Source organism: Pseudoliparis swirei, chromosome 19, assembly GCF_029220125.1.
Source record: "Pseudoliparis swirei isolate HS2019 ecotype Mariana Trench chromosome 19, NWPU_hadal_v1, whole genome shotgun sequence".
In the NCBI taxonomy this organism is placed as follows: domain Eukaryota; kingdom Metazoa; phylum Chordata; class Actinopteri; order Perciformes; family Liparidae; genus Pseudoliparis; species Pseudoliparis swirei.
The window spans coordinates 10,537,426-10,609,514 of record NC_079406.1 but is presented as its reverse complement, the minus strand read 5'-3'; the positions used below and the strand labels follow the sequence as shown (position 1 = coordinate 10,609,514).

The 72,089-nt window shown below is 44.1% G+C and overlaps 1 protein-coding gene and 1 pseudogene across 1 annotated transcript; both read left to right on the top strand.

Moving 5' to 3' along the window:
• Positions 1-26,503: 26,503 nt before the first annotated feature.
• LOC130210138 (uncharacterized) lies at positions 26,504-29,337 on the top strand (annotated as a pseudogene).
• Positions 29,338-32,103: 2,766 nt separating this feature from the next.
• Positions 32,104-34,147, top strand: LOC130209448 (uncharacterized). Its single transcript, XM_056439102.1, has 4 exons — positions 32,104-32,147; positions 32,996-33,143; positions 33,335-33,539; positions 33,702-34,147. The coding sequence occupies exons 1-4, from the start codon at positions 32,104-32,106 to the stop codon at positions 34,007-34,009; spliced, it is 705 nt and encodes a 234-aa protein (XP_056295077.1). The 3' UTR covers positions 34,010-34,147.
• The last annotated feature ends 37,942 nt before the right edge of the window (positions 34,148-72,089 follow it).

Below are 72,089 nucleotides of genomic sequence, written 5' to 3'. Positions count from 1 at the left end.
GATGGCGAGTTTGACCGAGTTTGATCAGTAAATGCTTCGAGAGGTTGGTCAAGGACTTCATTTGTTCCATGTTGCCTGCCACGCTGGACCCATGGCAATTTGCATATCGTCAAAACAGATCCACCGACGACGCAATTGCCATGGCACTTCACACCGCCCTTTCCCACCTGGAGGGGAGGAACTGTTGTGTGCGAATGCTGGTTGTGGACTACAGCTCAGCGTTCAACACTATTGTTCCCGCCAAGCTCGACACCAAGCTCAGAGGTCTAGGCCTGCACTCTACCATGTGCAGCTGGATACTGGACTTCCTGTCGGGCCGCCGCCAGGTGGTGAGGATGGGCAGTACCACCTCAGAGCCGCTGACCCTCAACACGGGAGCCCCTCAGGGATGCGTGTTGAGCCTCTCCTCTACTCCCTGTACACCCACGACTGCACGGCCATGCACAGCTCCAACGTCATCATCAAGTTTGCTGACGACACAACAGTGTTGGGGCTGATCACCGACGACGACGAGACAGCCTACAGGGAGGAGGTTGGATCACTGGTACAGTGGTGCCAGGAGAACAGCCTCGTCCTCAACGCCAAGAAGACCAAGGAGCTGATCGTGGACTACAGGAAGCGGAGAGGAGAGCACACCCCCATCTCCATAGACGGAGTTGCAGTAGAGAGGTCAGCAGCTTCAAGTTCCTCGGCGTGCACATCTCCGAGGACCTCACATGGACCACGCACACCACTCACGTGGTGAAAAGGGCCCAACAACGCCTGTATTTCCTTAGGCGACTGAGGAAATTCAACATGGCCCCCCGCATGCTCAGAACATTCTACACCAGTACCATCGAGAGTGTTCTGACAGGTTGCACCACCGGCTGGTACGGGAACTGCACCGCCCTGGAGCGTAGGGCACTACAGAGGGTGGTGCGGTCGGCACAGTACATCGTTGGAGGTGAGCTTACCTCCATCCTGGACATATACACTAAGCGGTGCGTGGCCAGGGCCAAACGGATGATGAAAGACAATAACCACCCCGCCACAAGCTGTTCACCCTTCTACTGTCAGGCAGGCGATACCGCAGTATCAAGTGCCGACAAACAGACTGAGGGACAGCTTCTTCAGTCAGGCCATCAGGCTGCTGAACAAGGACTGAGACCCTCATTAACACTACACACCAGAACATATTCTGTGAATATCTATGGCCATGGTGTATATTTTATTACATTGTTTATATATATATATTGTATATATATATTGTATGTATATACATATATATATATATAGTCTCAAAAAGTGTATATTTTATTACATTGTTTTATATATATATATTGCCATGATGTATATTCTATTACATTGTTTTATATATATATTGTTAATACTTTCTTCTTTTTTGTGTGTGGATATTGTATAGTTTATTCTCATTCTTATTCTTTTTTTAGTCTGCTACTGCTGTCGGGTGTTTTGCACATAAGAATTTCACGAACCGATTATACTTGTATAAAAGGGGATGTGACAATAAAAACTTGAAACTTGAAACTTGACCTCTTCCTTACTTGGGGGGGCTGGTATTGATGTCAAAGACAGTTTCTGCTGGTGGAGGGTTGGCAGGGTTGTCTGGCTCTGGGCAGTTGAGTACCTCACGGAAATGCTCAACCCATCTCACGATCTGGTCACTCTCAGTGGTGAGGATGTTGCCTTGCTTGTCTTTGACAGGGGCCGGCTGGCTGGTGTACTTGCCTGTGAATTGCTTTGTGATCTTATAAATTGTACTCAACTCGCCCCGCGCAGCTGCACGTTCTGCTTTCTCTGCCAAATCCTCAACAAAGGCCCTTTTGTCACTCCTCACACTCTCCTTTACCTCTCTATCCTTTTCCTTGTAGGCTTTCTGGACCTGCTCATGGAGCCTGGGCGATTTAGTGCCAAGCATCTTGGCTTTCAGCTTTTTCCTTTCTTCTAAAAGGTACCTTCACACCAAAATCAAAGTGATTTTTTCGGATGACCGAATCACATGAAAAGTCAATGTACAGACGCATGTGGCTGCGATAGAGGCAACATTTTTCGGGCGGCATGTTTGGGGCATTTTGTGGATGCAACGCTTTTGGTGTCAACACGGCAAATGGTCGGGCGAGTAAACTCACGCGTTTTGGTGTGTACATACCATTACAAGGCTGAGGCCGGCTGAAACCCAGGAAATCTCTTTGTACTGGCTGCCAGGCAGGTTCTATGCCGGTCTGCACGGGGGCGGGCACTGGATCTCCGTTCCATGAGATATACTGTATTTGTTGTAGTCCATAACGTAATTCAATTTGTAATTGTGTTTGCTATACTTTTTGTATGCAATATTTGTATTTTGTATAATATTCTAACTGAATCCATCGATTCGGCTTAATTTTGTTGACTGATCTCCTAGCCATACTATTAGTATGAATAATTTCTGTGGTATGCATTGAATGTGTTGTAACTCTGTTATGGTGTTCGTTTTGTACATGGGACATGTATTGCACTTCTGTCCATCTTGAAAGAGGGATCCTCCTATGTTGCTCTCCTGAAGTTTTCTCTTTTTTCTTCCCGTTAAAGCTTTCTTTGGAAGGTGGGGGTTATTTCCTGAACTCACGTGAGGTTCCGAGACAGAATGTTGTATGTGTACGGATTGTGAAGTCCTCTGAGAATAATATGTAATTTTGGGCTGTACAAAATAAATCGAATTGAAGTTAGTTTTTGCACTGGCAATGAACGTTGGCAGATATAATTGTGAGCAAGAATCGGTAATTGAACAGTAACAAGGGACTTGTTTCCTCTGCATAAACAGACAGAAAGAGAAGTGAATTGTATCCGCTTCTTCTTTCTAACATGCAGTCTTCCCCTCATTTCCCAGACTGGTCCTCTATCTTAACCCTTTCCACTTGATTCCTTCTTCCTTGCCTTTCTTCTATCTTAGTTATTCATTCCACATGTCTTTAGAGAGTGGAATGAAGAGGCCATATATATTAGTGGATGAAGTCTAGGGATTTGTTTGCCTGCAAGTAATGTCATCTGTACAGGACTAGGCAAAAAGATCTCCATGAAACATTCATTTAACGTAGAACTTTAATTAGGAGGAAGGGTTAGTGAGATGTGGCCAGTGTTCACACTGGGACTGTGAGTGTGTGAGAGAAAAGTGAGTCTTCTAGCTGCATAGATGAACAATTATGCAAAATTCATGTCCAGGGGAAAATTTGACACTGCCGTCAAGGGATAGGAGGTGAAGAAGGATGAGAGAGACATGAAGTGAGAGGGAGGGAGAGAAAGTGGAAAAAGTGAAAAAATCCGAAGGGGAGAAGGAGTGGGTGGAGGAAGAGCAGGAGGAGGGTTGGAATAGATACATTATCTTAAGTTCATGTTTTAAATTGGTGTTCTTGCTGTAAAATATTCTTGTACTTCGGTCTGTTTATCGAACATCGCTAGTTTCACTGTTTAGCTATCACTCACCTGCCCACTCTGCTGTGTTTACCTAATCGGCTCACTTAGTGCACCTGGTAGTTACAGTCACCCCATCAGCTTATTTGGTTAACACCCAACTCCTCAGCTCTGTCACGTTCACCTGTCCACTCTGCTACACCTACTCCCTCTGGTATATAAGCCTCATACTGCCAGATTGTTCTCCGTATTAATGTCAGACCCTCTAGCAACCAACTGCCCTCCCATTGCCGACCCTGCCCGTTTAGACTTCACTGCCTTGTATCTGTCCTGGAACACCACCATAGTCTTCTGTCCCCAACCACAGGAGCTTGTCTCAGCTTCCTCCAGTTCCTGTCGGAAGCAGATCCTGTTTGACTGGAGGTCCAAAACTGTTTGTATTTAGTTGATTCTAACTGGAATACGGTCATGTCAAATGACTTAATGGCAGTGACGGCTGGTGGAGTGTGTGTGTGTGTGTGTGATATTTCTTATGGTAGTTTAGTTTAATACATTATAATTGTTGTTTGAATATATTTAGATTAGGTTCACTGATTGGGTAACACTGGGCACCTGTGGTTATATGTAGAGGTGGGTAGGCACAGGACCAGCATGCACCAGGGTGGCCTATGGGTTTTTACCAGCACAGAGGAAGTGTCAGCGTTCTTTTTGGTTTTTTTAGGAAATAAATTATCAGAATCATAACATAGCGAAATGGAGATTACTTTCTTTTTGCCTGCGTCAACTCCGAAACCCATGGTGCGTCGGTGGCAATTTGATTTATAGTTTTATTTGATTTCTAAAGGACAAATGGCCACTACAAATATAATATAACATTTTTATAGATGCCCTATGAATCTTGTTAGGGTTAAAGTGTGCCTGTTTTCATCCACGCCCTCATTGTGTTTCTTTACCGCAATTCTGTGTCCATCGTCCAGCTGGTAGCGATATTCACTTTGCTCAATACTGCTTGACGGAGTTATCTATGCGTGTCATGGTGTTCTCATGTTCTCTTGAATTTCAGCGAGCTGGTTGGTCGTCTGACTTAATCAGTAGATCTAATTGATTATCAGCTGCATAACATTGAATGTGTTACCTGATAATATTGTCCAAAGGAGGCATATATAAGGTAAATAAAATCTTTCCAAGCACATAATCTTATAGAACTCTGATTTACGTTGGTGGTCATCAATTCTTCATTGTTTACAAATACTTGTCGCCCCCCCTTCCTAGTCGCTGTTCTAGTCAGGGACCTCATACCCAACCCGTTGCATGTGAGATGCATTGAAAAGGGTTGACTCAAAATATCTCAAAACTCTTGGTGGGGTCTCAAAACTCACATGTATTTATATAAATATATATCCCTGGTTAAATCCCTTGTTTTTTAGGTGAATGCTAACACAGGAATTTCACCCAGACACAAGCGGTACAACACATCAAAATGTATTCAAACACAAGACAATAACTCAGAGGTTAACAAGAAACCCACATTAAAATCCTAAAATAGTCCGTGCTAGGGTACCCTATGCTGACGCGCTTGTTGGAGCTCATGTAAATCCTCCTCCGGGTTTAGTATTCATGGTCACCAGAGAAGGGGATTGATAGTCCCAAAAGAAGCCTTGTGTCCACCCGGAAGTGCGATGCAAACAGGATACTCCGTCCTGCCTCCCTGTGTCTCGACGGCTGCGTCGTCCGCAGCGAACCCCTCGCGGGTTAGCTGCTAGCTGGTCCGCCCCACTCTGAACGTGCTTTCAACATGGTTCAATTCAGTTAATTTTGTATTGCCCAATATCACAAATTATACATTTACCTCAGAGGGCTTTACAATCTGTACACATACAACATCCCTGTCCCAGGACCTCACATCGGATCAGGAAAAACTACCAAGAAATAGAGAAAAATCCTTTCACGGAGGAAAAAAAGGGAAGAAACCTTCAGGTGAGCAACAGAGGAGGATCCCCCTCCCCGGATGGATCGAAGCAATACACATCATGTGTACAGAAGGAAGCATTACAGAGTTACAACACAATCAATGAGTATGACACAGTGTCTGAATAGTTCATAGTCGGTGTAACAGATGTGAAAAGGGCATGGAAGAAGTAGACTCAGATGATGGTTTTTCCGGCATTTATTTATTCCTGCAGAAGACAATAAAACACACACATTGCCTTCTGATCCGTCTCTCTCTGCACTTCCACTTCCCTCAGCAATATAGAATCATTGTGAGGGAAAACAGGACTACGTTAAATCTAAATGATAACAATTCTCATCAAAACCATGAATTGTAACATACAAGGGGAAAACAGTGACCCCTAATAGACAAAATAAATAACTGCATGAGCTAGAGTAACTCAGCAGAAACAGCGAACATTCTAATGTTAAACAAACACATAAACACATACCTGCAGAAGACAATAAAATACACACATTGCCTTCTGATCCGTCTCTCTCTGCACTTCCACTTCCTAAACACGCAAAACAACACAATTTATACAAGGACAATATACGTCAGGGCGACCGGATGTAGCTAAAGAAGCGGCGCCAAAGTGGCTCAATGAAACCGCCACAAAACGTATACTTTGACCATCTAAATGACACACAACAGCTGTACACCGTGATCATATTAGCAACCATTACCGTGTGTAACATAAACAGTTACATTTTTAAAGAATACGACCAAAATAATGCGACATCATTTTCCACTCAACTCACCCTCAGCAATATAGAATCATTGTGAGGGAAAGACGGGACTAAGGAGCAGGAAGTGCAAAAGAGATGAACCGCAATTTCCGCAGGGAACTGATTTTTAGAAATAACGCAAAATAAAAATAACCCATTAAAATAATATTCACAAACCCTCAACACTATCGTTGAATAATAAACAAAAATAAAATATAATACATTGAAAATAAGAAATGATAAGGTGTATTTCTAACTCCGTTACATAGGCATGGATCACGATCCAGAACTCCACAATCCATCAGGCAGATGGAGGTAGAGGAGTGGACAGAGCACATTTGCAGGGCCATGGCATCAGAACCAGACTTTATGTCTCATAGGGTCCAATGGACCCTATGAGACATAAAGTCACAAAGACTCAGAGGAGGAAGCATAGGTAATAATGTGCGATTGAGAGATGCAATTTCATCCATAAGGAGAGAGAGAAGAGGAGATAGGTGCTCAGTGTACCCTAAAATGTCCCCCAGCAGCCTATGGGTGAAAACCAACGTTAGTCACGGAGTTCCACAAGGTTCTGTGCTTGGACTAATTTTATTTACCTTATACAGGCTCCCTTTGGGCAATATTATCAGGAAACACTCCATAAACTTTTATTGTTATGCAGATGATACTCAATTATATCGATCGATAAAACCAGAGGAGACCAACCAGCTCACTAAAATTCAAGCATGTCTTAAAGACACAAAAACATGGATGACCTGCAACTTCCTGATGTTAAACTCTGACAAAACTGAAGTAATTTTACTCGGCCCTGAACACCTCAGGGATCAATTATCTGGTGATGTGGTTTCTCTAGATGGCATTGGCCTGGCATCCAACACCTCTGCCTACTACGAAGTATTTATACACTGTGTCATATTCATTGATTGTGTTGTAACTCTGTGATGCTTCCTTCTTTACACATGACATATATTGCTTCTGTCTATCCAGGGAGAGGGATCCTCCTCTTTTGCTCTCTTGAAGGTTCCTTCCCTTTTCCCTTCGTTAAAGGTTTTTTTCTATTTCTTGGGAGTTTTTCTTGATCTGATGTGAAGGAATGTTGTACAGATTGTAAAGCCCTTTGAAACAAATGTGTAATTTGTGATGCTGGGTTGTATAAAATGAACTGATTTGAAATGAATTAACAATGATATAAATACAGCTAAAACAATCATTATCAACATCCACATAAATATTAAAATATCCTACAATAATAACAGCAGTTTTTAAGGACTATATAAATTAAGGTCCAGACACATCCCTCCATCAAAGATACAGCTGGCCAACCTTATACTCATGCATACTCAGTAAATGGCCTAAAGCGCATCTATGAAATCTTTTTGGCTCTTATATTTTTTACATTATCTAAAACTTTCCTTTTATTACCATTACATATGCATAATATGCTAGTTGTTTAAAAAACTGATTCAAAAAATGATGCAATTCACATTTACAACAAGTTTATTTGGGCTTCTTGGTTGACTGGAAACCTGAGTACTATTTCTATTATTTTGGAAATGTTTTATTTTTCACAGTTTGTACCTCATCTAGGAAGAGGACAGACAACAGAGTATATTTGACTTAAATTATAGATGAATTCGAAATCCTCAAAAAAGGATTGTTCCAAGTATATCATAGATTTGGAATGATTGAGAAAATGAGGCTAATATATTTTCTATATAAAATGTCAGTGACTGTGGGTCAGTGGTAGAGCAGGGTTGTCCTTCAATCATTTCAATTCAGTTTATTTTGTACAGCCCAATATCACAAATGTGCCTCAGAGGATTTAAAAATCTGTAGACATACGTCATCCTCTGACCTAGAATTGGATCAGGAAAACTCCCCCCAAACAAAGAGAACTGGGAGAAAGAGAAGAAACCTTCGAGGGGACCTACAGAGGAGGATCCCTCTATCAGGATAGACGGAAATCAAATAAATGTCATGTGTACAGAACACCTAGTTCTTTCTATTTTTTGGGAGTTTTTTCTGATCCGAAGTGAGGTCCTGGGACAGGGGTCGTATGTGTACAGATTGTAAAGCCCTCTGAGGAAAATTTGTGATATTGGGCGACATAAAATAAACTGAATTAAATTAATAATTAGCATGGAAGATATTTGTAAAATAGTCAGTGTTAGTGACGTAGAACACATTGATTAATTTCTTTCAGACCTGAGCACACGTTCTGTGAATGCAACTTTTTTCTGCCAACTCAAATGTCAAGTATGTCACAGTTTTTCCTCTGATCCTTCAACGTGAGATGATAACAACCTCGGCTGCACTCTGGAGTCCTTGTGACCCAGTTCAGATCAGCGGATGTAAAGATTGCAAAGATGGCAGTGATGATACACCCTCACACTTGAGCAGCTGGTACATATTGACCAATAAAAAGGCCAGCAGGCTTGTCCTTGGATCAAGGCACTAGTCCATACTATTTAATTACACGTATACTTTCCTGGGTTTACAGTGTGTTTGTCAGTGAGTGAGAGACTGTGTGCATTGTAATGGTACATATGATTTGTGGGAAAAGGAGTAAAGCAGAGGTGAGTGGTGGAGGTATAAAATGCTGTTAATGCCATAATTTCAATGCAGTAACTCTCAGCAGCGGACACAAGGTTTGGTATTCTAACAGCGATTCACACTAAATGTTTCTATTGAAGATAAGACACAAGGGTAATAAGCTCTGACACTCAAGTTAGCTCAAAAAGGTTGTCAGGGTGCAAAGTTAAAGCTATCCCATCACATTTTTCTTTTAGGAGTGTACAGAACATATTGAGACAGAAGCTGTTTGTCAAAGACGAAAAGGATTAAAGGTTTTAAACACCTACACATCATTAAATCTCCCCCACTTAATGAATACATTAAAGTTTGAAATCCATTTGAAAGTATCTTCCAAGAAACAGTGGCCGTTTTTCCCATTTCCGAGTGCAATCAACATCAGTGTTCACTATCTTTAGCTTGAGTAGATTACTGCAATTCCTTATTATCAGGCTGCTGTATAAATCGCTTTAGTCTCTTCACTTGATCCCGAATGCTGCAGCTTGTGTTTCAACAAAAACTAAGAAAAGAGATCACATTACTCCTGGATTAGCTGCTCTGCACTGGCTCCTTTTAAAATCAATTCTTCTCCTCACCCACAAAGCCTTCATTTGTGATGTACCATCATATCTTAAGGAGCTTATAGTACCATATTACCCCACAAGAGAGCTACTTGTGGTTCCTAGATCATTAAAAAGTAGGATGGAAGCAAGAGCCTTCAGTTATCAAGCTCCTCTTCTATGGAACCAGCTTCCACTTCCAGTCAGGGGGCAGACACAGTCACTAAACTAAAGAGTAGACTTAAGTCTTTCAGCTTTAACAGCCCTTATAGTTAGGGTTGGCTCCCGTTTGCCTTGGTCCATCCCCTAGATATGCTCCTATATGCCTAAGCTGCTGGGGGACATTTTAGGATACACTGAGCTCCTTTCTCCTCTTCTCTCTCATCTGGACAAATTCATGTCTCTTCAATGCACATTACTAATTCTATTTCTTCTCCGGATTCTTTGTGCTTTCTCGCCTCTCAGGTTTCCATTGATGGTGGCTGTGTATAGAACCAGTCCTCCCTCTTGGACCCTGCCCTGGGCTCGGCCTCCTGCCTCCTTCTGTTTATCTGGATCGTGGTCCATGCATACGACTCATTATAAATAATTTCTGTCATATTCATTGAATGTGTTGTAACTCTATAACACTGTAACTGTAACACTGTTCACTGATACTGATGGCGCCGCGGACGGCCGCCTCGGTGCGTTGGTGCGCGATGTTTTTTGTTGTTTTCGTCTTAAATACTGTTTTCTGCTGTGATTCCCGGAGCTCTTTCACCAGAGAAGAGCTCATGAACATCAGGGGAACAACTCCAGCGGATTTATTTCCAACGTTTTTAACTTCTGTGGAGTTACTGGACATTTTTGTAAAAGGTGTGCTCACCTTCGCCCACGCGGTGAGACGCCGCCGGAGAGGGAAACGCTCAGGGGCGCTTGTACGGCTACGGAAACGGGGATCTCGTACAGCGCTGCCGGGCATATTTCTCTCCAACGTCCGCTCACTGTGCAACAAACTGGACGAACTCCAGCTGCTGGTGGGGAGAGACAGAGACTTCTCCTCATCCTCCGTCCTGTGCTTTACGGAATCATGGCTAAGTGGATCGATACCAGATTCTGCGCTCCAGCTCGCTGGCTTCCAGCTGTTCCGAGCGGACCGGGTCACGGAGCTCTCCGGAAAAACAAAGGGTGGAGGAATCTGCTTTTACCTCAACAACGGCTGGTGCAACGACGTAACGGTGATTCTACAGCACTGTTCGCCGGACCTGGAATCTTTTATCATTCACTGCAAACCCTTCTACTCCCCACGTGAGTTCGCTTCATTCATCCTGGCCGGAGTTTACATGCCGCCGCAGGGAAACGTGCACGAGGCACAGCGGACCCTCGCTGAACAGATACGGTGTGTGGAGCGGACCTTCCCGGACTCTTTAGTTATTGTACTCGGGGATTTTAACAAAGGAAACCTCAGCCACGAACTCCCTAAATATAGACAGTTAATTAAATGCCCTACTAGAGAGAAGAGCATTCTGGACCACTGCTACACAATCTGCAATCACAATCAGCAGGGCCTATCACGCCGTCCCTCGAGCTGCACTGGGAAACTCTGACCACGTCATGGTTCATCTGATTCCCTCATACAGGCAGAGACTAAAGCTCTGCAAACCTGTGGTGAGGAAGTTCAAGAAGTGGACCAGTGAGGCTCTGGAGGATCTACGGGCGTGCTTGGACTGTACTGACTGGGATGTCTTCAGGACTGCTACCAACAGCCTGGATGAGTACACAGAGGCTGTAACTTCCTACATCAGCTTCTGTGAGGACAGCTGTATTCCATCCAGCTCCAGGGTGAGTTATAACAACGACAAACCCTGGTTCACAGCGGAGCTCAGGAAGCTAAGACTGCAGAAGGACCAGGCATTCAGGAGTGGGGACAAGGACCTGTACACAGAGTCCAAATACAGGTTTAGCAAGGCGGTGAGAGATGCTAAACGACTGTACTCTGAGAAACTGCAACAGCAGCTCTCAGCAAACGACTCTGCTTCTGTCTGGAGAGGGCTCAGGCAGATCACCAACTACAAGCCCAAATCACCCCACTCCATGAACAATGTGCTTCTGGCAGACGAGCTCAATGAGTTCTACTGCCGCTTTGAAAGACAATGGAGCAGTCCTGAGACAATCCCCACAGCCCCATCAACAAGCCACAGACCATCAGCCCACCCTCCCCAGCCCATCAGGGGCTCACACCTCTGGAGCACCTCCATCAACTCAGCGACGACCCTCGTCATCCTGGAGAGAGCTGTCAACAGGCTGTTCAAAAGCAGAACCCCGCAGCAGCGGGCCCGGACTCCGTCTCCCCTCCACCCTGAAGCACTGTGCTGACCAGCTGTCTCCGGTGTTCACCGACATCTTCAACACCTCCCTGGAGACATGCCACGTTCCAGCCTGCTTCAAGGCCTCCACCATCATCCCGTCCCCAAAACCCAAGATCACAGGACTCAATGACTACAGGCCCGTCGCCCTGACCTCTGTGGTCATGAAGTCCTTGAACGCTTGGTCCTGTCACACCTCAAGACCATCACCGACCCACTCCTGGACCCCTGCAGTTCGCCTACAGAGCCAACAGGTCTGTAGACGATGCAGTCAACATGGCCCTTCACTACATCCTCCAGCATCTGGACTCCCCAGGAACCTACGCCAGGATCCTGTTTGTGGACTTCAGCTCTGCTTTCAATACAATCATCCCGTCCCTGCTGCAGGACAAGCTCTCCCAGCTGCACGTGCCCGACTCCACCTGCAGGTGGATCACAGACTTCCTGACCGACAGGAAGCAGCACGTGAGGCTGGGGAAACACGTCTCAGGCTCCCGGACCACCAGCACAGGTTCCCTCCAAGGCTGTGTTCTTTCCTCTTTGCTGTTCTCCCTGTACACCAACAGCTGCACCTCCAGTCACCAGTCCGTCAAGCTCCTAAAGTTCAGGGATGACACCACCCTCATTGGGCTCATCTCTGGTGGGGACGAGACCGCCTACAGGTGGGAGACTGACCACCTGGTGACCTGGTGCAGCCAGAACAACCTGGAGCTCAACGCTCTAAAGACAGTGGAGATGGTTGTGGATTTCAGGAGGAATGCAGCCCCACCCGCCCCTCTCATCCTGTGTGACTCCCCGACGCGGTGGAGTCCTTCCGCTTCCTGGGCTCCATCATCACCCAGGACCTCAAGTGGGAGCTGAACATCGGCTCCATCACCAAGAAGGCCCAGCAGAGGATGTTCTTCCTGAGGCAGCTGAGGAAATTCAACCTGCCAGGGAGAATGATGGTACAATTCTACACGGCCATCGTTGAGTCCATCATCTGCTCCTCCATCACCGTCTGGCACCCTGCAGCCACAGCCAAAGACAAGTGCAGGCTGCAGAGCATCATCCGCTCGGCCGAGAGGGTTATCGGCTGCAATCTGCCTTCCCTCCAGGTCCTGTTCACTTCCAGGTCACTGAAGCGGGCCAGAAAGATTGTCGCTGACCCCTCCCACCCTGGACACTCCCTGTTCGAGTACCTCCCCTCGGGGAGGAGGCTGCGGTCCATCATGACAAAGACCACCCGCCACACCAAAAGTTATTTCCCGTCGGCACCCCCAGGACTACCACCTCTTCTTCCACCTTCCTCTCTCCTCCTTCTTCCTGCTCCTTCCTCTTCCTCCCTCCTTCTTCTTCCCTCCTCCACACACGTCACTTTAACATGCACTTTAACTTGAGGCCTCCTCCACACACATGCCACTTTATTTGCATGCACTTTAACTTAAACACACGCCACGCGTAACACACACTTTTAACTAAAACACACCACTTGAAGCACACACCCAAACACTTTCACATTATTTGTTGTCTTTCTGTCGTGTTGATTGTTGTTTGTTTGTCATGTCCAAATGTTGCACCTTCCACCAAAAAAAATTCCTCGTTTGTGTAAACATTCCTGGCAATAAAACTGTTTCTGATTCTGATTCTGTATACATGACATCTATTGCTTCTCTCCATCCGAGGAGAGGGATCCTTCTCTTTTGCTCTTCTGTGTTATTCATTTTTTTCCCTGTGAAAGGTTTTATTTTAGAGAGTTTTTCCACATCCGATATGAGGTCCTGGGACAGGAATGTCGTATGTGTACAGATTGTAAATCAAATTAGTAATTTGTGATTCTGGGCTATACAGATAACCTGTTTATAGACGTTTGTCAGACTGGACAGTGTTTTGTCTGAAATGGTGGTTGGTGCACTAGGTGCAGGCGAATGAGCTGTGTACCTTCCATTTCAGCTCGTACACCACCAACTTTTAGTACAACTCATGCCACAAGCAGAGGTTTTGGGTGAATAAGTGAAGAGTTTTTTTGAGTGGGCTGGAAGAAACCATCTCCTGAATGTGGCCAAGACCAGGGAGATGGTGATCAACTTTGGAAGATGAGGGATTCACAATCCTTGTGCATTCTTGGAGAGGATGTTGACGTCAACAACTAAATGAATTGCAAGACCAACTACATAAGAAAAAGGTGTGCTTACTCTTTTCCATGGAAGCTGAAATCCTTCAATGTGTGCAGCAAGATGTTGCAAATCTTCTATCAATCTGTCAGTGTGTCTGCTTGGGGAGCAGCATTGGTGTCAGTGACAACAACAGACTAAAACCACCCCTCCGCATCTGGGTAAAGCGTACATGTACAGACGGCGATGTACAGTTTTGTAAATTTTATTGCACTAATATATAATGATGTCATATCAGACAGCAGAGCCTGGGTTACAATACCAAGTGATCCATTTTAAAACACAACTCAACAACCAAAGCCAGACTAAACCAAATATGAAGATGAAACTTGCATGTTGTTTGTTTATACATGCTACAAACAAACGAGGAAGGGCACAGTAACGATGACAACCTACGAATTCAGACGCAACCATCCAATCTCTTCTCAGACAGAGCATCAGCCAAATATAAACCAGACCCAAACAAATTCCCAGCAATTGTAGGGAATAAATTGCTTACTTTATGTATTCAATTCAATTCGGTTTATTTGTATAGCCCATTTTCACAAATTACAAATTTGTCTCAGAGTGCTTTACAATCTGTACACATAGACATCCCTGTCCCCAAACCTCACATCAGATCAGGAAAAACTCCCAAACAACCCTTCAAGGGGAACAAAAGGGAAGAAACCTTCAGGAAAGCAAACCTTGAAAAGGTGCAATAGATGTAATGTGTACAGAAGGACAGATTTAGAGTTAACACACGTTCAATGAATATGACAGTGTATGAATAGTTCGTAGTAGGCATATTCCACGAGGGAGACCTCCAAGATCCATCAGGCAGATGGAGGTAGAGAGGAGGAGTGGCGGTGTCTCAGCAGGGCCATGGCATAGTTGGTAGTAGGCATATTCCACGATCCAGACCTCGATGATCCATCAGCAGATAGGATCTATGTCGTCTCATAGGGTCCGATGACCCCATGAGACGTGAAGTCAAAAGGACTCCGGGGAGAAAGCAGAGTTAGTAATGTGCAATAGAGAGATACAAATTCATCCATAAGGAGAGAGAAAAGAGGAGATAGGTGCTCAGTGTATCCTAAAACGTCCCCCAGCAGCCGATAAGTCTATAGCAGCATATCAAGGGGCTGGATCAGGGCAAATCTGAGTCAGCCCTCACTATAAGCTCTGTCAAAGAGGAAAGTCTTAAGTCTACTCTTAAATGAGGTGACTGTGTCCGCCTCCCGGACTGAAGGTGGAAGCTGGTTCCATAAAAGAGGAGCTTGATAACTGAAGGCTCTGGCTCCCATCCTACTTTTTAAGACTCTAGGAACTACAAGTAGCCCCGCATTTAGTGAGCGCAGCGCTCTAGTGGGGCAATATGGTACTACAAGCTCCTTAAGATATGATGGTGCATCACCAATCAAGGCTTTGTAGGTTAAGAGAATAAGTTTAAAAGTGATTCTTGATTTTACAGGGAGTGATGTGATCTCTTTTCTTGGTTTTAGTGAGTACACAAGCTGCAGCATTCTGGATCAACTGGAGGGACCTAAGAGACTTATTAGAGCAGCCTGATAATAAGGAGTTGCAGTAATCCAGTCTAGAAGTAACGAACGCATGAACCAATTTTTCTGCATCTTTTTGAGACAAGATGTGCCTGATTTTTGAAATATTACGTAGATGAAAGAATGCAGTCCTTGAGATTTGGTTTATGTGGGAGTTAAAGGACAAGTCCCGATCAAAGATAACACCGAGATTCTTTACAGTGGTGTTGGATGCTAGTCTACAGAAACCACATCACCAGATAATTGATCTCTGAGGTGCTCAGGGCTGAGTAAAATTACTTCGGTTTTGTCTGAGTTTTACATCAAGAAGTTGCAGGTCATCCATGTTTTTATGTCTTTAAGACATGCTTGAATTTTACTGAGCTGGTTGGACTCCTCTGGTTTGATCGATAGATATAATTGAGTATTATCTGCATAACAATGAAAGTTTATGGAGTGTTTCCTGATAATATTGCGCAAAGGAAGCATATATAAGGTAAATATAATTGGTCCAAGCACAGAACCTTGTGGAACTCCGTGACTAACGTTGGTGGTTATCGAGGTTTCATCGTTTACAAATACAAACTGAGATCGATCTGATGAATATGATTTAAACCAACTTAGTGCGGTGCCTGAAATGCCAATCGATTGATCCAGTTTCTGTAATAGGATGTCATGGTCAATAGTGTCGAACGCAGCATTAAGGTCTAACAAGACCAGTACAGAGATGAGTCCTTTATCTGATGCCATTAGGAGGTCATTTGTAATGTTCACCAGTGCTGTCTCTGTGCTGTGGTGTTTTCTAAATCCTGACTGAAACTCCTCAAATAAACTATTCTGATGTAGATAGTCACATAACTTATTTGCGACCACATTCTCATGGCTCTTGGAGAGGAAGGGGAGGTTAGAGATCGGTCTGTAGCTAGCCAACACCTCTGGATCTAGAGTGGGCTTCTTCAGGAGAGGTTTAATTACATCTACTTTAAAGGAATGTGGCACATAGCCTGTTAGCAAAGACACATTGATAATATCTAATAGAGAGCTGCCAATTAAAGGCAAAACGTCTTTAAGCAGCTTAGTCGAGATGGAGTCCAGGAGACAGGTAGTTTAGAAGTAGAAACCGTTGAAGACAGTTGGTCTAGGTTGATGGGAGAAAAGCCAGGGCATACAGCGATTTCCAAGGCCACTCCACTTGAGGACAGATTGGCACTGGTTAAGGGCAAGAGATTATTAATCTTGCCTCTAATAGTTAAAATCTTTTCATTAAAGAAGTTCACAGTCATTACCACTGAGGTCTCTAGGAATACTCGGCTCCATAGAGCTGTGACTCTGTCAGCCTGGCTACAGTGCTAAAGAGAAACCTGGGGTTGTTCTTATTTTTCTCTATAACTGATGAGTAATAGGCTGCTCTGGCATTAAGGAGGGCCTTCTTATATGTTTTAAGGTTATCTCGCCAAACTAAGCGGGATTCTCCCAGATTAGTTGAACGCCATATGCTTTCAAGCTTTCGTGATGTTTGCTTTAGTTTGCGGGTCTGGGCGTTATACCAGGGAGCAAACCTCCTCTGCCTCACTCTCTTCTTCTTCAGAGGGGCTATCGAGTCCAGTGTCATTCTCAGTGAGCCTGTGGCACTATCAACAAGATGATCAATCTGGGACGGACTAAAGTTAGACCTGGAGTCCTCTGTTATATTAAGACTGGGTATTGAATTAAAGGCAGAAGGAATCACTTCTTTAAATTTAGCTACAGCACTGTCAGTTAGACATCTGGTGTAGAAACTTTTAGTATAAAACTCAAAAGTTATGAGGTAATGGTCTGACAGAAGAGGGTTCGGTCAGAAGACCTTCAAATGCTCAATGTCAATGCCAGATGTAAGAACAAGTTTGAGGGTGTGGCCAAAGCTGTGAGTGGGTTTCTGCAGTCTCTGACAGAAGCCAATCGAGTCCAACTGTCATGTCTCGTCGGTTATGTTAAGTTTTAGGTTTTAGTCCTGTTTTCCATGTCCGCTTTTATTTTGTAGTAACTGTCCTCTCTCATTTCAGAAACTTTATTTCCTGCCCCGGTGTTTCCTCGTTAGTGTGATTGTCTGCTCCACCCTTGATTGTGTCCACCTGTTCCCCATTTCCTCATGTATTTTAAGCCTGTGTCTACCTGTGTCTTGTGTCAGATCATCTTGTCTCGAGTCTCGTCCTGATCCTTCTATTCTAAGTAAATGTTGTTCATGATAGTGTAGTTTTTTGTCCTGGTTTGCTTTTCCAGCATAGTTGTGATTTTGTTTTGTACTTTGATCAAGTCTTTTTCCAGCATAGCTGTGATTTTCTTATCTTAGTTTCCTGCTCAGCATCAACTTTAAGTTGTACTTTGTTTCTTTGGAATTTTTGGGGACTTCCTATGTTTAAATAAACCCTTTTGATTGCCCTGAATTTTTGAGTCGTGCTCTTGGGTACTGTTTTTGATTCGTGACACCAACAATGAGATAAATGCCGCACTAAGGCAATCATTATCAACATCCACATGAATATTAAAATCTCCTACAATAAAAACTTTTTCAGTTTTAAGGACAACACTTGATAGAAACTGAATATGGACCTTGTGGCCGGCATAGTATCACAAATAAAATCGTCTGTAATGTTTTCCAGGTCGGATGTGAAAGACTAAGAACAAGGCTTTTGAGCTTTTGAATTGTAGTTTAATTTGGGTTTCGGATTTATTAATAGGCTCGAGTCAAAGATGGGTGCTACTCCACCTCCTCGGCCGGTGCCTCGAGGAATGTGAGTATTAATATGACTTGGAGATGATTCATTTAGGCTGACATATTCTTCATGACTCAGCCAGGTTTCAGTCAGACAACATAAATCAATGTGATTATCTGATATTAAATAATTTACTAAAACAGCTTTAGATGACAGATTTAATATTTAGGAGTCCACATTTAATTATCCTGTTGTGTTGTACTGCTGAAATAGTTAACTGTTATGAGGTTATTTTGGATGACTCGTCTTCTGGTTATTTTAGATTTCATTTATATAAGTTTAAGTGGCCATGGGACAGATACATTCTCTATGGAGCTATGGGGGGGGACTACTTTGTTTCTAAAACGAGACTCGCTCCAACCAAAGTGGGATGAATGCCGTCTCTTCATCAGATGAGGTTCCCCCAGAAAGTCTTACAGTTATCTACGTAGCCCACATCGTTTGCTGGGCACCACCTCGACAGCCAGTGGTTGAATGACAATATGCTGCTATACATGTCATCGTTGATCACATTGGGGAGAGGGTCAGAGAAAACTACGATGTCCGACATTGTCTTAGCATAAGCACACACCGTTTCCACATTCATTTTAGTGACTCCGACGGCGTAGTTGGGAGTCATTGCCACCGACGTGTATTACAATCTTACTGTATTTACGCTTATCCTTAGCCAGCAGTTTTAAACTAGATTCAATGTTGCCCGCTTTGGCCCCCGGGATGCACTTAACTATGGTCGGTGGCTTCGCTAACTTGTAGAACCTGACTATGGAGCTCCCGATATCCATAGTGTGTTTCTCAGCGGGTGTGTCGCTGAGTGGGGAGAACCGATCAGAAACGTAAAGTGGCCCAGGCTGGTGCACAGCGGGATTCTGTCTAATCTTGCGAATAGTTATCCAGCGATACGGCTGCTGGGGAACAGCTAGCAGAAACTACATCTATTAGCTCCACACCGGTGACGGGAGGGGGCAGGCTAACTAACGTAGCTAACGTCTGAGCTTCGATGGTGCGGAGCCATGCATTTAACCCGATTAGACCTGCCTCCAACCTAGCAAATAAACTACACTTGTTGCATGTATAGTTATCATTAAAGGAGACAGATGAATAACTATACATGTGACACACTGAGCAAGAGGGAGGGGGAGAGGAAGAGAAGGAAGCCATCGCTAGCTGCTAAGCTGGCAACCGGAAGTGATGCAATACGCTTAGAGAAAGATGATGCGTTCAGGTGAATCCTGAATGTTCCGGGCGACTTCAGTAAGTCCCTGAGAGTTCAGGGTTTAGACTCTGTAAAGGCAGAAGTGACTGTAAGAACAGTGCTTTTAAGAACATCGGATGGTCGATAAAGCCAGAATGAGGTGAAGATTCCTCTGGTTGTCATCCAGATCCTCAATTCCCTTCCTTTCTCTTGCTCTCTTCACGCTGAATAATTTTCATCTTTTGCTGCTTTTAATTAGCTGGTCTCCTCTCTCTTGCTTTTCATATCCTTCTCATTCTGTCCTTTCTCCAGTTTTGTCCCTCTTATATACTTATCTACTACTTATTGAGTAATAATTTTTTTTGTTAGCGTTCATATTATAAACTTATTTTCTACTGACAAAGCATAGACTATTAATTATTTGATCAATGCTGATATCAGATGGATCTTTTTTTCCAGGTGCACACATTTTCCGAATTGTTGAAGAGGAAGTAGGTTTAGTGACTTGATTTCAGAGTTGAGCAGAGATATGATACATGGTACTTGAAAAATTAGCCTACCTTAACATAAGCTAACAGCCAGAAATAACTTTCCTGGATTTCGAAATGATGTAATTCAACATTACATCATTAAATCATTTTCTTGACAAACAGTTTCTCCATTTGCCCAATACCTCTGTAAGGTATTCTGAAACTGGGCACTCTGCAGATGGTGGAAAACAGGCTTCCGGACGCGCGTGGATTAAGTTATCAACATTTAATGGCAGGAAAAGTGAAACAAACATTCAAAGCACTCTCCTCGTATCCCGGCGCCGGCTGCAGGCTGCAAGCTCCACATGGGAGACACAGCCTGCCGCGTCGCAGCCTACCTGAGAAAGAGAATGAATCTCTCCAAAACACGGAGTCTCATACCCTTCCTGTTTACGGTCAAAACCGTCACTTCCGGTTTCAGTCGCTTTCACAATAAGATTCCCGTCTCGTTTTTGACTGGGTTAAAAGTCACCTTCACAATAAAAGTCTCTTGTTATTGTGAGTCACTTCATGGATTTCAACCGGCTTCGTCAATCTATAATACTAACATACAGTCACTCTCATGCAATATACATTAATTCTTGCCATTTACATTTGCATAGAGTAAACATTACTCCTATGCTTCATAATACATTAATAACAATATCAATATTCTCCTTAATATTGTCTATTATAATATCTTTCTATATGTATTAATTTAAAACATAAGACCTCTGCAGATGTTATCAAAATAAACTATTACAACTTAACACCTCTTAACAGAGCATATATGTTAATGTGCTGGTTCCCTAGCAACATCACTGTGACAAGACACCAAGAAACACGTACGACACATTCTATAACCACAAACGTGTTTATTCATAACTTGTTCTTAGGTATGTATTAAACAGAGGATATAGAACATGGTGTCGTGGAAGATTTTCCTCTGTTAATCTGGAAAGAAGGAATGAAGACTCTGAATCAAAATTGCCTTCATATGTTTTATTCCTTGCAAGGAGAAAAAGTCCGTCACAGCTCTCAGGGAACTCTGTGACACAAGATTCAACGAACAAAAGTCACAGCCTTCTTTATACAGATTTAGGTTATACCTCTTGGCCCCGGTCAAACAAACACAAGTGCTGATTCTAAATTATATGACGACTACAAAGAAGAAGTCCCCTCTTCTACATCCTGAAAGGTCAGCTCCTTATCTTGATCAGGTCCCCGAGAACATATATCTGCTCCCCCTAACACTATCTGTTTCCATAACCCCCAGTTGTGAAAAGCCATTAGTTTTATGACGGCAGGCTGGTCAAACCCTTATGTTCCTGCTAACCCAAATCACTCTCCCAATAAAGTACTGACTAAGCTATACTTTCACATTATGACATTAGTACATTTTACCATTACAATGGCTATTACATTTGGAGGTGTTGCTATTTGTATTTCTGAACTTCCAGTGTTTAGGCTAAGTTAGGCTAAATATACCGCAGCCCAACTCTGTATTTGATGCACAGACATGAGAGTGTTATTAGCATATTTCCCAATGCGTTTCTGTGGCAGCTGTCTCCAATTTGGCCTCGACTGCTGGTGATTGGCAATCAGTCAGCAGCCGAGGCCGCCCTCATAAAGGCTCTCAGTTGAGAATGGAGGGGAGGAAAGGAGTGAGCAGAGGCACAGTCTTGCGGTCTGATGTGACAAATAAAGTATGTTGTCTAACAGAACCTCATTGTCTGGTAATCCTTGGTGCTTTTGGGGTAAACCCATGGGTGACGGCCAGGGAATCGTCACAGTTTCCACTGAATATTCCTTTGAAATATACTTTATATGCTGCATTTGATCACATGAATGTAGCTTCCGTTCATCACCGTTGCTGCCAAAAGTGATTGAGGGATGATTCATCAGCAATGTGCCTCTTGCTGCCAAAACACTTTGCGCATGTCAGTGTCATTGATACAGTTGAGATTATGGAATAAACCACAATATCATTTCAGATAATTTTTTCCTCCTTCGAATCTTTTGTCAAAGCTGTCTAACAGTAAATCAATCAGCAGACTTGTTTAGATTTTAAGAATAATTTATTGCAAATGCGTAATTTGAATGGTGCAATGTATTTTGTGCTCAGACTCCATCCTGACATAGGATGATCAAGGGGCTGTGATGTTGAATTCTGATAAAGCAGAATTCCCAGAGTCTAAAAACTGTTGGTGAAGAAGGGAGTTGCTGCAATCCGATGATGAATGAGGAGCATTACTGAATGCTGTTTGGAAGTGTTTAGGGGTTGATTAGGGTCACATCTGGTTTTGAGCTGAAATGACAAATAACAGCAGCAGAGCGGATAACCTAGTTAGAAGTTTGACAGGAAAGATATGAAGTGGACTGCGAAATGTATGAAAAGACCGTAGTGAGAGTCTTCCCTTTTTGAAATACCGCTTAAACTCCATTTAGTTAATCAGAGGGAGTTTTCATGTCTGTCTAACACATTTTAGTTCCACCAGCATATTAATACACTTGGTTACTGCCTTCGTAACCTCAATATTCTTGATGCCTTTCAAATTAATTCATAGATGATCGGGCTACAGCACCTTTTTAAAACAATACTTTTATAAAAAACACTATATACAAAAAGAGTTTCACTGAAATTGCTCCAGAATACGGATGTTAAATCACATTTTCTCAGAAATAATAATTATGCTTTTCAAAAGTACAAAGTAACCTAGAGCAGATGTTGCGTACGTATACAGCAGATAGCCTAATGTGGTCTTTACATCTAACTCTTTTTTACATATTGGTATGGAAGCCCATTTCCGCCACTGTGATGAAAAAATTAAGATCCTGTAAGTCATAATTCTGAGATACTATCTCAGAATTATGACTTCACTATCTCATTTCGACTTAGTATCTCATAATTATGACTTACTATCTCATAATTTCGACTTACTATCTCATAATTATGAGATGCTAAGTCACAATTATGAGATACTATCTCATAATTTCGACTTAGATACTGACTGAGGGTGGGGCGTAACAAAGCAGAGCAGGGAAGCTGTGTTGAAGAAACAGTGAACCAGGTGAAGTAAAGATAAGGTTTGAGCTAACAGCAACTACCTTGTCACTGTACCTGCAATACAACCTTCGCAGGTAAAAGCCAATGAGAGGAGGCGAACGGCGGCTCAACAACTTGTAGAATAGCGTTATTTTCCGCTATTTTGACCGCAGTGTCTCGGTAAGTTTTACTTCACCACAGCGCTGGTTAAGCTAGCAGCAAATGACATCTCATAATATTGAGAAACGTTTCACAGGCATGTGTGTTGTTTCCTCATATGCGCCAAAGCAACAGAAGCAAGTGGATGAGACCAAGCTTACCAGAACCAAATGGATACCATCATTGAAGACTACTTTAGACGTGGATTCACAAATCGTGAAATTTTAGTCGTTTTGGAGGAATCACATGATATCAAACTAAGCCTCCGGACCCTAGAAAGAAAGCTACAAAAGAACCAACTTTGGCGGAGACGAAATAAGACAGATGAAGCTGAGGTAGCATCCTTCATTCACCAACAACTACAAACGTCTGGCAAACAGCATGGCTACAGATGGATGCACCAGAAATGTTGGATGGCCGGGATTATTACAGACAGAGAAACTGTGCGTCAATTGATACGACTGATGGACGGAATGGGGTAGATATGCGTGCTCGCAACCGTTTGAGACGGCGTATGTATGTCAGCCGTGGACCAAACTATGTATGGCATATAGATGGGTACGACAAATTAAAGCCAAATGGAATATGTATCAGTGGTTGCATTGATGGCTTTTCGAGAAAAATGATATGGCTAGAAGCATACAAAACCAACAATAACCCTCGTATAATCGCAGGTTACTTCATCGATGCTGTGCCAGGACACAATGGATGTCCGCAAAAAGTCAGGTTAGATCACGGTACTGAGAATACCCACCTTGCAATAATGCAAAGGTTTTTGCTCTCCAGTGAGGATGAGAATGGCACTCAGTGTGTCACTTTAGTTTTGGATGGACCATTTCGACCAGCTGAAAGCAGATGGCTATTTTGTTGACAACTTCATTGACAAATCACTGATCGATATTTCATTAAGAGAGCGATCAGAGCGCACGCAATGCTCCGCTCCGTGAAATGCTGTCTGCACGTGCAGCGCTTTCAGCGAGTGGCGCGCGCAGCGCTCAGCCGTAATGCGCGCACACAGGTGAGCACACTCACCTCACACGAGCACTTTTTGTCGTGTGAAATAGAGCCAAACTTTAGAACGCCTCTGCCTAGTTGCCATGTTTGCTGCAGTCTGAAGAAGAAACTAAAAAAGTTTGCGCAACGCCACAGAGGACCGTTAGCAGAACCGTTAAAGAATTTGGCTGACGATCCCAAACAATCGGTTCACTGGGAACCGGTTCTAAAACAGAACCGGTTCTCGATTCCCATCCCTAATCATACCCCATCTCAAGTGTTCCATCTGGCAGAACAAGCTGGATTTTGATGTCAACATCTTGAAGTCCATCATCGCAGAAATGTGCCATGAGCTCTCGCAGTACCTGCCCTCTGTGAACAACTAATATTCTCTTCACCCTCTCACTGGATGATATGGTTTGTGGTGAAACAGGCAGTGTATCATCCAAATTCTGTTGCTCATTTTCAGAAAAGTCTCCGACAAAAACAACGTTGCTGCTCTCAAAAGCATCCTCACTCCCACCCTGTGTGGAATACAGTGCAAAGTCATAATTGCCATCGCTTGTAGTGCTTAAAAGGAATATCACTTCAGGGTTGACCGTTTCAAATGTAGCAGATGGCGGCGCTGTAGCAACACTGAGAGAAGAAGGGGAAGATGGATTCTGAGAGCTCACCTGTCTCTCCAAAGATGGAGCTAAACCTGCGCTGTGACTGTGTGGACTGTCCATTATTTTCTTGTGTGGTCAAATAAAATCTAAGAAGAGGGAGCTTTGTGTCAATGTACAATTGTCCAACTGTAATTACATTGTCAACCGTCACCTCTTGGTAATCTTTGAGATCTAACTCAAAATCTGTTAAGGACCCCAGACTATTTATATTGTATGGAAAGAACAGGCCAATTGCTTCTTTAATCAAATCCCTTTTCTGAGCATCCTTTGAAACATCGACTTTTCTTGTTCCACCTCCTCGTCTGGCTCTCACTTGCTTGAAAACCTCTTTTTCATTATCATAATTAGGGTTGGGTACTGGAAACCGGTGCCAATATGGTACCGGTTCCAATACAACCGTATTACCCAGACGGTGCTTCTTTCAGTGCCTGAGCCGATTGAAATTGAAAAATTGAACTTCTCTGGTGACTCCGCCTGTCAGCGCAGGTTACGAGCCTCTCATATTTAACTTTGACAGCGTCGAGCACACCAGCGTCAGGCTGGGCGCGATGGGAGAGACCCGTCCCCCCCCCCCTGACGTGGAGACCGATTATGACGAGCAGCCTTAACTCAGATTAGTACGTTGATTGCAAGTCTTGCATTCATAAAAGTAGCCAGAAATAATAAATTAGCCATTATAACCATGTTTAAGCTAGCTCGTCGTATAGCGCGAGCTCTGGCGTGACAGTCTGCTAGCAGATGTGTTGATGTACAGCGATACCCATCCCTAATCATAATGCATCCATCCTATTTCTATTTTTCTCATTGTCTTCAGAGCATTTCTTTTCTGAGATGGATGTGAGCGCTCCCCTTCATTCGTGCTGCTGCCTCCTTCGTCAAAAGGTTTTCTTTTGGCCAATTTTTGTTTCAGGCGCTCAAAAAGCTGTGATTTCCGAGTGTTGCTGTGGCTGTTTTCCTTCCGCTTACACAATTCTGACACTGCTAGGCGATCACCATATGATGGCAAATAAGTCTTTAGTTCTTCATCTGTCATCAGTTGTATGGTGATTGCATCAATCTAAACATGGAAACTGTTTAAAAGAGAGCAATCCTGATTAGATAACCTAATCATTTTGATAATATTTTGTTCATTCATTTAGAAGCAATACAAAGTGTCTATGCAAGTACAGTTGTTGGACTCAAATACTCTGCTTTTGCAGTTAAATACCTTCTCGTGCTCCAGGGTCTCTAATGTTTCCTCAGGAACATTTCTCTGTCTCAAGAAGTCACTTAGATTATCCATCCTGTGAGCATGTATTACAAGGAAAGTTATTGGATGATATCATCATACATACATCATATATACACAACAAGAGTCTTGGGCTACAGATGAGTTATTTTGTGAGAGAAGTGGCATTGTAACTTTGCATTTGTACAGGTTTTTTTTCAAATCTGTGACACCACTACTGTGTTCTGCAATGCACCATGGCTAATATTTATATAAATTTGAAAGGCATTGAATCATACAGGTTGTATACTGTAAATGTAGCTTATATAAAAGGCGAGTCACAAAATATTTTTTTGAGGTCTGAGGCACTCGCTCTAAGTTTCAGGACAGACTGATGAAGCTCTAGCGTAAGTTCAGACAGGAAGACCTTCCCCTCACTGCAGGCCCAGGCTCCACATGCACGGCTCCCTCATCAGAAGCCTATACCCTGCACCTGCTGTCACTATCAGCGGCGTCACGAGTCCAGCAGCTGATTAACAGCCAGCACCGAGCCAATAGCACAGAGGCACGCCCTCCGAGCTAGCCTATCAGCTGCCGCCTTCTCACTTAAATGTACCGCTTCCCCGCCTCTAGGCCTGATGCTGCTTCCATGCGAGCCTTGCAAAACAAAACGCACGTTAAACGCAAACGGAAACTCATCGGACTGAGTCCTCATCACAATGGCAGACTCAGACGCAGACCTCATCGAGGCGGACCTCAACGATTCGGCCTCCGGCACATCCACAACCCGGCGCAGCACCCGGAGCGCCACCCGTCAAGCGGAAACCGGCCCCGGACTCCTGGACGCGCTCTTCAACCAAGGCATCAATCCGGCCCCGGGTCTAAGCGCCTCGCAGCTCCAAAGCCTGGCTCAGGAAGTGAGCCCCGGAACCCCAGCCCAGGTCGAGCCCATCCCCGCAGTCCCCGGCCGCAAACGCACACAAAAATCAAACCACCCCAGCGCCCCGCCAGCCAAACGTAAAGCGGCCACACCCAGCTCGCCGAATCCCGATCATCCGCCGACTCACAGCAACGCTCCTGCTGCTGAATCAATCCATTCAAAGCATCGACGCACGCCTCCGGTACATCGAAAACGAAGCGTCATCATCCCGACCCCGGACCCAAAACCAGCAAGCAGCGGCTCCGCAAGTATTCGACGCCAACGTACCTCAATTCTCCTTGGCCTCCATCATCCCCACGCCCTCTCCAGGTAGGCCGTACATCCCAGCCGGTGCGAACGTCTCGCAACGCCTCAGAACAAAAATCCTGCAGGGGAAGGACATAAACCTGATCTCCCTCATTCTACCTTCCCCCGAGTGTGAAGAAAGAATCGCAACCGGGGAACATTTCTCCGCTCTCATTAAGACCGCCGACCCAAGACTGTCAAAAGACTTGTCAATCGGCGAATTCTTAATCGCTTTCGGGCTCTTCCGCGAGATCATATGCTCAGTCTACCCAGAACGCCAAAAAGAGTTAGACGACTACCTGGCGCTTATCGGAGATCTGAACCTGAGATACGGTAGAAACATCTTCTACAAATATCACAAGGGGTTCTCTAACAAAGCCGCGCTATATATAGCACAATCCAACACCCGACTTAACTGGTCAGGACTCGACACAGAGTTGCTAGTAATGACAGTGGGCGGCACACAGCCAGTGACCTGCTTCACCTGCGGATTCCCGGGCCACTCCGCGCCCCTCTGCCCCACCATACCGTTTCGCCCCACGGAGCGCGAAGCAAAGACCGAACCCGGTCTCGACCACACCAGCAGTTCCCCGTATCCAGGCTCCGCGGGAAAAATCGACAGCCGCGGCCGGAAGGTGATAAAGATAAATAACCAGCCAGTCTGCAACAACTTTAACGAAAGCGTGTGTACTTACCCGAACTGCGCATTCCATCACGTCTGCAGCCACTGCCAGGACGCGCACCCCAAGTCCGTGTGCCCACGCAGGGTCCGGCCCCAGCAGAAGTTTCGCGGGTCAAGGGACTTTTGACGAGCCACCCTTCAACTCCAATAAACGTCTCAGCACTCGCAGCAGAACTGTCTTTTCATCCTGATTTCGTGTTTGTTGATTATCTGCTTTCCGGCCTCTCACAGGGATTCCGGGTAGGGGTCGTCTCTCCGCTCGCGTCCACCTACGTGTCTCAAAACCTCCAGTCCGCGTCAAAAGAGCCAGCAGTAGTCTCCAAACTCCTCAAAAAAGAGGTCGACAAGGGGTACGTTATAGGCCCTTTTAAAGCGTCACCCTTCTCCTTGTTCCGAGCCAGTCCACTAGGCGTAGCTACAAAAAAATACACAGGTAAAAAGCGATTGATTTTCGATCTGTCCGCCCCTCACACGGGGCCAACACCTAGCATCAATAGCCTCATTCCTTCCGAGCCCTTCTCTCTCCACTACTCCACCGTCGATAACGCTATTAAGCTCATCAAGCTAGCCGGACAGGGCGCCTGGCTCTCCAAAACGGACATAGTCGACGCGTTCAAAATCATCCCGATACATCCGTCTCAGTGGCACCTCTTCGGGGTCAAGTGGGAATCCAGACTGGACTTTGCAGTGCGTCTCGCGTTCGGGTGCAGAAGCAGCCCCGCCATCTTTAATCAATTATCCGAAGCACTCTGCTGGATTCTCCTAAACAGTCAGAGTCCCCGCTCTTCTCCATCTGCTCGACGATTTCTTTCTGATAGACCCGCCACACGATAATTCAGGAGCATCCCTAGAAAAACTTAAACTTCTGTTTAAACATCTCGGCGTTCCACTTTCCGACGAAAAAACATCCGGCCCGTCAACCCGTCTCGAGTTCCTGGGCATCACGCTGGACACCGTAGAGATGAAAGCTTCTCTCCCCGCAGAGAAACTCAAGCGTATCGGCGACATTTCCCAGTCCTACACGACATCAGATGTAATAACAAAACGGGATCTGCTCTCCCTCCTCGGCCATCTAAACTACGCCATGCGTGTCGTCCCCCAGGGTCGCTCGTTCATTTCCGGGCTGCGAGTCCTGGTTTCCTCCGTGACAAACCTGCATTACCTTCTTCTACGACGACGTGGTTAATTCTTCCGACTCTCTAAAATTTTTCACCGACGCTACCCCGTCGGTGGGCTTCGGCGGGTACTTCCAAGGGCATTGGTTCGCCAGCAGGTGGCCCCAGTCATTTCCAAAACTCGATTGCTCCGCGCTATCCGAAATATATCCCATCGCCGTAGCGTGCCACATCTGGGGGAAATCTTGGAGACGCAAACGCATCGCGGTGCAGTGCGATAATCAAGCAGTCGTATGCATCATTAATAAAGGCCGGTCGTCCAGCCCCGACATCATGCCGTTCATGAGGTGCATCTCATGGCTTTCCGTCACGCAAAATGTCATCCTAACCGCTCGCTTCGTGCCAGGTCGCATTAACGTCATCTCTGATGCATTATCCCGTTTTAAATTTCAGGTCTTCAGGGGCATGTGCCCAGCAGCCGACTCATCCCCAACAGCCGTTCCCCCGTTAGAAGCGCTAATGCTCTATTAGATCAGCCAACATTGCACGCATACCTAGAATCAGCCAGGTTCTACATGAGGAAAGGCCTAGCAGCATCCACCGTGAAATCGTATGACTTTGCATGGAAGACATATGCCTCATTCTGTATCTCCCTGAATTTGCCACTAAAACCTGTATCCATCAGTACCGTGTGCGCATTCATTTGTCACTGCACAGACATACGCCGCTTTAAGCCACAGTACACTAGGAACCTGGGTCCGTGTACGTAATGTTATTTGGTTTTTTCGTTTCATTCCAAATACGGAATACGGAAATCACGTGGTTTTTTCGTTTTCCGTTTGAAAACCAAAAACGGAATACCACCTCCGTATTTCGTTTCTGCTGTCTGAAACCAAAAACGACAGAACGGAAGTGTTTAAAATTAAGTCAAAATAAAAGCCAGTGATACATATTCGTATTAACCTTAGAAGAATATTAATTAATCAATATAAAGAATAAATAATTAAACGGGGATATTTTAACGATGCAAACACATAGCAGGGTAACGTTAGAAGAATATTAATTAGTCAATATAAAGAATAAAGAATTAAACCTGGATATGTTAGCGACAGTGGTGATGACGGGAAGTTTAATATTCATGTACACAGCAAGAATCACCTTCTCACTTAATGTGTGTGTGAGTGTGTGTGTGTTTTGAAACATATGGTTGGAGGGAGCAAGAAAGACTGTCCCACATTTACAAAGAAACAAATGGTCAATTTGACCGGCAACATAACAGGAGGGTTAAATGTAGTTGACACTACAAAGGGTTGCATTTTGGGTAACTGAGTTTATTCTGTGTTTATCTCCCGCAGTTTTAGGTTTGCCACTGCTATATACACCCTTTTGCACTGAAGCACGCAAGATGGACTCCAGCCTGTTACCTTACTTAGATATTGTACAACAAATGATGCATAGTGGCTGTAGTGATGTGTACATAAAAAAAACACTTGATATTTGAATGTGGCTTGCGTAGAGGAACGTCCGTGGCCAATATTCGGAAGTTTTGTAAAGACCACGGGTTAAAAAGACAGCGAGTGACGGACCAACAACTTGAAGCTGCAGTCTCCAATGCAATAACACAGGTAGGGTGCAGTTAATTTATTTGCGCGAAAAAATGCATACAACGAAACTATAAGTGTGTGTAAGGTTAGTATGTTATACTTTAACCCTCCTGTTATGTTTGTTTCTTACATACAGCCGTCATGCTCCCGGGTCAGTTTGACCCAGAAGTGGTCAGAAACAAAAAAATCGTAATAAATATAGTTTGTACCTCATCACCAACACCATTACTAACAATCCAATCAGTTTTTAGTGGAATTGAGTTATTCACCCCTCCATAGATTTAATGAAAAATACATGTTCAAACAATTTTTTAGGTACATTGAATAAATCTAAATTAAATTGCATTAGTTTACTATAACATGTATATTCTCCTACATTTTATTACCATTTAGTAGAAAAATTTCATGGGGTGATGTAGATAAATAGAGATGAGACACCTGTGTTCAGGGTCATAATGACCCGCCCACTAAAAATCAAGCCAAATGAGTCATAAAGGATTTGTATTGAAAGTAAACTTTAGTTATGTTCATTTATAGTGTTGATATGCATAAATTATGTTATAAAAGATGACCAAAGGCCAGCACATAGTCATCCTCTTGGTGCAGTCGTATGGATCTGCAGAAATGTCACTCTTGCCTGTCTTCAAAACTTGAGAGCCCTGAACAGGGTGTGTGTCACTCTCAGTCACCCAGTCTATTAGAAGTACTAGAGCACCATATTTATTAGGAGAGACATGAAAGAAAGCCTTACCTTAGTGTCCCATGTCCAATAAAGGTGTATTTAGGGGGGAAATGAGAAACATTTGTAAAGTGTGGTTCTCGTGGGGTGATGGCACACAGGCAGGATATAGATGGTTCATACAAACAGATGGTAAGAAAGACTGTCCCACATTTACAAAGAGGGGGACTCCATAATAGCTATTGTATTTAGTAGTTATATAGTTATTGTAACACGGTCCGAAAACTGTGCAGCTCCACGCAGCTCCAGCCGCAAATACCTGCCGTAAAGTGTGATCCATGTGACGTCATTCTGTAACTTGCTTGTATTTATTACAATAACAAATGATAACGACATCTTTTAACATTAAAGTTAGACACAGATCTGATTAAAGGTCAACATCTGAATCCAACTAAATAATGTAGCCTACTGCTAATTAAATTAGTCTCTTACAACTATGAAAATGTATCGAGTAAAACATGTTTAAACTGCAACTAGTTTTCATAATCATCTATAATTCAAAACACTTAACAATTAATTGTAATTTAATTGGAGTTGAAGTTGACATTTCATGGCTTAACATTACAATGCAACATGTATTCCTTTCTTTATCTTCAGGGTGGTCCTACCTATGGCAGGAAAATCATGACTGGGAGTCTTGCAGCTGCAGGTGTCTTCGCATCAGAGGGTCATGTTGGAGCTGTTTTGCGCAACATTCACCCACCTTACCATAAGGCATGATGCCAGGTTTTTTTTTTTTTTTCTCAAATTAGAATATGTTGTGCTATTCAATAAGGTCATGATGTTCTTTTTTGTCTGTTTAAGGGAGCAAGGAACCTCAACCCTCTTCCTTACCATGCAGCCTATGTGGGTCACAAAATCCACATGGACCAAAATGAGAAGATTGTCATGTTTGGCGTGACTCATGTGCTGGCAATAGATCGCTTCTCCAGCAAAATTGTTGGACAAACTACTATGCCTGTAAAGAACAACCTCACCATCTACAATGACGTTTACAGGTAATTGAAAAGACTGTTGTCCTTGTACCCTAAACATTACAAATCATCCCCATTTTATGAGGTGTTTTAACAGGGTGTCTGTGGGTCCTTAAAACAAAAAATGCATTTAAAATTAAATATCTTACAATTTCTTGAATACCATTTTGTCAGCTCTGAAAATGCACTTGATTAGGAAGAGACACATTTTCGAAAGTGGATTTAAATTCAATATGGCTTGTTAATGTATTAACCCTTGTGTTGCCTTGGTCATTTGACTGAATCAATATTACCCTCCCGCCTTCGGATTAATTTGACCCCATTCAATGTTTAATGTCGGTGTTCTTTCGGTAGTCAACAAACAAACATAAAGCGCCTCACACTTAAACTTGGAAAACAATATTAATTCTAATAATTTTCTGGAGGTTTTAATTGCTGGCGTCAAATTGAACCCAAAGGGTAAAATATGTTAGTAAATATAAAGGTAACAGGAGGGTGAAACATTGAATCGGGTCAAAATGACCCATAGCGAGGAGGTGTAATATTGATTCGGGTCAAAATGACCAGAAGGAAACAAGGGTTAAAGAAAATGCTCAATTTAAGTGGGATTAGTCGCATGTGAAAACCTTCATAATATATTTTTTTCGTTTGGATTTGAATCAACGTATTAAATTGCATTCATATTGGTCTAAAAGAGGACTTAAATTAAACTTATTGAAAACTACAGAAACCCTTTTAAGCAGCAAGTTAAAACTCATCTCACCTCATCAGTACCTGATAACACAAGGCCTACTACACATTTTGTAAATGTATCTGACACCATTAGCCTTACCCTCCATACTGCTGTCTGCCAATGTTATGTTTTCTTGCAGGAGTGCAGTAATGGAATATGGGATGTGGGACCAGGTCAGAGTGGATCATGGAAAGGAGTTCTACCTCACTCTTTTCATGCAGGAGAAGTTGGCCAGCCACCGCCACAACACTGAAAGGCCACCATATCTCCAAACACCATCAACAAAGGTGATCAACATACAATGGTTTTGCTGATTATAAAGTTAATCAACATGTAATTAAATAACTATTTCACACTTTCATTAATTATTCAGAATGGTTAACTGAAGATATTGAAATGTGTGAAAGTAAGTTAGTCTGGGGGGGCGGGGAAATATTTGTTTATCAAGAATCTGAAAATGTCTATTTTGCAATGACAGAATCACAGAATCGAGAGAATCTGGCCAGAAATCAACAACCGGGTTAACTACCCGTTGAAAGCTGCATTGGTCCAACTGGTGGATCAGGAGGAGCTGGACATGGAGGACCAGATGACTCTGTTCTGTGTGTCATCTTTGACATGCCAGTTGGCCCAGATCGGTGTTAACCGAACTGAGCAAGCATGGAATGCACACAGGATTCCTGGTATGTCTTCGGGTTGGTCTTTCAAGGCTTTTTTAATGTGAATAATTATTTTCAAAATGTTTTACGATTGAATGTTTCTTAAACATGTTTAATCAAATACTAGAAGGAGCATGTTGCAATACATGGCATGGTTGTGACAGCCACATTGAATTATTATTACAGGGAGGGGGATACCAAATTACTTGGCCAGAGATGGATGCACAAAGAAGCTGTCGACAGACCTTTTGCCAAATGCATCTGTGGCTGCAGACTGGTACGACCAGGAAGTGGGCTCACTGACACGAGTGTCAGACTTTGGCACCAACCCATTTCAAAGGTCACAGGACCAGGAAGCTGCAGTGAGGGAATTTGCTCTGCAGTGCCCTGATACAAGTGTACTGCTGGACAATGCAGTGAATAATCTGCCACAACCGTTCAAAGATGGACTCAAAGCCCTCATCGACATCTCAAGGAGAAGTTGTCAACGCTGATGTTTTTTTGTGTGTCTAAGTTGTTATTGTCTGTGCTTTTTAATTTATTGGTTCAACTGACGGGATGTTTTTTTCTTTTCTTCAAATGTTGGGGGTTTAAAGGGAGAAATATGTTCTTTTTGAATAAACACTTCTGTCTTTAAAGTCTGGCACGAATTTCATTTTTAATCTGTAATGGGAAAGTCTGGACCTGTAACACCAACTATTGATAGTGACACGGTGTGTTGACCCCCTGCCAGTGTGAGTAAGGCACTGGAAGATAGCTTGTTCAGTGACCTCTGACCTAGGTAACAAACGTACACCCCAAAATATACACACACAAGACGGTTGCAGCCGGTTTAGGGCGGTGAAGCCATGATAACTTCATACATTAGCCACCATTGTATCACTTGTTTCAGGCTCATAAGTCGGTCTCCCTGACAGCCGGGTATCACAGATTTGGACCCAGTGTGAAGATTTCCCACTGGAGGAGGACCCCTATGTGGTTGGGAACCTCGCTTGTTTATGAAGGGCAGCTTAAGGACCCTGACACCCTCAGTTTGGATGCCTATCTGACACCTCTTGCTTCACTAAGAACACAGCTGATGTCTGAGCACTACAATCAAACAGCAGGAACAAACATCAATGATAAACAATCTGAGCCAACCTATAAATCACATAATACTAAACACCATTTTGACCTGAGCTTGTAGCAGGTATAAAGCTTCAGTGGAAGCTCAGTCAGGACGGTTCAAACATCTGACATTCACTTTTCATTTGGAACAGCTCTTGGAAGGCAACACTTTGATGATGTAAATCATGCGAGCAGATTACCTGCAGATGGAAGAATCAGAGGAATTGAGATCCAGCAATACAATTCAAATACAGGAATGTTATCCTAATGCAATGCTACCACTAATTCTGAAGGCTTCCTCTTTTAGGGGAGTAGTTAACTTGTGCTTGACATAAAGAATTAGAAAATACCAAAGATTGTCTTTCTTTACTAATCTAGAAGTGTGCAGATGTCATTGGATCAGCTATAAGTAGCCTACATGTGAGCTACTGCTCTGAGCTAAAGAAGGCCACGACCTGTTAGGCCTACTCTGAGCTAAACCTGTTGCTATTAGCTAAACAAGATCATGACTTGTTGCTCTAAGCTAAAGAAAGCTCTGAGCTGAATATGGCTTATCTAAATGTACATGCAGAGATATAGCCATACGGCTAAACACAGGCAACAACACCGAACAATCACTACTATAAACTATGTGAGACATGTTAGAGATGTGAGAGGAGCTGTGCTCTCCATGTTTCACTCTGATACAATAACTCATGGAGTCAGCTCCTCAAAACATGTTCACACAACACAGAGCTCCATCCTTCTGGAGACCAAAGGACTACATGATGATGATGTGATGTAGTCAGAGGAGTAGAGACACTGACAGCAGAGTAACAACAGAACAGGTTACATGTTTATGATGATTTAGTTTATTTCGATCAGCAAAATATACAACAATCATAATTCAACAAAAGAAGAAAGTGGCTGACCGAAAGGGTCGAGGCTGAAGCTAACGAGCTTATAAGTGCCCTAACCTATGATTTCTCGAAAAAACTTATTTCAAAGAATCATATATATATATACACACATACATACGTATACATATACATACATATACACACACATATATACATATAAACATACACACAAATGCATATAAACATAAAACGAAAAACAAAACAAAAAACTTGTCCCCATTAACCGTTGATGTAATGATGATGTAGTAATGAAGGTTACAGGTGAAGCACAGGTAGTGCTGTGACTGGGTGCTAACTGAACGCTGCTTAATAAGAAAAACTCAACTGTCTCTTTATTTTTCAATTGTCAATATGTATTGCCTCGTGGTCATCATATCCTCACTCTTCCATGTGGGAATGTTTAGTTCCAAAATGACCCAAATAAAACAAGTAAATACATGATGTATACAACTATGCTGGAAATTAACCATGAACATAAATATCAGAGGAAATAAACGGCATTAAATACATATGTATCAATAACAGGTATAAAGGTGAACCGTTTACTCTGCGGTGGAAATATAGTCTCTGCACAGAAACATTACTTTGATTAATCTATATTAGGAACTGTGTTGCATCAAACAATGCAACGATTAAGTGAGAAGGTGATTCTTGCTGTGTAGGCTACATGAATATTAAACTTCCCGTCGTCACCACTGTCGCTAACATATCCAGGTTTAATTCTTTATTCTTTATATTGACTAATTAATAGTCTTCTAACGTTACCCTGCTATGTGTTTGCATCGTTAAAATATCCCCGTTTAATTATTTATTCTTTATATTGATTCATAATACGAATATGTATCACTGGCTTTTATTTTGACTTCATTTTAAGCACTTCCGTTCTGTCGTTTTTGGTTTCAGACAGCAGAAACGAAATACGGAGGTGGTATTCCGTTTTTCCGTTTTTGGTTTTCAAACGGAAAACGAAAAAACCACGTGATTTCCGTATTCCGTATTTGGAATGAAACGAAAAAACGAAATAACATTACGTACACGGACCAACCTGGTCGCCTAGATCCAGTTTAATGCCAGATGCTTCGACCCTTCCTTTCCTAGCCTGTTTTCTAACCCGGCCATCAAACTGCTGCTTTAAGGAATCTCAAAAGTGCACCCCCCAGTCACGGATAAAAGACTCCCATATTGCACTTAATGCTCACAGTTTTAAGGCGGGGGTGTTTTTCCCCATACGTGGATTCTCTTCTGGACAGCTGCTTCCTACTAGCTTTCTACGGGTTTCTACGGAGAGGAGAATTCACCACCGCCACTAATTCATTCGACCCAGCAATGGATGTCACCCAGTCAGCCATAACTTTCCACCCAGATTTCTTCAGTCTTTCTCTCAAACATTCCAAAGCAGGAAAAGCTTGTAGGATCGTAATCGCCCGCCTGGATTCCCAATTCTGCCCTTTTAAATCCATGTGTAAATATCTCAAAAACAGGGCAGGAATCAATCCCCCTGCCCCCCTGTTCCTGACCCCTAACGGCAATCCCATGACCATGCCCTGGTTCAGCCACCACCTGGAGCAGGTACTCCTCAAGAGCAAACTAAACCCAAAACACTACTCGGGTCACTCATTCAGAATAGGCGCCGCAACCTCAGCAGCCCTACAAGGCCAATCTGTACGGCTTCAATTCAACAATTAGGGTGCTGGTCATCCTTAGCTTATGCCTCCTACGTACGCCCCGACATCCCGGCCATCATTCAAGCCCAAAGAGCCCTGAAACTTTAAAAAACAACAACAACAACATCCGCTTAACCTTGCATATAACTGGTGGTAAGTGGTTGAGGATCGGCGACCCTCTCAGCATACCTAAATCTTAAACACCCAGGCTAGCACCAACTAGGCAAGTCCGTACCACACATCATCACACATTTCAGCAGGGCACGCAGCCCATCATTCAGCACGGGCCACAGCACGCACCCAAGGGTCACAGCACTCGCCCAGCAGGGCACGCAGACATCAGCATCACCAGCTTCATCACGCATCCAAGCCGGGCGCCAGCATCGGTCACCACAGGTCACGCCATCACCGCAGCAGGACACGCATCTCCCAGCCACCAGCCATCACGCAGTGCACGAGCCCTCCAGGTATTTATAGAGAGTCCTGATCCATAGCATTCTAGCAATTGTTCCAGGTAAGCAGTGCCATACAGTCACCTGGTAAGCAGCATTCACGACTTCACCTACTGCATAAAAGCCATAGATGCCTGCCTCACCGCCCAGCAGTTCACACCAACCGGCGCCCACTCCAGCTCCGTGAGTATACCTTCTTTTGGGGGGGATCAGATCGCTGCGCTACCCTTCTCACTTTTGGGGATTCATTCATTGCTGCCGCTCCGGGCAAACACAGCGCGATCTCAAATCCCCCCGCCGAGTTCAATCGCCAAAGTAATTCAGCATAACCGATGTTCATATCACGCTGCATTGTAATAAACATTAACTATTCACTATCTTCCCTGATTGAACTGCTGTAACTGCAGTGAAGTCTTGGTCAAATAAATTTTTCTTAATCTTGGTGCATGCCAACATTTGGAAATGCAATCATATGATCTATGAAGTACCCTATGTATAGTGTTAGTGTAGTTTTGTCAGGATAACTTTCACCTTTCAATTAAAAAACAACATGAACCATCCTCTCCTAAACCTCTCTTTTTCATTACTAAGGAAGCGCTTTATATAAAAAATATATTCATTAAAAAGAATTAGGGCTGTCAGCGTTAACGCGTTAATCTATGCGATTAATTTGTCCGCGTTAACGCACGAAAATATTTTAACGCAATTAACGCAACTTTGTTTACTTCCGGTGTTCGTTGAAGTTTTTACACTCAAACCGAGTGTCAAACAGTACGGTTTAACACTGTTTCCGTTTTTAAAACAATTATTTCTCCGCGAAAATAAGGAGCAGAAATCAGTTTAAACTCGTGGATGAATCAGTCGGGTTTCCTCCTGCTCCTCCTTCCTCCCGTCTCCCCCTCTGATACACAGAGGAACAGAGGGCGACGTGTCGGGTGACTCAAGCGGAAAGAACTCGTCACACGAAACCTTCACCGTGATTGGTCAATCCGTTTGTCTGTCAACATTTTGGGGAAAAAACAACCAATGAACACTCAGTAAATCACAAAGAAACTCCCACCTCACAGGTGAAGCTCTATAGCAGCCTGTCAGTCAGAGAGCAGAGAACACGGCACCAGGACAACTGAGCCTCATTGAATAGAGCTGAGATTGTTCTGGAATGTTTGATGTAGAATACTGGGGTATGTGTCATATGCAAAAGACTTTAAAAGGTGAATTTACATTTTTTTGTAAAATGTATAAATTGAGCCCAGCCTCCAGAGGGTGAACGTGACATATTTGAATGTCAGTCAGTTCCCAAGGCCACTGGTTCTGCTGTTCAGTGTTAAAGATGACAGGACCAATGGGGTCTCAATATACTTCTTTTTTTTACTAATCTGGATGAAGAAACAATTTATCATCCACAATATTAAATACCTCGCTGGCACTTTATAGGTAGGAGCCTCTTTGAAAACACAGCTGTGTGAAGTTTGGTCTTTAAAAAGAATGAACTTTTAATCGCGATTAATGAATTTCAAAATGTGCGATTAATTAGTTAATTTTTTTTAATCGATTGACAGCCCTAAAAAGAATACATGCAAAAGAGGATGAGAACTGAAGACTATTTTAAACATAACAGTAATGTTTACCTCAGATAGTCTATACATAAACGTAGTGTAAGAGCCAAATGTTGTGTGTAGGTGCATGTATGTTATGTATGCACTGGGTGGCGCTGTTGCTGTTATTTGTCCGCCTACATTAATCACCAGGTAATTGGCGACAGCAGGTGTTTTGACCCCGGAACGGGGAAATAGGTTTTGACCGCATCACGGTGAGCTGGTGAACTGTTTGTACCGGACTTCACTAAATTAAAACCCTAGCAACAACATTGAGAGTCTCGGAGGCAAGTTATTGGAAACGAACAGCAAGCAGCAGAACCACAGAGCGCGTCAACCATCTAGCCGGAGGAACCAAAATGCCTCAGTAGCCCATGTGAAGGACAGGGCTCCTTTAACACGTAGTAATATATTGCCGGACACAAACTTAAAATGTCAATATAATAACAAATCACTGACATCAAAACACAGAGTTGCATTTCATGTTTACCTGCGTGCAGGTACCGGAGGCAGAGAGAGGGGCTGCCGTCTCAGCCGGTAGCTGAGTTTACAATAATTTGCCATTTTTTAAGATACAAACTGTTAGCTGAACAGGTAGGCCACATACAGACAGCTTTAGCTTATTTTACAACGATTTGCTGCTATCTTAACCAGCGTGCTGTGGTAAAGTAAAACGTACCGACGATTTGCTGCTAGCTTAACCAGCGTGCTGTGGTGAAGTAAAACTTACCGACGGTTTGCTGCTAGCTTAACCAGCGCTGTGGTGAAGTAAAACTTACCGAGACACCGCGGTCAAAATAGCGGAAAATAACGCTATTCTACAAGTTGTTGAGCGGCCGTTCGCCTCCTCTCATTGGCTTTTACCTGCGAAGGTTGTATTGCAGGTACAGTGACAAGGTAGTTGCTGTTAGCTCAAACCTTATCTTTACTTCACCTGGTTCACTGTTTCTTCAACACAGCTTCCCTGCTCTGCTTTGTTACGCCCCACCCTCAGTCAGTATCTAAGTCGAAATTATGAGATAGTATCTCATAATTATGACTTACAGGATCTTAATTTTGTTATCACATTGGCGGAAACGGGCTTCGATATATTGTGGAATGATGTTGAATAATAATAATAATTTTAAACAAAATAACAGAAACGTGCCTCTTTATAATGCAGTCCAATTTATCAGCAGCACAAACTAAATCCCCAAAGTGGACACAAGTAAAAACGACCTCTTTGAAACAGTTTCAACAAATGTGGTGTAAGTATCCTACCTTTTCTCTCATTTGCTAGCTAATCGCCAATTTATCATTTCAGGTAGGAATTTCTAAATCGAATAAAAAACGCAAATGTTTGATTTTGTCAACACATTTTACAATTCTCATGATTAAATACTCAAATGAAGATACTTCAGAACAAATCTTTGGTCAATAATAAATTATTATGGCACACTGGGCTAAAGATGCTTGAAAAAAGAGAATGAAATCCAGCAATTCTAAAGGTTTTGCAGCATAACAAACACCAGTAGGCCTACTCTCGTATCACTCTCTGGTTCCCTGTGTGATGCTCTGACCATTACTTGGTGAATTGGTACAGCAATACATGACAGACCCAAACCAATGGACATACCTTCCTTTTTTCTTCTTCATTTAATACATTTATGTTGATATTCATGCAACCTGATAAAAAAATTAAGATTTCCAATATTAAAATAAAACATTTGATCAAACAAGATAACAAGACAAAATCATATTTCAAGTTATTTTTTATGAAATTGTAACCACATCTTAGTAGATCTGGGTCAGTAGTTAAGTTCCATATCAATCAGCCTATATAAAACAGATGATAGTTGAAGTATTGATTGAATACACATTGCTAACTCTTTCCTTTTACATGTATTTGCACTCAGTTCGGAGACTACAGGGAATCTCAACATTTTCCTTAAAAGTTGAGCACATTTTGTCCCAATCGGCTGGATTGAGTGTCTACTGCTTTGTGTGTTCATGTCCTGCAGGCTGACATTTGGATGACTGTCTGGTTCCCTGCCAGTTTGGCATTATTGTCCTGCGTGATTGTTACATGTTGTAATAGACTGTGACAGTTATGCTAACGTTTTCTTAGAATGGCGAAAATAATTTGTTTCCACGCTGGAAGGGATGGCTGTCCCTTTGTCAATTTGTTCATGTCAGTTTTTTTATTATAAATGTGACTATGTAGAGAGACAGCAGTAGAACAGTACCAGGCATATTTTCTTGATTCTGACCTAGTACACCCGTGAACTGAGTGTTATGTGAATGATGTCAACAAAGAAAAAACACTTTCAGGACCGCATTACTGTAAATCAAACAAGAGGATGAGGGTAAATTAATTTCAATGACAATAATCCTCCTTATTCTATAAGACAATACTTTCATATAAATTGTTACTAATATTTTTGAGGAAATATCCTCAGATATTTACTATCTGGAGAAGCAAAATGCCAGTGTTTATCATAAGTTTACATCAAATCACTAAATATCAGAGGCATATTTTGCAATAAGCACCAATACTGTATGGGATTCAACTCCAAATCATTACTTGCATCAAACAACTTTACTCTTAGTGGATGGTTTCGCTGCTGATTGAAACCAGTCCAAAGCATGTATCCTACCAGCCAGTTCTTAAGCATTTAAGAAGTTGTCCTGAATGTGCAGAACAAATTTGAAAACTGGCCAACTCCCTCTAAAATTTCCTGCATTATATCTACAGAAAAATTGTTGGCTGAGTTGAAATACTGAAGTGAATTCAAAAGACAACTGCGTTTCACACCATATAAATGAGGTAGCGTAGGATTTGTTTGTATAGTTTGATAGTGCTTTGCATGCATTGCGACAGTTTTTAGTTCAACTTCCGGATCATCTTCACAGAATACAGTTTGAAAACAATGATTCTCTGAGCGAGGGGCCTCACGTGACACAACAAAGAAGATGGCTGCTTAGGACTTTTGCTCTCACTCGCTTCCGCTATTTAACCTATATTTAACCTACTAACTCACACTTCATCTGCATGTTCTGTACCTTAAATAGACATGAGTGGATATAGGCTGAAATGGCCGATGGTCTAAGACAGGGATTCCCAAAGTGTGGTGCGCGCACCCCTGGGGGTGCGCGAGCTGTCTCTAGGGGGTGCGCGAGAGGAAAAATGTAATGGCGGTCTAATGGTGTAATAATTAATATTAAACATTTTCAGGGCTCTCAAGTGTCACGCATTGAGCGTGAGACTCAGTGGCGTCCCTAGGCTAAAGCCCCGGATGTTTTTTAATTAGCCCCGAATGTTAATAAAAAAAATAAAAAGATTTGGCACACAAGTGGTTAACACCTCCAGGTCGCACGTGACGTCATTCACCCAAAACAGCGGAGTCAGACTGGCAGCATGCGCACGTAACAGCAAGTTTCTGTCTGAGTGTTTCTATGTCTACAAATTTCGCTGCTTCACTCCTCTGGGCTAAGCCCAGCACCGCCGCTCCCATAACGCGCATCGCTCTGCCGTGTTACGCGCTGACACAGGTGAGCACACTCACGAGAAAAACTCACTAGCACCCCCCCCCCCCCCCGTCAATAACTCTTCTCGGAGCAAAAAAAAAAGAAAAAGTGTGGGGGATTGGGGGTGCGTGAACCCGGTCGGGATGCAGAAGGGGGTGCGTGGCCTAAAAAGTTTGGGAACCCCTGGTCTAAGAAGATGCCCCAAGAACTATCGAAGGGCGCTAACAATGGTAACGAGTTAGTTACCATGATTGACACTGCGCTACGCCAACAACGTAGTTTCATTGAGGCGCAGCTTTTGAAATTCGAAATCCGCCTGGACAAGATCCACAAAGAAGTTTCGTCTAACTCCCAAGGAATGTTGTTACTCAAAAAAGACCCCAATGACCTCTTAAAACGGGTGAGTCTTGCAGAAGAAACCATACGGGATAAGCACATTAGTATGGAAGCTATGCTGGCCAAACACGAAGACCAGTCGCGCTGTGACAACATACGGCTAATAAACCTGCCGGAGAAAATCGAGAGAAATCATCCTATTGTAGGTGTGCGGAAAGAACGAGGAGTCTAGTATTTCCTTTTGGCCGTGGCCATTTATTTCTCTTCCCAACACCTGTGTTTACCTCTACTTCCTGGTGCTCTCTAACACCCCCCGTCACCAGGGTTACGCACCATTCCATAAAGGGCTCTCGTGAATGCGTCCTTAGTCCCTTACATGCCTCCCCCCAGAATTCACCTAGACCCCCACCAAACCCTCAATGTCTCGGGGCCCGGATAAATCGACCTGCACAACTGTCTCTGGGGCCGGGGGCAGGACCCCCGTTGAAGCGCCCCTCTGGGTATTGTTGGGCACGAGGTCGCCCCCATTGTGGGGGTTCATCCAACCTTACTGGCTGGTCCAGGTCCAAATGTGCCGGTTTAAGGCGGTCAACCGTCACGTATTCCAGCCGGCCGGCCATGTCTCCAGGATGCGAAACGGCCCGATATAGGGGGGTTGAAACGTTCCCCGGTGGCAGTTTTGGCGAACGAACACATACTCCGCTGACTTCAGGCTGGACGGGACATACGACTGCGGCTGGCCGTGCTGTGACCTGGGCACCAGTTTGAACAGCCTGGCTTTTTCCCATAGTGTTTCTCGCTCCTGGGTCGCAGACCAAGGGTCTGTGACTATGCGGATAAACTCCCCCGGGACCCGTGGCGGCTGTCCATAAACTAGCTTGGCAGATGAGGCCTGCAGATCATCTTTGGGGGCCGACCTAAGCCCCAACATGACCCACGGAAGCCTGTCCTGGATGAACAGCAGCCTTCCTTCCCGACTGACGCTCATGGCTGTTACTGAGCGCCGGCCCTGGCATTTCCCGTCTCACTGAAACTGCACGGAGAACGGCACCATGTAGCCTTCGGCCCAAACCTAGCATGATAATAGCAAATGCTGGTAGATCTCTGCCGTTGGCTCGCTGTGGCAACAACCGCCTTCTCCCCTGGCAGCCATGCCGTGGTTTGAGCCGGCCTCAGCGCCGCCGTGTAGCTCTTTTGGCCAGCCAGAAAAAACTTGGCAGCCTCCTTTGCCAACTCCCGACAGTCGGTGATCGCGGTGTTGGCCAACGCGGCTCACACCTGCAGCGGCAGCAGAGAGTTCTTTGAACAGAAAGTCCGGTCTGTGCCTTCCCAGCAGAGCTAACATTTTGTCCATTAGTTCTGACGACGGCTTGCTGTCCTCGAGGCCGTTCTGCGAGAGCAAGCGGTGAGCCCGCTCAGGATCAGACAGCCCGAAGATCTCCAGCAGCCGGTCTTTCAAAAGAGCGTACTTGCCCCTCTCCGGCGTATCTTCCAAGATGCTCGTCACTCTGCCCGCTGTAGAACTGCCGAGGGCTGCCACGACATAGTAGTACTTGGTGGCGTCCGCTGTAATGTCTTTTAGGGCAAACTGCGCTTCAGTTTGCGCATACCACACCGATGTTGCGTCTCCCAAAACTCTGGTAGTTTCAGTGAAACTGCGTGTGTCGCCATCTTCTCTCCGGAATCGTCCATGAGATATCAGGGTCACCAATGTAGGTGTGCGAAAAGAACGAGGAGTCTAGTATTTCCTTTTGGCCGTGGCCGTTTATTTCTTTTCCCAACACCTGTGTTTACCTCTACTTCCTGGTGCTCTTTAACACCCCCCTAGTACCCTACACTATCAGATTTATCACAGCATCACCTCCGAATGGGTTTCCAACGCTGGCCGATGGGAACTTTGAGGTGATGAGAGCACATCGGCTCGGTCCAGAACGTAACTCAGGAACCCCACGAACCTTCATCTGCAAGATGCTTCACTCAACGGGCCGAGACAAACTCCTCAAGGCATCCAGGAGCTCTCATGTCACTGTTGCGGGCAAGGAATTATGCTTTGCTGCGGACTATAGCAACTATACTGCCAAATGACAACGGAAATATGGACCGGATATTGAGACAGCCAAGAAGCAAGGCTTCAGCACCTTTTTGCTTTATCCTGTGAAACTCAAACTGACCCGCGTAGAGACTCACCTGTTCCAAACTCACATAGAGGCTGATGAATTCATGATAAATTTGATGAATTTTCATCTCGCCATTGCACATTACTAATGTTAGAGTTGGACAACGTCACACCACCTGGACGACACTCACTGGAAGAAAGAGCGGTAGACTTCTACGTTACATCTATAAGCGTTTTATTCAGAAATCAGGATACAAGTGGACATCATGCATGGACCCTTCTCCAGAGCTCTGACCAGTGGCCTCCGCCCTGGAGAAAAAGAGACGCCGTCTCAGTGTGAGCGGCCATTTTAAATAGCCGAAAGGAACAGTTCTGATTGGACAGGAGCAAAGGGGGCGGTGTCTTCTCATTGGTTCTTGTTGCCAGCTCCCGCCTCTGCCGTTCCTTCATTGGTTCTTCTCGTCTGCCAATGAGTTCACATGTTGTGAAAAGGTGGGGGAAGAGGAGATAGTTGATTTAGTAGTCCCTCTCTTGTAAGAAGACTTCCTTCGGGCCTTATCTCTTCAGGGATGGGGCCTGGATTCTCTCCGAAGGTCGTTCGCACACCGGGGGGGCTTCTTCCCACGTGTCAGTGTGTGCGTGTGAGGGGGATCGGTGAAGGGGGGGTCAGTGTGGAGAGACAGAAAGGGCTTAACTTGTCTAAGAAGGAGAATAATGGCCGCATCTGGACCCTCAGTTGTCTATGAGAGTATAGAGAGCTCTTTGTCTAGTGATCACCTCCGGAATGTGTGGGTGCGAAGGAGGGGGGCTCACAGAACCTCACCAAGTGTTTCCATTTTACACATAATCTATATTCAAACAATACTAAGCTATGCTAACTATAATATATATTCTTAACACTAACTGCTTCCTCCCTGGAGTCCTTTTGACTTCACGTCGCATAGGGTCCATTGGACATGGCCCTGCTGATGCTCCGCCCACTCCTCCTCTCTACCTCCATCTGCCTGATGGATTATAGAGGTCTGGATCATGGAATACACCTACTACAAACTATATCATGGCCCTGTTGATTCTCCGCCCACTCCTCCTCTCTACCTCCATCTGCCTGATGGATCATGGAGGTCTGGATTGTGGAGTGTGCCTACTACCAACTATCCATACACTCCGTCATATTCATTGATTGTGTTTTAATTTGTGTGTAATGCTTCCTTCTGTACACATGGCATCTATTGCACCTGTCCATTTTGGAGAGGGATCCTCCTGTTACTCTCCTGAAGGTTTCTTCCCTTTTTTCCCGTGAAAGGGTTGTTTGGGAGTTTTTCCTGATCCGATGTGAGGTTCTGGGACAGGGATGTCTTTATGTATAGATTGTAAAGCACTTTGAGGCAAATTTGTAATTTGTGAGAATGGGCTATACAAATAAACTGACTTGAATTGAAAATTCATCAACCGTAACTGAACCGAGGACTCGAGATAAGGTTATGATTATTTACGGTATTCAGTTTTTTGAACTACCCGGTTGGTAGACGAGAATGAGTTGTCTCTAAATGGCAAAACAAGCTGTATTAACAGTCAGCCAGTGTTTGTTATACTATGTTTAGGTGAGATCCAGCCAAATATGGATGGTTATCAAACTTTACGGTAATCATTATATGTGTAAGCGAGAGATTGCTTTACATTTTGTTAGATGATTGTATTTAGGGATTTGGATATTTCAATTCCGAGGTATTTGAAATGTTTAACTATGGGAATATTAGAAGGTAGGGAATTTAGTATTATATATTGTTTTAATGGTAAAAGAGCTGATTTGGTCCAATTAGTTTTATAACCTGACAGGGTACTATAATCTGCAAATATATTTAGAATATGAGGAACGTAGGGGCTTTGTCAACATATAATAAAATGTCATCAGCATATCAGGAAAGTTTAGGACTGGTGTTATTGAATAGAGAGATGGATGTTCTCTTATAGTTTGAGCAAGTAGTGACAGAGCAAATAAAAAGGGGCTAAAGGGGTTCTTGACGAGAAGAACGTGTAATTTGAATATTATAGTAGCCGTGGGATTTTTATCAAGTAATTGGATTAATTTAATAAAGTTTGCCCCCAATCCTAATTTTCCCAATACTCCCCATAGATAATCTCATTCAATTCAATTTCAATTCATTTGTATAGCCCATTTTCACAAATTAGAGTGCTTTACAATCTTTACATATAGACATCCCTGTCCCAAAACCTCACATCGGAGATGGAGGTAGAGAGGAGTTGGCGGAGTCTCAGCAGGGCCATGGCATAGTTGGTAGTAGGAATATTCCACGATCCAGACCTCGATGATCCATCAGGCAGATAGGATCTATAACGTCTCATAGGGTCCGATGGCTTTCTCTGCATCTAAACTAAGAAAGGCACTAGGAGACGTGCTATCTTTCATAGCATGAATAATATGCAAAAGGCGGCGAATGTCATCAGAGGCCAGTCGTGACTTAATGAAACCCGTATCGTCACAGTGAACTAATTTAGTTATATGTGGTTCAAGGCGGGATGCCAACATTTGTGTAAACATTTTAATCTCAGTAGTGATGATAGACAGGTCTGTAGTTGCTGCATAGTCGGATCTTTACCGGGTTTAGGTAATGGAGATTAAGGCTAGGTTAATGTCTTCTAAGAAGCAACCCCTTTCAATAGAACACTTAATCATCTCAAATAGAAACTGACCTAACGGATCCCAAAAAGTTAAGTAAAACTCAGGGGGAATACCGTCCCATACCAGGGATTTTCCCCTTTTCATCCCTGCAATGCTGTTTTAATTTCAGAGTAATTAGGGCCCCTAAATCATTGGACTCAACCAGAGAGAGTTGGAAGTGTTAATTTTCGTCAAAAGTTATCACATTTTGCTTTATCAAAGCGAACTTCAGATGTATACAGTTCAGAGTCAAATGAGTGGAATTCAGAATGTATCTCTTTAGGGGTCAACAATATTTTAATTATAAATAAATTTAATGAGTTAATAGCTATAATAGCAGCAGCCTTTTTACCTTTGTGTAGGATTAAAACCAATAAATGTGTTGGTCTAGATCTATTGAAGTAGTAGTTTCTTCTTGATCAGTGAATAAGAAATTCTGCTCTGGTTCTTAAAAATAAGTTTAATTTAAATCGTATGGTTTCAATTTATTTTCCACAATCATCTGAGAAGTCAGTATGTTGCTGATTATTCTCCAAATTTTTTAGCGTAGTCTCACATTCATTAATTTGGCCTAATCTAATTTTATTGAGATGCGAAGAAAATGAGATTGTCGTATTCCTTATGAAACCTTTGATGGCACTCCCTAGAATACGTGGATTATTAGTGGTCCCAGCATTTTCGTAAATAAAAACAGTAAAAGCGTCTCTAAAGTAGGTGCAAAACTAATTATTTATCAGTAGTGTTACGTTTAATCGCCATCTTGTAGCTCTTGTAGGTATATATGCAAAGGTTAATTTAGAAGTAACTATTGTATGAACTGATAAGGGGCAAGGGAGAATGTTAACATAATGAATCTGAGAAAATGCATTTGAACTTGCCAACAGGTAGTCTATATAAAAACTGTATGTCTGGAAGGGGCTACTTGTGGATCCGAGAGTCTTAAAAAGTAGGATGGGAGCCAGAGCCTTCAGTTATCAAGCACCTCTTTTATGGAACCAGCTTCTACTATCAGTCCGGGAGCAGTGGCGGCTCCTGAAAAAATTCTCAGGGGGGGGGCAATTTTTTAAATAATGATTAACCCTCCCAAAACCACAGAACTTCAGACAGCTGTCTATGTGTAGCTTTGCCTGCTCGTGCTTTTTTACCTTTTCGGACAGATGGTACATGTCCTTAACTCTTTGATTTGGGGATTTTTTTCAACTACGATGAGGGGCAAATTTGGTATTCATGAAAGTTGTCATCTGGGATTCGTTCTGAACTCAGGCCGTTGGTGATTACATTCACATCAACTCTACAGACATCCTCAGATTTAAATAATTATAATAATAATAAATATGAGATCACCATTTGTGACTCCTGTATCTGTGCTTTTTCAAATAATAGAAAAATACAATTGCAATCACTTTCAAGTAAACCAGATTGCTCCACCAGACAAGAAAAAAGCTCAATGTTGAGCTTTTGTTTTGAAGGGCAACAGCAGAAAAGCCAAACTCACGGAGGTAGGACCTGGCAAGTCGCCAAGAATATCGGCTGTTGCGCATGCGCAGACGTAACTTGTTAATGCCGTAACGTAAACATTTACACAAAGGTACAGGCATTTCAACATTTATTTATTCATGACTTAGTTTTATGTCGGTGTACTTTGAACTTGTGTAATATGTCAAGTTATCAATAAAGGTCTTTCTGTCAAGGCTAACGCCACAGGTAGCAAGGTAAAGGAGCTTAAACGCAGAGAAACAAGCAGGATCGAAACTTGAATAACAAAAGGCGCTCTTTAGTGAGGCAAAAAAACGGGTTAAAACAAAAGGTCCAAAAGGGGCAGGCAGAGGATCGGCGGTCAGGGCAGGCAGGGTCGAAGAAGGCAGGATCAGGTACGAAAGACAGGACAACGGACAAAAGACAACAATCCAGCAAAACACAAGGGAAAGAGTGGCATAATATATAGGGGGGAAAACAGGTGTACGACATGGAAACAGGTGTATGACATGAGACATTAACGAGACGAGAGTGGCTGAGGGCAGGTGCAGGGAATGACACAATCAAGGAGACAGAGGAGACACAGACACCGAGGAGACTGGCTGTGTCTGCTACTGCACACTTTACGAAGTACACTGCAATACAGTGCACTACAATGCAGTGCACTGTATTGCAGTGCACTGCGTCGCTGATGAGTGCTGTCTCAAATGGAACACTTACGTTAACCACTTGGCGGAAGTGACGGACGCAAATCTGTTCACGGCACCCGCGAAATTAAGCCGGGAGTGACGTATGCAAATCTGCTTGCGATACCGTAACCCTTAAACTGACAAAATGAATGCACTTCTTGCCCTCTTTTTGTCCCTTGTTTACCCCTTTCTCCACCCCATGTGGAAACTGCGATACCTCCACAATCGCGGCAGGAGCCTCCGCCTTCTGGCTGAAGTCGAGATGGTATATGTAAATTTAATTGTGTGATTTTGCCTTACCTTCACAGCATAGCTTCATGTAGTAGTTGCAATTAAATTCTCCTAGCTAGGTAGGCTAAATTCTCAATTATCTTTGTCAGAAGTAGCCTTCTTCTTTGCAATCCACATACACACCATATGGAAATAAAACATGACAAATCTGTACATGTTTGTCCCTAGATTCCAATTAGTTTTAAGAATTATCCACTGAAATGATAGGCATCATCTGCTTGCATTCACACAGTAATAGGCCTACTTTGACTGACTGTACTTTTATACACATCTCTGTTGTAGTGAAGTTTACCCTGATACAGGAATCAATGAGCAATTGAACACACAGGCATATTAATTATTGTTACAAACAAGAATCAATTCTAATATAAATCAGAAAACGCAATAAAAGACAACAAAACCTCAATGACAAAATTTTATTGATAAAATGACTTGCATATTAATATAATCTTCCCTTCCCCTCCCCACACACTCTACAGCAGCCACCCAGTCCCAGGTGGCGCTGCCGTATCAATGTTACAATGCCACTGCTGGCGTTGTATTTTGATGGCCACAGTGACATGAGGGTGGACTTCAGGCTCACCCGAGAGTCATTCAACGCCCTCATGGCTGTGCTGGGCATTGACTGTGACCACGGTTGGGGCCCTGAGATCTCCTGTCTAGTTTTTATTTTTTGGCTTGCCAGCGCCACCTCCTATCGGGTGGTGGCCAGGGTTTTCGACAGGCCCCGGGCCACCGTTCACCGGCTAGTGCACAGGATGAGTGGGCAGATCGCTGCGCTCCTGTACACCGTTGTCCGCCACCCTACAGGAGAGGAACTCCCATGCCTAGGTGCCCGCTTCGCCCGTCTAGCTGGGTCGGCAGCCTTCAGCAGAGTGGTGGGGGCTATTGATGGCTGCCACGTCAGAGTGAAGCCCCCAGCGGAGGATGCTGCCTGCTATTTTAACAGGAAGCTTTTTCATTCCATCCAGCTGCAGGCCATCTGTGATCATAAGTGCAAATTCATAGATGTGTGTGTGGGATACCCAGGCTCAGTGCATGATGCCAGGGTCCTGAAAAACAGCCCCATCTTCTATGAGCAGTCATACCCTCCACCAGGATACTGTATCCTTGGGGATGGTGGCTCCCCCTGCCTGTCCCAACCCATCTGCCTCATGACCCCCTTCAGGCAGCCTGTCCGCAACCACCTCCAAGCACGCTACAACTGCTGCCTGTCAAAGGCGAGGTGTGTTGTGGAGAGGTCCTTCGGGATACTGAAGATGAGATGGCGGTCCATCTTCTTAAAGGCCCTGGAGGTGGATGTGAGGTTTGTGCCAGAGGTCATTGGAGCCAGATGCAGATGTCGGGAGGGCAGCAGAGGACCAGCCAGCACCAGCACCTCCAGGAAACGTCTCTGGGACAGGAAACAGAAATAGGATAGCCATTCAGTGCTATGTCCCAGACCACGATTACATTTAAATTAATACATACATACACAACATTAAAAAAACAACACACAACGATGATTGAAAGCTACAATTATTTCTAGAAGGACAAGGTTACATACCTATCGTAACGGTATTAATTATCGGGCGACGTGTGGGCAAACGTTCGCGGTGTCATGTTAACCCGTTATTAAACTGAGCATATCCATTGTTAATCCATTATAAAAATTGCTATTTCGATTGTTTAACAGAACAGCCGTTGTTTAACACTGTCCGATGACTGACATAGCTATCTGTTGTCGGACTTGCCGCTGGAGCAAGCGCCTGGAGCCCGCCACCTGCCCCCGCTCGTCAAGCGAAAAGTGTCCGATAAAAGTGCACCTTCGTCGGACTGGCAAGAGGACCGGGTGGTGGATTACCCAGCTAGTTTATCATAACTGCCATGCAGATCCAATGGCATCTAATGCTACCTAGGTATGCTCACTAATCTGAGAATGGCATGTTAGTAGTACATTGTAATACCAGTACAATGTGTAATTAGCGCTGATACTTACATTTACGGTCTGTAGCTTCGTGGTCTACCGCTTGTGCTGTCCGCCATTGTTGTAGAAATAAAATGAAAAACTGGCGAAAGGGCTCCTCCTCTTCCGCTACGTAGCCAAGATGGCGGCCGTTTAGGGCGAGTAGTGTACATCGTTTTACACTACATTTTTTGTCCGTTTGCAGTGCACCATCCGGGTACTTTCAGTGCACTGAATTCTGCTGGTTTTGTCAGTGGCGCACTTCGAGCACTGACTAATTGCTCAAGTGTGCGGTAGTAGACACAGCCACAGAGTACACACAGAACAGAACCTTGCACTTTCTGCATTTCCCCTGACATCGATCTGCCAGTCAGGAAGAAAACGTTTCAGAAGACACTTTAAAACATTTTCGAGAATGAGGAACAATGTGTTTCTGATTTTATTTTCATTTTATTTTGGAGAGCGATAGGGAACGTCTCCGAGATCGACCGGTCGATCGCGATCGACGGGTTGGCGACCACTGGTCTAGGAGGTTCTAATTGTATTGTTGCCAATTTGTCTTCATTGTTACGCCGACCAAAAAGAGTCTCTTTCAAAGAAAGAATTGAATTGCTGCTGTTGCACTGAGCACTGGCCATCTTGACTGAATATGCCTCTGTCGAAGCTGTATGACGTACTTAGGGAGGGGTGAGGTGAGCCCTCCCGGAAGCCATAGAGAATCCATTAAGAGCTAGGTTTTGTGAAAAACATGGATTTAACATGGGAGTCAATGGGAGAGGTCTGGGGCGATTTTCATTTCGCCCAAAATCGCCCCAGAAGGGGCGGGGCCATTTGAAGCACGACTTTAGGCTGACATTGTTACCTGATTCGACAATGACATACAGAGGCAGTTTTTTCTTCTTTTCATTTTCCCTTTTCCCCGAGGCAGGGTGTCGCCCCAATCGCCCTTATGTACAAGCCGCCCCTGTCCGGGACGCAGACCTAGTTACCTCATTTAAGAGTACACTTAAGACTTTCCTCTTTGACAGAGCTTATAGTTAGGGCTGAATCAGTTTTGCCCTGGTCCAGCTCCTAGATATGCTGCTATAGGCTTTGTGGCATCACAAGGGGCCAGGTAGTGGAGGGACGCTACATTCCCACTCCAGTACAGCGGCCACCTGACAAAATGGCCGCTCGGGTGGAAACTACAGCTCCCAGACTGCCTCACCACTCACCCACCTGCAGGTGCTTAGGACAGCTAATTGAGGCAGGGCTGGGAAGCTTAAGAGGAGACAGAGGGGAGAGCGGAAGGAGGGAAGGAGCTGGACAAGCCAGGAGTGGAAGTGCCTCCAGGAAGAAGAGAAGCCCGATAGAACAACCAAGAGGAGGACTTTGTTAAGCGGACTTTGCTTAGATACGTTTTTGTTTAAGGAACATTTCTCCCCCGGGACGCTTTTTGTTGAGCAATGGACTGTTTCTTATTTTTGTTTGAATGAATAAACCTTCCCATTCATTTTAAACATTGCACTTTTGCCTGTTTTTACTTCTCCCTTGCACTGCCCCACCCTAGACGGCACTAGGGACAGGCTGTGACAGCTTATAGGCCGCTGGGGGACGTTTTAGAGAAGAGGAGAGAGGTGCTCAATGTATCCTCTCTACTTATGGATGAATTTACATCTCTCAATTGCACATTACTAACTGCTTCCTCTCCGGATTCCTTGTGACTTCACATCTCATAGGATCCATTGCACCTGGCTGGGACTGATGCTATGGCCACTGATTCTTCGCCCACTCTTCCTCTCTGCCTCCATCTGCCTGATGGATCACGGAGGCCTGGATTGTGGAATATGCCTACTACCAACTATGCCATGGCCCTGTCGATGCTCTGCCCACTCCTCTCTACCTCCATCTGCCTGATGGATCATGGAGTTCTGGATCTTGGTACATGCCTACTACCAACTATTCATACACTCTGTCTTATTCATTGTGTACAGAAGGCCAGATTTAGAGTTAAAATACATTCAATGAATATGACAGTGTATGAATAGTTCATAGTAGGCATATTCCACGATGGAGACCTCCACGATCCATCAGACAGATGGCGGTAGAGAGGAGGAGTGGGCGGAGTCTCAACAGGACAGTGGCGTAGTCGGTAGCAGGAATTCCACGACCCAGACCTCGATGATCCATCAGCAGATAGGATCTATGCCGTCTCACCACAACTTTGTAGGTAAAGTTTATTTGAAAGTTGTGTTCATATTACAGACATGAGTCATCAAATAAGTCATAAGTCATCAAATACAACGATTTAATTAGTAAACAAGGTTTAAACGCTAATTAATGGAGGTAAAAACGTTACCCCCGCCCGTGCTTGGTCACTTACTGTTGTCAGATAACACTTTAGTTTACAGATGGAACTTTACTCATGTAGCATTTATATCTTTATGGCGTTCCCGTTACTTGCATTTACACAAACACTTTCACAAACAGTAACTTACATAAACACACTGTATTTGCTACATACTCATACATGCACAAATTATTCACGTACTCGAATCTCTAGCACCACTATGCTCTCAAAACACCTCTGGATCCAGAGTGGGCTTCTTCAGGAGAGGTTTAATGACAGCTACTTTGAAGGAATGTGGTACGTGGTGTGGTGGTTAAAATGTTTCAAATTGGGTGCTTCCAAAACATATATACATAAGGTGTATTAAACTCTTACATTGTGTTATATTAGGCTTAAATTACATCTACAAAGATGATTAAGAGGGCACACACAGCTCTCTCCCTCATACAAGGGTCAACAACGCCAGACATAGATAGACCCAGCGGCCTTGTGCTGCTCCAGTCTTAACCGGTAGAGAGGAGACTGCAGAGCGAGGACCAGGAGGCTCAGACACAATAACGATAAGAGAAGTAATGAGGGGGGAGACGTCAGCAAGAAAGCTCCACATTCCTTAAAGCAGTGGTCGCCAACCCGTCGATCGCGATCGACCGGTCGATCTCGGAGACGTTCCCTGTCGATCTCCAAAATGAAAATAAAATCAGAAACGCATTGTTCCTCGTTCTCGAACATTTTCTGAAGTGTCTTCTGAAACGTTTTCTTCCTGAGATCGACGTCAGAAAAGATCTCCACCTGATTTTAATGAACGTCTGAAAGTGGGTTCTCTGACAGCCATGTTCTCAGCTGTGCTCCCCCAAAGAGGGGATCGTATAGTACAGGTGGGGCGCAGGGGAAATGCAGAAAGACCTTTATTCATAACTATACACATAACAAGTTCAAAGTACAAGGACATACAACTACGTCATCAATAAATAAATGTTGTAATGCCTGTACCTTAGTGTAAATGTTTACGTTACGGCATTAACAAATTACGCCTGCGCATGCGCAACTGCCGAGATTCTTGGCGACTTGCCAGGTCTTACCTCTGTGAGTTCGGCTTTTTTGCTGTTGTCCTTCAAAACAAAAGCTCAACATTGAGCTTTTTTTCTTGTCTGATGGAGCAATCTGGTTTACTTGAAAGTGATTGCAATTGTATTTATTCTATTATTTGAAAAAGCACAGATGACAGATGCAGGAGTCACAAATGGTGATCTCATATATATTATTATTATAATTATTTAAATCTGAGGATGTCTGTAGAGCTGATGTGAACGTATTCACCAACGGGCTGACTTCAGAACCAGTCCCAGATGAGAAAACTTTCATGAATACCAAATTTGCCCCGAAAAACTCGTCAGTGAAGTTGAGAAAATCACCAAATCAAAGACCAGGAGCTGGATTACTGACAGACAGCTGACAGACTGCCTCAGACTGTCTGTCTGTGATTATGAACTAACTACAAGCTCACAGACAGAGTTAAGTCACAGCCATCACACTGACTGGAGTCACATGACTTGATGGCATTATGATGAGAGCTGAACTTACATGAGTTGCACTGACTGATCATGTTGTCAGTGTCGTGTTGTAATGTAAATAAATACAACATTTATATTGGTAGTTCATCCAGCTGCTCATTGCAAATGTGTTTTTTCTTGTTCATATTGTGTGCAGTGAACAAATATCTTACTTTTTATATTGCACTTAAATTCTGTGTTCCTGGTCTCATCAATTTGAAAGCTGGACCAAAGTGTTTTGATTTCATTCAATTAGAATTAGGCCAAATAAAAAGCCTCAAGTCATAAGTCCAGTCTGGACAGTCGTTTTCTAGGTATTATAGGTAGATCTTGCCGGTCATGAAGGCGGAGGTCAGGGATCTTGGGCTCAAAAAGGTTGGTGATCACTGCCTTAAAGTAACCGGCTTGGACTGGGACAGGGGTCACACTGAGTGATGAGAACTAATATGTAATGAGGGAGTGGACGGAGGTGGCACCTGCATTGAGTGTGATGTATAAATAATATGTCAATGTGTTTGTTCGGGGCTTGGGAAAGACAGATGTGGAGGGAGGTCATTGTCTTTAATACCGGACCCAGACCAGGTTTATTTGTGAAACTGTTGGTTACAAATCAATCTACGTGAATTGAACTCTGATCCAAACTCTCTGTGTCCTGTGGGTGTTTGATTACTGAGGTCCAGAGGGTGAGTATCCTGTGGCGTCTCACCAGCAGTCAGATAGGAGAGAGATACAAGTTTATATGCATCAGGTTAAGAGATTAGTCAGAATGGACCAAAAAGGAAGAAATCCAGCCACAACAGTGGCCTGTTAACAAAGACAAATTGATAATATCTAATAGAGAGCTGCAAATGAAAGGCAAAACGTCTTTAAGCAGACTCGTCGGGATGGGGTCCAAGAGACAGGTAGACGTGTGAGAAGTAGAAACCATTGAAGATAATTGGTCACAGTTGATGGTAGAAAAGCCATCCAAATATAAACCAGGGCATACAGCGATTTTCAAGGCCACTCCACTTGAGGACAGATTGGCACTGGTTAAGGGCAAGAGATTATTGATCTTGCCTCTAATAGTTAAAATATTTTCATTAAAGAAGTTCATAAAGTCATTACCACTGAGGTCTATAGGAATACTCGGCTCCACAGAGCTGTGACTCTGTCAGCCTGGCTCCAGTGCTAAAGAGAAACCTGGGGTTGTTCTTATTTTTCTCTATAACTGATGAGTAATAGGCTGCTCTGGCATTACGGAGGGCCTTCTTATATGTTTTAAGGTTATCTCGCCAAACTAAGCGGGATTCTTCCAGATTAGTTGAATGCCATATGCTTTCAAGCTTTCGTGATGTTTGCTTTAGTTTGCGGGTCTGAGGGTTATACCAGGGAGCAAACCTCCTCTGCCTCACTGTCTTCTTCTTCAGAGGGGCTATTAAGTCCAGAGTCATTCTCAGTGAGACTGTGGCACTATCAACAAGATGATCAATTTGGGATGGGTAGCATGGTGGCTCAGTGGTTAGCACTGTCGCCTCACAGCAAGAAGGCCCTGGGTTCGAATCCCGGTCATCCCGGTCGTTCCAGGTCCTTTCTGTGTGGAGTTTGCATGTTCTCCTCGTGCCTGCGTGGGTTTACTCCGGGTACTCCGGTTTCCCCCACCATCATAAAGACATGCACCGCAGCCTCACCCCGGTTCGTATGGATGTGAATGAATGTTGGTGGTGGTCGGAGGGGCCGTAGGCGCTGATTGGCTGCCACCAGTCTGCCCCAGGGCAGCTGTGGCTACTGATGTAGCTTACCACCACCGGTATGACTGTGTGTGTGTATGACTACTGAACTCTGGACTCTGTAAAGCGACTTCGGGTGCCTTGAGAAGCGCAATATAAAATAAATGATTATTATTATTATTATTATTACTAAAGTTAGAATAGGGGTCCTCTGTTATATTGAGATGTGGTATTGAATCAAATGCAGAAGGAATCGCTTCTTTAAATTTAGCTACAGCACTGTCAGTTAGACATCTGGTGTAGAAACTTTTGACTAACGGAGTACACTCCGGTAGTATAGATTCAAAAGTTATGAGGTTGTGGTCTGACAGAAGAGGATTCTGTGGGAAGACCTTCAAATGCTCAATGTCAATGCCATATGTAAGAACAAGATCAAGCGTGTGGCCAAAGCAGTGAGTGGGTTTCTGTACTCTCTGACAGAAGCCAATCGAGTCCAACAAGGAGATGAATGCAGCACTAAGGCAATCATTATCAACATCCACATGAATTTTAAAATCTCCTACAATAATAACTTTATCAGTTTTAAGAACCAAACTTGATATAAATTCTGAGAATTCAGATATAAACTCTGAATATGGACCTGGTGGCCGGTACTGAATCACAAATCGAATTGGCTGTAGTGTTTTCCAGGTTGGATGTGAAAGACTAAGAACAAGGCTTTCAAATGAGTTGTTTAATTTAGGTTTAGGATTTATTAATAGGCTCGAGTCAAAGATGGCTGCTACTCCACCTCCTCGACCGGTGCCTCGAGGAATGCGAGTATTAATATGACTTGGAGGAGTCGATTCATTTAGGCTGACATATTCTTCATGACTCAGCCAGGTTTCAGTTAGACAACATAAATCAATGTGATTATCTGATATTAAATCATTTAGTAACACAGCTTTAGATGACAGAGATCTAATATTTAGGAGACCACATTTAATAGTCCTGTTTTGTTGCACTGCTGAAATAATGGTGTTAACTTGTATAAGGTTATTTTGTATGACTCCTCTTCTGCTTACTTTTGATTTGAAGTGGCCGTGGGACAGACACAGTCTCTACTCTAGAGTTGTGGGTGGGTAACTGCTCGAATGGAAGAGCAGAGAAGAGTGTAAGACTACAACTCTACTCCCTGTTCCTGATCTGAACCCTGGGTTGTCATGGATTACGTCCAGTGATCAATTTGGTCATGTTCGCAGAAATGAGACGCGCTCCGTCCAAAGTGGGATGGATGCTGTCTCTCCTCATCAGATCAGGTTTTCCCCAGAAAGTCTTCCAGTTATCTACGTAGCCCACATTATTCGCTGGCACCACCTCAACAGCCAGCGGTTGAATGACGACATTCGGCTAAATAATTCATCAGTCAGCAAATTTGGGAGAGGACCAGAGAAAACTACGGTGTCCGACAATGTCTTAAGCACACACCGATTCCACATAAATTTTAGTGACCTCCGACCGGCGTATTCGGGAGTCATTACCACCGGTGTGTATTACAATTTTACTGTATCTACGGTTGTCCTTAGCCAGCAGTTTCAAACAAGACTCAACGTCGCCCGCTCTGGCCCACGGGAGGCACACGACTGTGGTCCGCGGCTTCGCTATTTTCACGTTCCTGACTATAGAGCGTATTCACGTGACGTCAGAATCTCAATCGCGCCATCTTGGGGTCCCACTTATTAAATGTCAGAAGAAGTTGACCTGGCTATCGTGTCCGCTGTTTGATTATGCGAGAGCCCAGCAACCTCATGTCCTTCTGCATTACCAAAGAAAGATTTGAGCGGTTGGAATTGAATATTTGCAACGCTTTTTCACCTGATTTTACTCGCTCAACACTTTGTGGTTAATTCGCTAGTTACCCCTAGTTACCAGCACATAGCCCGGTCACATTCCTGTAAAACAGTTTTCATTTCCGCTATCGACCATGGGACATTAACAACTATTTCTGCGTTATACTTGTTGTAGAAATACCACATCAATCGCCCCGTGTCTGGGTTCATATATGATCCGTCGTCGCACAGCTCCGCCTCCAGGACGAGTGTCTGGATGAAGCCGCTTCCAGCGCTCATTCAGGACCAGCAGTGACTGGCTGGCCGTGCTGAGTGCTGTTCCCATGTAGCCAGTGCTTTATTTTACCTTGAAATGAATCACAGAGTAAAGGCAGACATCACCCGACGGAGTTGCCATGTTCATGGCTTCCTCCCAAGCTTCCATCCACAGTTCCTTTTGCGCATAGTGAAACATTGATTTTCGCTCGGCGAAAAAGCAAAAAGAGATTATTGACGAGTGTCAATGGAAACGTGCCCACAACCCGATGTGTCAACTGAAACACATGAGAACAGTCCTAACGCTCATACGCCGAGTGAAGCCGAAGTAGATGCATGACAAGTTGAGGTCATAGCCTGTCTTGTTGAGCTGATAAACCCATATTCTGAATCATTAGTCCCACATCCAACAACGAGGCACAGTACCATAATCACAAGGCACACCGTTTTGAACTGAAATTGTGTGTCCTTCAGGATATAATGGTCATTTCTAAGGGAAGAGCGGCATACAAACAAGCAAAACAATGCCGTGGTGGGACCCCAACATGGCCGCCAGAGTTTGTTGTGGTCACGTGAGTGAATACGCTCTATAGAGCTCCCGATAACCAGGGTGTGTTCCTCAGCGGGTGTGTCGCTGAGCAGGGAAATGCGGTTCGAAACGTGAAGTGATTGTTGCACAGCGAACTTCTGTATAGACTTTTGTTTATATATTGACATGTTTGTTTCAATTGACGTTGCTTGGGATGGTATGTTAACAGGTTCAGTGTGTATGTCACTGGAAAATAAATGGTGCAATGCATTGTAATCCTTTCTGTTTAGCAAATCCTAAAACTAATAGTGTATGTGACGCTAATGGTTTTTGTAGACGGAAGTCAGATTAAAATGCTGGAGCTTGTTTCTAATCAAAAGCACACATCTTATCAGTGTCCACAGGAAGCTGGAAACAACACCTGCTTTCACCGATAACAGCAGTCAGTATAAGTGTTACAGATGGTTTTCGATTTAAGAGACCATACATTTACACCACAGCCTGTAAAAAACAGTGTAGGTTTCACATAGAAGATCTTATATAATTGGTGGCATATTGGATTGGATTGAATTTATTGTCATTGCTAGAGTACAGGTACAGAGGCAACGAAATGGCAAGAAAGGATGAAAGATTACAGCATAACATGAGGGGAGAGAGCACATAAGCACATACATTTTAAACATGACTTGCAACCAGGAGGAGGGGGGGGGGTAAGCCCAACCATTGGGGGGCAGAAGGTAACCAGCACAGACAAGCAGGCAGCCGGTCCAGCAGCCATTACGGCGCCATACGTAACAGTGACCTCAACAGTTAACTCGTTGCTTACCATTAACACTATGGCATCAACATTAAACTTGTCTTTTCTATTTGCAAACTTCAATGGTTAATAAAAATGTGTTCAATAGACTAATGGCCTTCAATAAACATTACAAACCACTTTCCTGCAAAGCATTCTGTAGAAGAATTTTAGCATTTAGAACATTCAACACTTGCATTATTTCAGGTTAAACACTCCTTACTCTTTTTCTCTCTCTCTCTTAAAAAACAAACAAACAAAAAAAACACATTTGAATTAGTAAATAAGACATTCCTGAAATCAGTCATTGAATCTGGCAAGGGGTCTAACCGCTCTGCCGCTCCTTGTGTAGCATGTGGGTGTACTGCCTGTAGTCACAGGAGGAGGGTTGTGTGGTGGCAGATCATGTGGTGGTGAGTCCACTGACACAGGCGCTTGAGAGGGTTGTACCTCTGAGTCCAACTGTTCATCACGGTCAGTGTCTATAAACAGACTCGGGTGTATCTTCCTCAGATGTCGCCGGTTACTCCTTTGCGTCCTACCTGCCGGTGTCTGCACAGTGTAGGAGCGTGGTTCATCTCGCTGTCGGATGACAACAGCAGGCTCCCAGCCGCGCCGCGTGTGCATGTGTACGGTGTCTCCTGAGGTCAACACTGGCAGAGGTTTTGCACGTTGATCATAGTATTGCTTTTGGCGGGACTGTAGGTTCTGTATTTTGCTGTGAAGATGCTGTGGGACTGACTGTCAGCACGGCACTGGACCACGGAATTGTGCTCCGTAGAACTCTTCCCATCAACATCTGTGCAGGCGACTCATTCAGTCACGTCACCGGTGTGTTCCACAGTGACAGCAACACTAGATGTGGGTCGGTGCCGGTCTGCGTTGCCTACTTCAGCACATGTTTTACAGTCTTTATGGCTCTCTCAGCCATTCCATTTGAAGAGGGAAAACCTAGGCTGGAGTGTGTGAGTTTGAATTCCCATGAAGCTGCAAATGATTTCATCTCATAACTGGCAAATGGGACATGATCACTCACTATCTCCCTAGGAATCCCGTGCCTGGCAAAAACAGACTTCATCGTCTGGATCACTGCGTAGGCTGTTTTATCAGACAGGTTAAACACTTCAGGATATTTGGTCAGGTAATCAACTAACAACAGATATGATTGACCATGTAGCTCGAAGATGTAGGCTCCGACTTTCATCCATGGCAGTTCTAGAATCTGATGTGGTATGAGTGGCTCAGCCTGGTGTTTGGGCTGTAGCTGCTGGCACTGCATGCAGTTCTCCACCATTGCCTCGATGTCTCGTGCCATGCCAGGCCAGTAGAGTGATTTTCTTGCTTTGGCTTTTGTGCGCAGCACTCCATGGTGAGCAAGATGCAGGTTCTCCAAAATCGTGCTCCTGAAGCTCTGGGGTATGATGATTTTGTCTCCGACCATGACAATGTCATTCTCAATGCTTATATTGTCCTTGACTGACCAGTAGCCATGTAGTTTCCTGTCCACACTTTTCTTTTTCATGGGCCAGCCATTCTTGTGTGTCTCAAACACAGCTTGTAACACGCTATCTGCTGCATTTGCCTTTTTCAGTTGGTTAAGTGTTTCCTCGCTCAAGGAATCGGTGGCCTCCAAGGCATACACAACTCTCATCACAGGGGTTCTCGTTAATGTTTTCACCTTCTCTGCTTGCAGTGGCGCGTGAGAGTGTGTCGGCAATGTACATGTGTTTGCCTGGTGTGTATGTTATGTGTAGATCATACCTCTGCAGTTGTAGAAGCATTCCTTGCAGCCGCGGAGGTGCTTTGCTCAGCGGCTTGCGCACGATGACCTCCAGAGGCTTATGATCGGACTGCACAGTTACGGGTCTTCAGTAGACATACTGGTGGAATCTCTTAGCAACAAACACTATGGCCAGCATCTCTTTCTCTATCTAGGCGAAACTCTTTTCTGTGTCGGTGAGCGCTCGTGAGGCATAGCACACTGGGCGGCCATCCTGCAGCAGGCAGGCTCCCAGTCCGTCTTTTGAGGAATCAGCTTGTAGAGTCAGCGGCTGCTTGTGATCATAGTACCTCAGCACTGGAGCTTGTGTGAGGGTGGACTTCAGTGTCTGTAGTGCTGAGCTGTGGTGTGGGCGCCACTGCCACGCTACATCCTTCTTAAGCAGCTGTCTGAGGGGTGCTGTGAGTGAGGCTTCATTTGGTATGTACTGTGCCAGGAATTTTGGCATTCCCAGCAGACGTTGGAGACTTTGTTTGTCTTCTGGGGTTGGCATATCGACAATTGCTTTGATCTTTGTGTCGTCAGCCCTCTGTCCTGCTGCCGTGATGATGTGTCCCATATACTTTACTGTGTCAATTTTGAACTGGATCTTGTCTTTGTTAAACTTCACATGTACAGTCTTTGCTCGTCATCATGCTCCTGCTCTGATGACGCTGCGATGATCATGTCGTCTGCTATGACATACACACCTGGGATGTCGCCGAAGGTCTCGCAGTTCTTCTGTTGGAACACTTCGCTGGCAGACCTGATCCCGAATGGGAGTCTGAGGAAGCGGAACCGGCCCCACGGCGTATTGAAGGTGCACAGCTTAGACGATGGCTCATCTAGCTTGATCTGCCAGTATCCATCCTTCTCATCTAGGATGGAGAAGATGGATTTTCCTGCTAATCTGCTGCGCACGTCTTCCGGTGTAGGAATGGAATCGTGCTGACGCTTAACTGCCTCATTCAGGTTGCAAGGATCCAAACACACCCTTAGCGCACCGTTCTTTTTCTTTGTAGCAACAAGACTGTTCACCCATTCTGTCGGTTCATTGACAGGGGTTATCACTTTTCTGTTCTGTAAGTCTTTGGGCACATTTCTGCATGCATGAATTACAGGCGTGACGCTGGGGTCAATGTGTATGTGATGAACACCGGGGAACTCGCCCAATAATGTGAAGACCTCTGCATACCTCTGTAGCATCTCCTCTTTGGTAGCTGGAGCTTTTCCTGGTTGCGGGGATCTTGCTGTGAGTGCCTCAACTCTTCTCACCAGCTGCAGCTCCTCACATGCATCTCCACCGAGAATCGGCTTGTCGGCCTGGCTTGACACATGAAAGTCCAGCATAGCTTTTTGTTTGGTCGTCCTGCATTCTAGAGATGCAACACCATCTGTGGGTAGGCGGGCTCCACCAAATGTAATTAGGACAGTCTCTGTGGGCCGTAGCTGAATGGGACCTGGTAGCTTCCGGTACATGCGCATGGGAAGCACATTTGCATCGGCGCCTGTATCCAGCTTGAAATTAATTGCTACGCCTCTGACTGGCGGTTTCATGCCATACAGTGTCTTTAGCTTGGTGAGCAGCTTTCTTTTTGTATTTTCCAATTATGCCTATGTATAAGGAGTCAACTTCACTCTCCAAATTATGTATTGTCTTTGTCTTGTAGTTGCTGCTTTTCTAAGTGCCACCTCCACATACTGTAGCATCACAAGGGGACAGGTAGTGGAGGGACGCTATATCCCCACTCAATTGCAGCGGCCACATGGCAAAATGGCCGCTCGGGTGGAAACTACAGCTCCCATCAGGGCCGGAGTGGGGCCACTTTTCAGCCGGGGAATTTCAGGCTCAAGACCAGCCCACTATTTTCATGGTACACTCAAAGAAATGACTCATTGGATGAACTCAATTAAATTATTGGCAGGTTTTCCATCCAATAATTATATGCAACTCCAACTCAAATTTAGCACATCAGTGCAATAAAATGTAATTAAGTTAGTCCAACTCATTTGTATCAAATACATCTAAAATAAAATAACGATATTCATTAAATTAAATTAATTTGTGTTTGTCCAACTCAAAATATAAACTAACAAAATATGCAAACTCCACACAGAAGGAACACCCCGACTGGGAATTGAACCCACGGACCTCTGGCTTTGAGGCGACAGTGCTAGCCACTACACCACTGTACAGCCCTGAAAGTGTCTTCACCTCATGTAAACAACTCATTTTCAGCTGGCGGGTAGTCCTCAATGAAACACATTTATTTTGAGTTGATATGCACACCATCAAACCTAAATAAATCTAATAAATGAAAGTATTCATACATTTTGTGTTACACCCATTAAATATAAATATCTATTTTTGTAATTGATTTATTTAAATGTATCAAACAATATTTAAATGTGTCACCTCGAAGAAGGGCTTGAATCGTTTTTGTGAGTGTAACCTAAATAAATCTAATAAATGAAAGTATTCATACATTTTGTGTTACACCCATTCAATATAAATATCTTCGTTTTGTAATTGATTTATTTATATGTATCAAACAATATTTAAATGTGTCACCTCTAAGAAGGGCTTGAATCGTTTTTTTGAGTGTAGTGGAAATTGGATAAATGAAGCAACAGTTCAGCTCTTACTATCCTGTAGTTCTTTTATTAATACCATGGTCCAACAAATAATGTAAAGGTTAAATACAACAATAATAATCCACTTAAAATGAGAAGTTAACACAAAATATGCATAACATTAAAAAAGGCAGAAGGGCATAGCAGCGGTGTCAGACTCAGATTAGGCAGTAGGAGTGAGACCTCATGGGGGCCGTCATGGTCATGGTCATGGTCATGGTCATTATCATTTTTCTGCATGAGTATTATAGAGTGGTGTCAGGATAATAGCCTCTCTCTCAACATCAGCAAGACAAAGGAGATGATTGTGGACTTTAGGAGACGGCAGGTGGAGGAGCACGCACCCCTGCATATCAACGGTTCTGCAGTGGAAATGGTCAGCTGCTTCAGGTTCCTCGGGGTCAACATCAGCAACGACCTCACCTGGTCTGCTCACACAGACAAGGTGGTCAACGCCTCTTCTTCCTGAGGAGACTGAAGAAGTTTGGCATGGATTCAGTCATCCTCACCAATTTCTACAGATGCACAATAGAAAGCATCCTGACTGGGTGCATCACAGTGTGGTATGGGAGCTGCACAGCCAAGGACCGCAAGGCCCTACGCAGTGTGGTCAGGACTGCGGAGTTCATCATCGGTAGGGAGCTCCCAGCCCTGCAGGACACATACCGCACACGATGCCTCAGGAAGACTGGCAGGATCCTAAAGGACTGCCATCATCCAGCCTTCAGTCTGTTCACCCCGCTGCCTTCTGGAAGGCGGTATCGTAGTATCCGGTCTCGCACACAGAGACTGGAGAACAGTTTCTTCCCGAGAGCCATCAGGCTGCTAAATGGACACTGACACACGATCGACACTTTTGCACTCGACACTTTACACTCGTCACTTTACATACACTGTCACTTTCAGCCTTGTACTTACACTTACACTTTCTATTGCACTACCTGCTTTCACTACCTGCTACTCCCATTTGTCTGTAGTTTAGTTATTATGTGTATTATATGTATATATGTTAGTATTATGTTCAGAGTTCTTGTACAGTGTGTATGTTATGTTATGCTATATTATGTTAGGCTATGGTAGTTGTTGTGTGGTGCCTTGTCCTAAGAATTTCTGTGCCCAGTCTGACCCTGTGTCATTCTGTGTATCTGACAATAAAAGACTTGACTTGACTTGGTGATTTACTCCTTTACTACACACACTAATGAGCAAACAATGCATATTGGTTCATCAAGTACTGTCATATACTGCTCTTTCTTAGAATATATAACTTTAATTCATATAGTGTCCTCTGTTATCCTCTCTACCTGTCCCTGTAGTCATGGCCTCCTCATTGCAAATGTCGGGCTCATCATTTTCAGCAGGAGACTGTCTTATCTGCTGCTCCGAAGCTACAAAGAAAAATGAAGTCATATTACTGCATACTTCAATATCAAAAGTATATATATCAATATTTGCATAATATTTGCAAAGTCTATGGATCGCCATATTTTGGGTGATATAAAAAGGCTAATATTTTAATTCAATTTCATATTTTGCTTGAGAATAGGTTGACAACGCTACAATGATATTAATCAAGGCTACAACGTAAGCCGAATAGTTATGTTGCTAATCATTAGGCCTCTCTCTTTACCAGTTGCCACTTGTGTTTGTCCTCTTGAAAATAAATCTGAAAGCTTGGCACATTTGGCAGCTTCCTCCTCCAATGCCTTTCTTTTTTTCAACCTGGCTTTTTCAGCCCCTCCTGCCCTCTTCCTCCCGTCCATCCTCCCTGACGCGTATCGTTGCGGTCGGGCCGGCCCAGCTATCGGTAGCTGAGAGCACTTTTTGGAAAAGACTGCGAAGGGCCGAATCAACTCTATTTTGGAGGGGTGAACTTCCTCGCATGGTACAACCAATGCAGAGGCTGCGGTGTCAGAATGCGGAACGTGTGTAGCCCACTTTAAGAGAAAATGGACTAACGTGACAAATGTCAACAAATACAATTCTCGACCAGCCTAGAAGTGAAGCGGCCCACCGGGAAATCTCCCGATTCTCCCGATTACCCACCCCGGGCCTGGCTCCCATACTGCCTCACCACTCACCCAGCTGCAGGTGCTTAGGACACCTAATTGAGGCAGGGCTGGGAAGCTTAAAAAGAGACAGAGGGGAGAGCACAAGGAGGGAAGGAGCTGGACAAGCCAGACGTTGAAGGACATCCATGCCGAGGACAAGACATAAGCGGACGAACAAAAGGAGGACTTTGTCACGCAGACATGCTTATGATACAATTTTGTTTAAAGAACCTTTTTCTCCCCCGGGATGCTTTTTGTTGAAGGACGGACTTTTTTTGATTTGTTTGAAGAATAAACATTCCCCTGCATTTTTAAACCAATCACTTTTGCCTGTTTTTACTCCTCCCTTGCACTGCACTAGGGACAGCCCGTGACGTGACAATACCTTAGAATAATGGTTGTTCTTACCACATTTATGGCACACTGCACCATAAGCGGGGCATTGACTGGGCTCATGCTTGTTTCCACATTTATGGCAGACAGTTGTTGTTACATGCCTCTTGCTGCTTGGTTTGCTCTTGTCCCAGCTGCCCGTGCGCGTTTGCCCTGTTATCATCAAGTGCCCGTTCAACCTCTAAACATTCCTAAGAAGGCACTGATCACCCCTTTTGGCCTGTTTGAGTTTTTGAGGATACTGTTTGGCCTAACAAATGCAGCGCATACTTTCTTGTGCCTCATGGACACTTTGCTTAGGGACCTGCCTTTTTTGTTCGTTTACCTGGACGACATCCTGGTTTCCAGTTCATCAAGGAGAGCATATGTCTCACTGTAGCAGCTCTCAGGCCGCTACCCGTGGGTTTCCCCCAAAAGCACCAAGGATCAGCCAACACCATGCTTGGATTCGTGAACATACTTTATTTCTCACACGCACCGAGCAGACCGCAACACTGTGCCTCTGCTCACCACGTACTGATTTTGTTTGACCAGCTCAACCTACACAGGTTGATCGTTTTTAGGCATGGGGATCTTTTATAATCGCTTAATCCCCTGGGCAGCGAGGTTAATGTGGCCCCTTTTCGAAGCCCTGAAAGGCAAGACTGTCAAACAGGCTGGTGACTGGACAGAGGAGAGGGACCAGGAATTTGCGGATACCAAGACTGCTCTGGCAAAGGACACAACGCTGACACATCCTGCACCCAAGTCTCTGATCGCCATCACCACTGATGCTTCAGGCTATGCGGTGTACGAGCAGTGGGTGAAAGGGGCATGGCAGCCACTCGCTTTTTTTAGTTTACAGCTGCGTCTTAACGAGAGGAAGTACAGCACATTTGATCGGGAGCTCCTTGGTCTCGCCATTCAACATTTCCGGTTCCTGCTAGAGGCTGGACAGTTCACAGCTTTGTGGATCACAAGCCATTGACATTTGCTATGAGTAAGAGGGCTGAACCATGGACAGGATGCCAGCAGCACCAGCTCTCCTTCATCTCTAAGTTTACCACTAATGTAAAACATGTTGCAGGGAAGGAATACCTGGTCACAGACTGTTTGTCAAGAGCTTTCGTGGGGTGAGTGCATTTGGGACAGGATTATGCTTAAAAGGCAGAGGATCAAGTTTCAGACCCAGGCGTTCAGGAATTGAGGACAGCAACATTGTGACTTCAATTGGAGGAGGTTCCTTTTGGCGAAACATGCACTACGTTCCTGTGCGACGTCCCCACAGGTCAGCCACGACCGGTTATTCCTACCGGATGGAGGCATCAAGTTTTCGACACTATTCATGGTCCGTCGCACCCCGGCAACAAGGCATCTCAGAGGTTGGTGACGACAAAAGTTTTTCTGGCACGGCCTGAAGAAAACTGTCCGAAATTGGGCAGGGATTTGCGTGGTGTGACAACCCGCCGAGGTGCGCCGCTAGATAAAGGCCCCATTGGCATAGTTCTTGGTTCCAGAAAGGAGGTTTGATCATGTAAATGTGGATATGACCTTCAAATTCGACGTTGACGGTAAGCTGGAGCATGTGTTCGTGGATTCTAACACACCGCTGCAAGGCCCGGAAGCTGGGCTGGAAGATTGATTCGGGCCCAAGACTTTGAGTGTTGTTTTTTAGTTTTCTCTAGTCTTGGTGAATTCTGGGGGGACGTAGGTAGTAGACTCTGCTTGGAGCACATAATTCACAGGACTAGTGGGGTGGCTTACAATATATGTGACAGGGTCCATTTAAGAGCGGGTATCGTAACCAGGGCAACGAAGTGTCGTTGAGGGTTAAAGGTGACAAGCTGTCAGTGTCACGGGTGATTTGTTTGTGAGTGGAATAAATGGCCACATTCAATTAACTTCAAGTTTATTTTGTATAGCGCATTATCACAAATTTGCCTCAGAGGGCTTTACAATCTGTACACATAGGACATCCCTGTCCCAGGACATGTGTGCAGCCAAAGATCAACTTTGTCTGCTGTGCTCATTCCCTCGCTACAGTATCCTATTTTTCTCTCTGCAACTAGACACGTCCACTGATGTGACGAATATTGTAGTGCTATTAGTTGTTGTCCGCTTTTGCTGGGACAGTAGTTTGGACAAAGACACACTTTTTTTATAGTGAGCTACCAACACGAGCTACGACTCAGGAATGTTTCCTTTCTATGGATAACTACTTCACTGAGATCGGCCTGGACTGGCAACTTTGTTGGGGTGTGCAGTGATGGTGCAGCATCAATGACTGGCAGGCATAATGTCATCAAGATACTTGATCGTGCACACAAGAAGCTAAATTGTTGTGAACTCTTAGGACCCAATAGCAGACCACAGGAGGCAGAATAATATAACGTTATTTATTCAAGAACGTTGAGGAGGTGTGGATCCCGAGGTCCGACACAAGCACGGCATATCACGACGTGAATCCCGTGGCTCGACGTCGGAGGTAGGTGCAGCAGATCACGACGTGAATCCCGTGGCTCGATAACGGAGGCAGGCAGGACAAAAGGGTACTCTACACACAGGGAGAGACAGTTGGGAAACACATACGCTAGCTACGGAGAGAACTCGCAGGGCGGGAGTGGAGACTATCGGGACAGATGACATCACAGACTGACAACCCAGGCCTGCAGGACTAGGGTTGAAATACAGCTGGTGATGATGATCCAACCAAGCTGCAGTTGTGCATCGCTCAGGGGCGTGGCCATGGGCAGCGTCTGGGGGTAGGACCAAGAACACGCACTCACATGGCACAACAAAACAAACAGGGAAATGACAGACACATGAGGAAAGGAGATTTGGGAAACAGAGATAAACACACAAGGAATCAGACAGGGATCCTGAAATTATTCTTGGGTCGAATATGCTACAGACTTATTATCAGGTTTATTTCAGAGAATACCAATTCGGTTAGATTATGAGATGACATGCAAGTTCTGTTGTGTGGTTCAGTGGTTATGTATGGAATATAAGTGGACTTTTCTAAGGTTAGAAATGCAGGGACATTCCGCCAATCTCCAGATCATTTGCCAACTGCCGGACAGGTAACATGAACTCCAGCTAAGAATCTGGATTAGACAGCCACACCACCTTTTCTTTCCACCCTGTCAATTCTAATTAAGGTATCATTACAAAAAGTTTCTAATGTTTTTGTTTTGCCAAGATACAGAAAGAACAAGGATATCTAGTTCAGTCTAAATGATTAACATGCCGGTGTGGTCCATTTAATTTTTTTACACTAAGTGTCATGATCCAGAGTTTCTGTCTGGTTTTGTGTCTTATTTTAAAGTCATTATGTGATCTGTTTCCCTGTTGTCTGCCCTGGTCCTGATTGTTTCCTTATGTGTGTGATTGCTTGCCCCGCCCTCATTGTGTCCACCTATGTCTCGTTCCCCAGTGTCCAATCACCTCCACCTACCTGTTTGTCTCATTCCCCAGGGTGGCTTCGTACCGTTTAGATTGTGGTTGTCGTACTGTTCGTGTGTATACCTGCAATCGAAGAATTAAAGCTGTCGTTGGAAGAGTTGTCGGCGTTAAGGTCCTCTCTCTCTGGTTACGACATCCCTGTCACTAAGCTTCTTTAAGTGCATCAAGCCCAGGCCTCTTCTCAATTTATTGGTTTAAAGATATAATAGGTTGGGGACAGACTAGCCTGGCTGTAGAAATAAATGTCTGTAGTTATGTTATTTGAGTTTCTGCTAAACAAATCTATGTTAGTCATTCTGGTAGTAATATTAAGGCTCAGGATTACCATGAGAATTATTTGGGCTCTAGAATAACCACGAAGAATGGTGTTTTATAAAACACATTTCGGGAATGAAAACCACGCCAAACTCAGCCAATTATCTGAGCCCTAAGAACTGAAGCACAACAAACCTTCATTTTCGTCTAAGTTCCAACATCCCTCCCCCAACCAATTCAATTAAATTAAATTCAGTTTATTTGTATAGCCCAATTTCACAAAT

What these genes read in the sequence shown, in the direction of transcription:
- LOC130209448 (XM_056439102.1), top strand. Translation starts at nt 32,104, where the DNA reads ATGCCTGTAAAGAACAACCTCACCATCTACAATGACGTTTACAG. An exon ending in ATCTACAATGACGTTTACAG is followed by an intron (nt 32,148 to 32,995) that starts GTAATTGAAAAG and finishes GTTTTCTTGCAG; the next exon opens with GAGTGCAGTAATGGAATATG. An exon ending in GAATGCACACAGGATTCCTG is followed by an intron (nt 33,540 to 33,701) that starts GTATGTCTTCGG and finishes TTATTATTACAG; the next exon opens with GGAGGGGGATACCAAATTAC.